Raw genomic sequence first — 72,089 nt, forward strand, 5'->3', positions numbered from 1 at the left:
CAAATAAGCTATACTAGCAACCAAGGACAGGTCCTAGCTGGCCAGCTACACGCCTGTTGTCCAATCAAAGTTCTCTGCTAGTACTGAATGTACTTAGCACCTCTGCAACTGCCCTACCTGCTCCAGGAATCCAAAAGCAGGTTCTAACCCAGTATTTCAATGCAGCTATAAAGAATAGTGCTCAGAAACTAGGCTTCATCCATGCTGACTTCTGTGGCTGCAATCCAAACCCTTCCCAACATTTCTTATCTATTGAAATGACAGCTATGTTTAACTGCAAATAAAAATGTCTGCCTCCAGAAAATCAATATGGCAGCCTCCATCAAAATTGTAATAGACGGAACACTGAGCGTATTAAAATGGAACCGTTCAGCATCCATGGATGATGAAATCACAATGGGCCCTTGCTGTTTTTCTCCCTGACAGCAGCGATGATCCTTCATTCTTTAGTTAGGTGTGGAACCATGCACATCAACAGGTACGGGTGCCAATCAACAGGTAAGGGCGTGTTTTTGTGTGTGTCAAACGAAGGTGTCAGTTTATGGAAAGATTTGTTTGAGGGAAAAATGGTGCTTCTGTGCAGATTGGAATACTGTCCAGCGTCTATTAGCAGGCCCAGAACACAAAAGCCTTCTTATCTGTTTCTGACGATATGGCCATATTAACTCAGAGAGTCAGTGGCGCACCGACAGGGGTGGTCCAGCAGGTCTTGCCCCCCCCCCAAGAACAACCAGCGCTTATCCTCAGGACAGCGATACAGATGGCTGTGCTCTGGGGCAGGGGAGGGAGAGTCATCTCCTTTCCCTGTTCTTCTGATAGGCCGCAGGCACTAATCCCTGCGGCCTATCAGAGGCCGACTCAGGTGGCGAGATGACATCATTATCATCGTGCCATCTGAGCCAGGCAGCACACAGCAGGGACACAGGCCGGAAGAGGCCTGCATCGCATCACTGCTGATGAAGTTAAGTGTTTTTGTTTTGTTTTTTGGGGGGAGCTGGCACTATGGGGTCATGTGGCATTTCTTACAGCCCCATTTTTTTGGGGGTGGCAGTCTGGGGGCATTTATTTCTTGCCCATTTTGGGGGGTGCACTATGGGGGCATTTCTTACTGTCACATTATGGGGGGGATACCATGGGGGAGAGGAGCATTATGGGGGCATCTGGGGGCTCTAAAGGGGCTTTTTTTTATTGGCACATTATGAGGGGCACTATAGGGTAGAGCGGCACTATGAAGCATTTGGTGGCGCTATAGGGGCATTATTTGGGGGGCACTATGGGGAAGTGGGGGCTCTAAAGGGGGCTTTTTTATTGGCACATTATGGGGGCACTATTGCATCTGGTGGCACTAAGGGGGCATTTTTTACTGGCACATTATGGCAGGCACTATAGGGGAGAGCGGCACTATGGGGGAGTGGAACACTATTGGGGCATCTTGTGGCACTAAGAAGGGGCATTTTTTACTGACACATTATGGGGGAGAGGAGCACTCTAGGGGCATCTGCTGGGGGCACTAAGAAGGGGCATTTTTTTACTGGCATATTATGGGGGACACTATGGGGAAGGGGGAGAGGAGCACTAAGAAGGCATTTACTGGGGCACTATATAGGTTTTTTTTATAATGGCATACATTATGGGGACATTAGCTCAAAGGTGGGCACTAAGCAGGGCTTTTTCATGTACTGTCTTATTATAAGGTGAATTATTACTACTAGGGGGTATTATGGGGAGCTTTACTACTACTGGGGGGCTATGAGGAACATGATTACTAGTATGGGCACTACAGAGGCATTATTACTACTAAGTGTGCTCTGGCAGAGAATTATTTCTTTTGGTGGGATTTTGTGGAGGACTGTTAGTTTGGGGGGCACCCTGGCACAGTATCAGCTTAGCTCAATTATTATTGGGGGAGAATTAATCTTTATACTATTAGTGTCTGGGGGCAGTTATGTTTTAGAGCACTGTGTGCCAATAATTGTTGAAGGGGGCAGTATCTGTGTGGTAGTAGTATTTCTGGGGGGACCGTTTCTGCAGTATAATATTGGGGGTGGCAGGAAAGGGTGTTCAGAAGATGTGAAGATGATGGAAATGTGGGAAACTAATGTCTGTTTGTCAATCTCTGCAGAGACGGGAGATGGCTGAAAAATCATCATGGCGATCTGTAGAAGATGAGGAAAGAGAACGTCTACAACAAAGGGGACATCACTGCATGTAAGAGGTATGTGGCGCTATGTAGGAGCGGAGATGTTCCGGCTCCTCCCCCTGCCATTTGCAGAAGGAGGATTAAGAGCTGGGGGAGGACGGCCAAGGGGGGCATTAGGCCACGGGCGGGTGGCAGATGGTGGGGGGAACCACAGGCCTTGAGCAGGGTCTGGGGACGGAAGAGAGCGGAGGAGCTTCCTGGCTGTAGGCTGCTGTTGTCTATTGTATAATGTGAAGCAGGCAGTGCAACCAGGACAGGCCCTCCCCTCCGCTCTCCGTATGATGTGTAGAGACAGGCCTCAACAATAGAATTTCAGCTGTACAGTGTTTGTTTGGAGTGGCCTATTATATATAGGAGGGGCTTTTAATAATGGGCATGGCTAAAAAATTAATGTGAAGTGGGCTTTGAATAATGGGCGGGCAAAAGAATTGGCACAGCACGCTACACGTGCCACATTTTTTGCCTTTCAGACCCCCCCTAGACAAAATTCCTGGGTGCTCCTCTGCATGGTTCCCATGAGCCATGTGATGCATTGCAGAGGGCAAGGTCTGTTTCAGTACTGCCAGTGATGTACAACAGTGCTTGTCCACACTATGGTAGACACTGACTTACGCATAGCAATGCTGACGACCTGTTAAAGGGACCTGCACAGATGGATGTTCCTTATCGCTCTCCTTATCTGTTTCTAATGTCAGCCATTTGTGTAGGTCATGTCAGGAGAAACAATGCTAGATGGAAGTCTTCTTCTAGCAGGGTGTGGATAAGGCCAGTATATTACCGGCAGATACCTAAGTGTACCAGGCATGTGCAATGAAGAGCAAATTTTACAGCCTAGCCTAAAACATTACTTCTATGCTGTTATAAATCATACAACATAAATCACACAAGCAATGATTTATTTTGTATGTAGAGCATTAAATTAAAACCAAAAAAATACATTGGATACTCACGGCCTAAGATCCAGCACTGGTCTCAGGAAGTGTAGTTGCCGCGTATAGAGATAGGGCTTCTTACGATGCCCCCCATCACCACTTTTTCCTTTTCCCTGCACACTTTCCCGCCGGTATTGATCCCGGCAGGACTGCCAGCGGGTCTTCACACGTTGGACTGTAAAAATATAACATAAGAACCATTCAATCAGAATATATCACTACACACTTATAAATGCACATGCTAACAAATGGTTACAACATTTATACATGCTAACACACTGTAGTTTATATCATATTGAGTTACTTGTACAGTTGCAAGAAAAAGTATGTGAACCCTTTGGAATGATATGGATTTCTGCACAAATTGGTCATAAAATGTGATCTGATCTTCATCTAAGTCACAACAATAGACAATCACAGTCTGCTTAAACTAATAACACACAAAGAATTAAATGTTACCATGTTTTTATTGAACACACCATGTAAACATTCACAGTGCAGGTGGAAAAAGTATGTGAACCCTTGGATTTAATAACTGTCAGGCACAACGGTCAGGAGTAATTCTTGACCATTTTTCTCTACAGAACTGTTTCAGTTCAGCAATATTCTTGGGATGTCTGGTGTGAATCGCTTTCTTTTGGTCACGCCACAGCATCTCAATCGGGTTGAGGTCAGGACTCTGACTGGGCCACACCAGAAGGCGTATTTTCTTCTGTTTAAGCCATTCTGTTGTTGATTTATTTCTATGCTTTGGGTCGTTGTCCTGTTGCAACACCCATCTTCTGTTGAGCTTCAGCTGGTGGACAGATGGCCTTAAGTTCTCCTTAAAAATGTCTTCATAAACTTGGGAATTCATTTTTCCTTCGATGATAGCAATCCATCCAGGCCCTGATGCAGCAAAGCAGCCCCAAACCATGATGCCCTCACCACCATACTTCACAGTTGGGATGAGGTTTTGATGTTGGTGTGCTGTGCCTCTTTTTCTCCACACATAGTGTTGTGTGTTTCTTCCAAACAACTCAACTTTGGTTTCATCTGTCCATAGAATATTTTGCCAGTACTGCTGTGGAACATCCAGGTGCTCTTGTGCAAACTGTAAATGTGCAGCAATGTGTTTTTGGGACAGCAGTTGCTTCCTCTGTGGTATCTTCCCATGAAATCCATTCTTGTTTAGTGTTTTAGGTATCGTAGATTCGCTAACAGGGATGTTAGCATATGCCCGAGACTTTTGTAAGTCTTTAGCTGACACTCTAGGATTCCTCTTCACCTCATTGAGCAGTCTGCGCTGTGCTCTTGCAGTCATCTTTACAGGACGGCCACTCCTAGGGAGAGTAGCAGCAGTGCTGAACTTTCTCCATTTATAGACAATTCGTCTTACCATGGACTGATGAACAGCAAGGCTTTTGGAGATACTTTTGTAACCCTTTCCAGATTTATGCAAGTCACTAATTCTCAATCGTAGGTCTTCTGAGAGCTCTTTTGTGCGAGGCATCATTCACATCAGGCAATGCTTCTTGTGAAAAGCAAACCCAGAACTGGTGTGTGTTTTTTATAGGGCAGGGCAGCTGTACCAACACCTCCAATCTTATCTCATTGATTGGACTCCAGTTGGCTGACACCTCACTCGAATTAGCTATTGGAGATGTCATTAGTCTAGGGGTTCACATACTTTTTCCACCTGCACTGTGAATGTTTACATGGTGTGTTCAATAAAAACATGGTAACATTTAATTCTTTGTGTGTTATTAGTTTAAGCAGACTGTGATTGTCTATTGTTGTGACTTCAATGAAGATCAGATCACATTTTATGACAAATTTGTGCAGAAATCCATATCATTCCAGAGGGTTCACATACTTTTTCTTGCAACTGTATTTTGCTATTATTGTGTAACTTTAATACACATGTTCTATATCATGTATTTTGCCCATATACATTCTATGACCCTGTAAACATAATTATCATTTAATTGGATTATAAAGGGGTTAGCTCAACTCAGCAGATAGCATTTAGAATAATTTAAAAGACATGAATAAAAGCCACTTTATCATATACTGTATGTATTTCAAATACATTTATTCCTACTGTGGGTGACGACATTTTAACATAACTTCTTACACTTCTTGTTTCTATGATTACAAAAACCATGAAATCCATCTGCAGTGACCGTGATTGAACATTACAGGAAAACAAGGTGAATTATCCATGTTTTACAATACTAGGAAAGCATGGCCAACACTGCTGGATAGCAGGGTTGTTGTAACCATGCAAACTTGGCAAAGCAAAAAAAGGTGGCAAAAGTTATATAAAGTAGTTTACATACAGAGACACCCAATATGCATCTCTACAGCTGTTTACAAACTACAACTCCTAGCATGTCACGACGTAATAAAGAGATCAGCAGGGCATGGTGGGAATTATAGTTTCAGTACAGCAGGAGAGACATCGGTGGTCAAGGCTGCTGTCATTAAACTCTATATAGTGCTGTGGAAGGTGACATTTACAATTAAGTGTTTTATAATACATCCTCATAGTGCATCTTCATTAATAAATGTCCTAATTTCCCTACTTCTCATATATATACACACCAGTGAATCAAAGTTTGTACATAACTAATACACATTTTATAAAGAACTACACATACGCATGGGTTGCCTTACCTAATCTGCGGCGTTTGGAGGAATTGGCCTTCTCCCACTCTCTGGCCAGCATCTCCTGAGTGACCTCCTCCCAGCCACGGTCCTTAATAATCCTGTCATGGTACAGATCCGTGCTGGTGTCCTATAGCTGGGGACGCTCTTCTATCACAGAGATCAGTTTCTGCACGGAAAAAATGAGAAAAGCAATCCAGCACTCCAAAAGTGAATTTTGAGCCGTCAGTTCCTTTATTGCGGTGATAAATTATTCGTACAGTGATACAATAAAGGAACCGACGGCTCAAAATTCACTTTTGGAGTGCTGAATTGCTTTTCTCCTTTTTCCTGGTCTCAAGAGGTTTTACCATGGATTTCCGTGCACCCAAGGACTGCAATATATGCGGCAGGTGAGCTGGTTTACCCTACAAGTTTATACATCAGTTTTTCCACATCCATTTTTGTTTGCAAACAAGCCAGACAGGTTAGGGCTGGTTTCAGCACCTGGACATGTGCTCAGCTCCAAATTAGTAAACAAAAAACACATGGCCACAGTGGGCTGGGCCTAGCATTTGTAATGCACAGATCCGCAAAAAAACGGATGACATATGGATGTGTTCCGTATGCATTGTTTTTTTGCGAGCCCATTGACTTAAATGGAGCTACAGAAAGTGATTTGCGGGCAATAATAGGACATGTGTTATGTTTGAACTGAACAGATACATGGAAACGGAATGCATACGGAGTACATTCGATTTTTTTGACGGAACCATTGAAATGAATCGTTCCGCATAAGGACCGCAAACGGATTCCGCAAAAAAAGAACGTAAACGAAAAAAATAAACGTTCCTGTGCATGAGGCCTTACCCTCAGTTTCTTTAGCAAGGCAGTGGTCATCTTGGAGGTGTGTTTTGGGTTGCTATCGTGTTGGAATACTGCCCTGTGGCCTATTTTTTGAAGGGAGGGGTTCAGTATGTCACAGTGCACATTGGCATTCATGGTTCCTTCAATGAACTGTAGCTCCCCACAGCCAGCATCACTCATGAAGCCCCAAACCATGACACTCCCACCACCATGCTTGACTAAAGGCAAAACCCACTTGTCTTTGTACTCCCCACCTGGGTGCCACCACACATGCTTGACACCTTGACATCTGAACCAAATAAGTTTATCTTGGTCTCATCAGACCACAGGACATGGTTCCTGTAATCCCTGTCCTTAGTCTGCTTCTCTTTAGCAAACTGCGGGCTTTCTTGTGCATCACCTTCAGAAGAGGCTTCCTTCTGGGAAGACAGCCACGCAGACCAATTTGATGCAGTGTGTGGCATATGGTCTGAGCACTAATAGGCTGACCCCCCCCCCCTCCCTTTATTCTCTGCATAAAATGCTGGCAGCACTCATACCTCTATTTTAAAAAGACAACCCCTGTATATGATGCTCAGCAAGTGCACTCAACTTCTTTGTTCAACCATGGTGAGATCTGTTCTGAGTGGAACCTGTCTTGTTAAACCGCCTAATAGCAATGTTGGTAATCTTCTTACAGCCTAGGCCATCTTTAAGTAGAGCAACAATTCTTCTTTTCAGATCCTCAGAGAGTTCTTTGCCATGAGATGCCATGTTGAACTTCCAGTGACCAGTATGAGAGAGAGTGAGAGCGATAATACCAAATGTAACACACCTGCTTCCCATTCACACCTGAGACCTTGTAACACTAAAGAGTTACATGACACTGGGGATTAAAAATGGCTAATTGGGAGCAATTCGTTTCCAGCGGGTTAGACATCAATGGCTGTATGTTCAATTATTTTGAGGGCACACCAAATTTATTTTTATACAAGCTGTACACTGAGTACTTTACATTGTATCAAAATGTCATATCTTCTGTGTTGTCCTATGAAATGATATAATAAAATATTTACAAAAATGTGAGGGGTGTACTTTATATATATATATACTGGTTTTATGAAATAGAACTAGTCCCAAAAAAACTAAATTACAACTGTGTGGAGATACAATAAATGTAAATGGATGATTGAGGCCTGCTGCTTAATTTCACATTATAACTCACAAGTAAATTGTTGCACTACTGTACCCTGTGTCTTGGTGTACTGATCACCTATATGCTGGTTTAATTAAATTGAACAAGTCAAGTCCCCAAAAAAATCTGAATATAGAACAAATGGAAATGGATGATTAAGGGCCAGGCCTGATGCTTATCATTCACATGTGGTGTACTACCCTGTGTATTGGTGTACTGATCATCTATATGCTGGTTTAGCTAAATCCCCCCCTCCTCCCCCCCCAAAAAAATAAAAATGGAACTGTGTGGAGATAGAGAAAAAAATTGATTTGGTGATGTGAAACAGTAACAGTTATTGCCCGCTGCACAAGATTTCATGCATCATTCAATAGGGCTGTAAGCGGCTGTCCACTCCGGTGCAGCTATAGATACACAAAATCCTGTGTGTTTCTTATTGTAATAGGTTAGTTATTGTTTACACTAAAGTTCATGCATCATCCAGTAGAAGTGTATTCTGCTGTTAGCTCCGGTGCAGCTATACATATGAAGAAAAAATGGTATTGAAGGAAAGCCGTTTTATTCCTTGATTTGCTCCCCTTGAATATACATGAATGGAGATATCAATACAGGGTTACTGCCAAATGCCAAAGTTGAGTTGTGTCACACTATGCGATATGTCATTGGTATACTATTTTCTCCTGTTTTCACCAAACACGTTTCGGGACTTACTGTCCCTTCCTCAGTGGTCAGTAGTATACCGTTTCTTCACGCTTTTTATAGTGAGAGACTTGATTACAAAATGGGTTTGACTCTAATGAGGCGTAACCGGGAGGAGGAAATTAGATGTGTCAATGTATTGATCCCACAGGTCATAAGGGTAATGGGTATCCTTTCAAATGGATTTGCCCCTCAATATCCATACACCTCTGTATCAAAAAAGGTTTGTGGAATCTCACTGCAATGAGATTCCCACATCCTCATTCATCAATAAAGATATTACGAGGATGCTGTTGCATTATCCATGCATCTTTTTATAGATCGCTGCTTCATATGGACTTATTTAGATAATCAGAATGGTGTGTGAATCCATAAAGTGTCCCCACTATCATCTGTTTAATAAAGTGCATGTAAGAAAAATAAAAAAAATTAAAAATTAAAATAAGGAAAATAACAAATGAAAAACATAAATAATAAATGATAATACTATAGGTAGGATACGTTCATTACTATATCGGCATTATACTCCAGACTAAAATAATTGTTTATTCATGATTTGGAGGATATGTAATGAGAATACGTATCAATAGATATAGAAAAATTGTAATTATAAAAAAGTTTTTAAAATGCCCAACTTCTCTTGAGTACGGCGATACCAGATGTGTGACACTTTTTGCAGCCTAGGTGCGCAAAGGGGCCCACATTCCAAAGAGCACCTTTAGGATTTCACAGGTCATTTTTTACACATTTTGATTTCAAACTACTTACCACACATTAGGGCCTCTAGAATGCCAGGGCAGTATAACTACCCCACAAGTGACCCCATTTTGGAAAGAAGACACCCCAAGGTATTTCGTGATGGGCATAGTGAGTTCATGGAAGTTTTTTTTTGTCGTCACAATGTGCCAGTAACAAGAGCCCCCCATCATGTGCCAGTAATGAGCCCCCCCATCATGTGCCAGTAACAAGAGCCTACTTGTTCTTGGGGCATTTTCCCTTCAGTTTTGTCTTTAGCAAGTGAAATGCATGCTCAATCGTATTCAGTTCAGGAGATTGACTTGGTTAGTGCATAACATTCCACTTCTTTCCCTTAAAAAACTCTTTGGTTGCTTTTGCAGTATGCTTTGGGTCATTGTCCATCTGCACTGTGAAGCGCCGTCCAATGAGTTCTGAAGCATTTGGCTGAATATGAGCAGATAATATTGCCCAAAACACTTCAGAATTCATCCTGCTGCTTTTGTCAGCACTCACATCATCAATAAATACAAGAGAACTAGTTCCATTGGCAGCCATACATGCCCATGACACTACCACCACCATGCTTTACTGATGAGGTGGCATGCTTAGGATCATGAGCAGTTCCTTTCCTTCTCCATACTCTTCTCTTCCCATCACTCTGGTACAAGTTGATCTTGGTCTCATCTGTCCATAGGATGTTGTTCCAGAACTGTGAAGGCTTTTTTAGATGTCGTTTGGCAAACTCTAATCTGGCCTTCCTGTTTTTGAGGCTCACCAATGGTTTACATCTTGTGGTGAACCCTCTGTATTCGCTCTGGTGAAGTCTTCTCTTGATTGTTGACTTTGACACACATACACCTACCTGTGTTCCAGTAATAAGAGCCCCCCAATGTGCCAGTAACAAGAGCCCCCCATCATGTGCCAGTAATGAGCCCCCCATCATGTGGCAGTAACAAGAGCCCCCCCCATCATGTGCCAGTAACAAGAGCCCCCCCATGTGCCAGTAATAAGAGCCCCCCCATCATGTGCCAGTAACAAGAGCCCCCCAATGTGCCAGTAACAATAGCCCCCCCATGTGCCAGTAACAAGTGCTCCTCATGTGCCAGTAAGAGCCCCCCTTCACATTCCAGTAATAAGAGACCCCCATCATGTGCCAGCCCAGTAACAAGAGCTTAGAGCCCCCCACCCCCCAATGTGCCAGTAACAAGAGCCCTCCTAATGTGCCTGTAAAACTATTGTACATATAAAAAAAAAAACACTTATACTTACCTCCATGTCAGCAATGCGATGCAGGCCTCTTCCGGCCTGTGTCCCACGCTGTACGGCTCAAGTGGCGCGATGTGCCTGCAGCCTATAAGACGAAGGAGAAGGGACACGCCTCTCCCTCCCCTTCCCCACCGCACTAGCACAGGCATCTGTATCGCTGTCCTGAGGGCGGCAATACAGATGACTATGGAGATGAGGCAATGGAGGAGCTCATCTCCCTGTGCCCGCTCATCTCCCTGTGCCTTGGGGGGCACATGTGGGGGCACAGCGTGATGAAGGGGGGCCGTGGCCCCCTCTGGTCCCACCTTGGCGACGCCACTGCCTCTGACTATGCTTAAGTCATCAATATATAGTATTGATTTTAGTAATGAGTTATCAGGCAGCTTCTGACACTTGTTTCAACCTTTGGGTTGAACTTGACATAACTTTATATTAAAGGGATCACTATTACTACTACTACTACTACTACTATTACTACTACTACTATTATTACTACTACTACTACTACAGTGGTTGGCTTCTGCAGTTGCATGCTCAGGATGTGACCTCAATGTATAACCCAGTGAAGCAGGAGCAAGTTATGGGAAAATGCAGTCGGTTTATATGATGAATTTATAATCTTTTGTAATTGTAAGCAGCTCTTATATATTTATTGTTATTAGGAAAAACCTCTAATAGTCTTCAACATTTTAAATGTTTTTTAGCTGGTGAGGTTGAGAGGAGATGTAGATCTTGTAGCCATAGATAGAATTATGTTCTGAAACAGGCAGTAGGTTATTATGGTTATAGTTATAAATCCTTCCAGCAGATGCAGCATTTTTCGCCTTTAGTGATTTGAGTTTGTTAAACACTTTAAATCTTGTTTTAAATATATCAAGACTGAATAGCTACAGTATATTAAACCTGATATATTATCTATAGATTCCTTCTCTTTCATTTAGCTAATAGTTGCCACTGTAATAGAGCAATTCCAGAGGTAGTTACAGCTATGCATTTCACCAGGTCATTAAAGAAAATGTGTCACCAAAATCATTTTCTGCCAGTTAAAACCAGATAGCGACACATATCTTTTTCTTCTAAATCTCTTTTTATTTTCTGATTGCAGATTTTTTTTATTCTGTTTCTGAACATGATTATGGGGGCTGCCATCTTGCCTGAGCTGTTCTTAACAGCATTTAGAAATCATTAAGAAAATTGCTTTACAGCAGCCACGTGGACACAATGGTCAAGAGGGGACCTCACTGACTTCTAAGGGAGAGTTTTCTAGCATGCATTGTGACCTGTGCAGAGGTCATTGTACAAGGAAAGAATAGATAAGCTCTGACAATCACCTATTGTGAATAGTGGATCCTGTCTTATCTGTTATTCTAATCCTACTTGTAATGATATCACATCTGTGTATAAACACGCAGGTAATTGCAGTAAAGCACTTTGTACAGACCAAGAAATGATGCCTATTACTAGGCTTAAAGGCCAGTGGGAAAGCTGCAGAATTTTATGCTTTTTTGTTTAAATATAGATATTGACATGGAAAACCGAAAATAACTACCAAAAATTCTTTAAAAATATGTTAAACATAAAGCCGCGATTTAAGTATATACCACAGGGGAAGACTATTATAATGAATATAATTTTAGAAGGCTGGACTGTTGCTTGGTTGGACCAACTTTATGCTGCTCTCACTAATGACAGCATAAAGTAGTAACGCATATGCTAATTTCAGAGGTGAGTCACTCCAGAGAACAAGCTACAGAATCATAGCCGCCCTCACCTGGAAAAGAGTCACAGTTGCCTGTAAAGAGTCATAGTTACTAATGATTTCCTGCTTTTCCCACCCGCCTGCTGATGATTAGCTGCTTTCTCTTTAGTTTTCACCCTGGCAATAATCAGTAGGTGGCTGGACATCAGGACTCTTCTCAGGCAGTCGTGACTTTATTCCAGGCTCCAATAATTATAATGCTGTTTCTTGGAAAACACTTAGGCCTTGTTCACACTGTAGTGATTCCCATCAGTGACTTTTAAACCAATACCAGGAATGGAGCCTCCATAGATAAGGTAGAATGGAAATATATGAACCTGTTCTGTGTTTTTGATCTGTACCTAGTTTTAGCTGAAAATCACTAATGGAAATCACTGACCAAACACCGAAGTGTGGACTAGGCCTTACTTTGAGCTTATGAGTGACACACTGCTGAAATAAGCCTGTTTGTCACTACATAAGGTTGATGAGGGTTTCCCTTTAAGTAAAATGACATAAGTTGAACTTCAACACTGTGAGGGGCATTTACTAAGCCCTTACCGTCACTCTTTTGGCGTAATTTAAAAAAAAATTATAGTCCATGCCACATATGAAACTTGATTAAGTTAAAGCTGAAGTCTTGTGCCAGCCCCTTGCTGGGGTAGACTTCAGTTTCTAGTGCTGGCCAGGGCAGAAATTTACCTAAATTATTCAGGGGCATCTGCCAGAGGCACATCTCATGCCAGCACAGGGAGATCAAGACTGCCATATGGGTATGCCAATTTTGATAAATGTCCCTCTCTGTGTTGTTTAAACAATGGGGCAGATTTTCTAATGTGATTGCATCTAGACCTTGTTGGGAAATGCACCAAAATTTCCAGTGCATAATGTCGCATCAAGGTTTGGACCTATTTGTGATTCAAATTCACAAAAAATAATGATCCACTGTTTCTAGCTCAACAAATGGGCATAGCTTAATGGAAAAGTGTGGGGCTAAAAATTGGACAATTTGCACCAAAAATAAAAGTGTCCAGCAGTGCACCAGATTTTTGTACAGAGTGAGCCACTTAGATAAATGTGGTGCATCTTCAGACTTTGTGTCTAAATTTACACTGTCTACACTTTAAACTGGATTAGTTAATCTGCTGCAATGTCTTCCTTATAATAAACTTTATTATGCATGTTATTTTCTTCTCTATATTGACTTGATATGTGGCAATGCCTGCTCACTGCAATTGTGATATAATGGAAGATTCCTGATACCATTGAGCTATGTTTATAGGTTCCTTTCAACCAGGCTGTACTGCAGATTGGAGGTCTCTGTAGTTCTATGAAACTTGTATCACACACTACTAGTATTGAAAGAAACATAAAGTAATAAAACATCAATATTGAATATGCTGAATGATTGTTTATTTTTTTAGCACTTGTAACAATTCAGTTTGACATTTTCAGTGTAGCCTTTACTAACACTACACAGATGATGGCCAGTTGCAGCACTCACAGCTGGGGTCAAAAACAAGGCCAGCCTGGCAATATTGTTCATAGGTGATGCCATTCAAGCAGTGCCAGAAAGCATTCTTGTTTCCAGCCACAGGGTACAGTCCACTGGCTTTGCCAGCGCAGAATCCACTACCTCCTGAGCTACCACCTGAGCTACCACTTGAGCCTCCGCTGGACCCACCTCCACTGGGCACAGTTTGTGGTGCAGCTGTGATTGGAGCAACAGGAACTGCAGGTGGTGTGCATCCTACAAGAAAAACAGAATAATGTTGATCAGAACAATATGCTTTTTCATAGTAATTAAGTTGGCATGAGTTTATGTATAGTTTCATAGTCGGATAAAAAAATAATCAACCTTTAGGTTCAAGAAATTAATCTGGTATCGACCAATTTGCCCAAAAGTGGAAATGTCCTTTGCTGCCCCCTACTGATAACTGGACAGACCAGACCAGCATTCTACATTAACCCCTTAATGACATGCTCCATACATGTATGGGGCATGTCATTGTGTTAAAGATGACGCCCACTCCGGAGTGAAGCAGGTTCTGACATTTTACCTCTCAGATGTCATGGTGGCATCTGAGGTGGCTTTCCCCGGGAGTGCCGTGTTTCCAGGGCTCGAATGGCTCCCTTGCACGGTGATCATGGGAGCCATTCATTTATTTGTATAGCCTGAGTCCCTCTGAAGAATCAAAGGCTATCAATGCAGTAGTTCCTATGGAGGTGATGATAAACATCATTTGCACCACTACTCCCTAAAATGACGATACTATCAAAATACGTATCAATAATCACCTCACAAAAAATGAGCCCTCATGCAGCTTTCTATATGAAAATATTATAATGTTACGGGGATAAGAATATGGCGAGGCAAAGAAAATAAATATTTTTTTAAAGTTTTTTTAAGTATTGAAACACAAGAAAAACAAAATAAATGTGGTATTGCTGTAATTCTATGGATCTGTAGAGTGAAGCTAATGGGTCAGTTTTACTGCATAGGGAATGTCGTAAAATACGTAAAATTAAACATATTTATCCCATACGGTGAACAGTGCAATGGAAAAATAATTAAAATGGCAAATTCACAGTTTTTTTGTTGCTTCAACTCCTAAACTTTTTTATGAAAAGTGATGAAATAGTCATATACATTTCAAAATGTTATCATTAAAAACTACAGATCACCTCACAAAAAATGAGCCCTCACGCAGCTTTCTATATGAAAATATTATCATGTTACGGGGATAAGAATATGGCGAGGCAAAGAAAAAAGATATTTTTTTAAAGATTTTTTAAGTATTGAAACACAAGAAAAACTATATAAATGTTATATTTTTGTAATTGTATGCATCTGTAGAGTGAAGCTAATGGGTCAGTTTTACTGCATAGGGAATGTCGTAAAAACGAAACCCATAAAACTATGGAATTTTTCCAGCTTTCCAATACATTGTATGCAATAGTAAATGATGACATTAGAACATACAACTTGTACCACAAAAACAACAACTGTAATTTGTCTATCTGGATGGAAAAATGAAAAAAGTGATGGCAGGGAGTAAAAAGTAAAGGGGTTAATAAACCTGTATATTGTGTTTCTGACTATTTATTTTATAAATTGGGCAGTATGTCACTGTAAGAATCTATGTAATGTCTATATATAGACAAAATGCTTACCAGAAGCTTGAATGCCTAAAGTATTCTTCAGTGTGGATATCAGAGGATATTTGCCCTCGTTACAGAAAGTACCAGTAAAATCATCCAAATCAATTGCCCAGACCATAGCACCTGCAAAGTTGTTCTTCAACAGCCACTGAGCCTATAAATTTGAGAAAAATTTTAATCATGTTAGCATACTTCTCTGTTGTGTGTTCTTCATGTACTGCATTTGTTGTGTTTTTTTTATAAAAAAAAAAAAATGTTACCTTTATCTGGAAACTCTTCTGATTGTCATATCCCAACCACTCATTTCCCTGGTAGGCATAGGGGACATCTTCAGCCGAAGACCACACATTAGTAGCTCCATTCTTCAGGAAAGTACAAATCTGCAGACATGAATGGCAAAGTATGAAATTCTGTTTAACAGTTAGATTTTTTTAATTTCATTTTCCTTTCTTGTCTCATGTAGACAATTCAAATTATCCTGGGGTGGTTTTATGATGCAACAAAAAATGTTTGCATAGATGCAATTTTTTAGACTCCTGCTCTTCTAAACGGTTTCTAAGTCTCAATAGCTCTTACTTTCTCCTTTTTTGTCTTAAAAGTATTAAGGATTATTTATTCTATTATTTTTTTTTTTTAAAGGTTATGGACACCTTAAGGCTGAGTTCACACGGGCGAGAGTTCCGCGCGGGTGCAATGCGGGAGGTGAACGCATTGCACCCGCACTGAATCTGGACCCATTCATTTCTATGGGGCTGTGCACATGAGCTGTGATTTTCACGCATCACTTATGCGTTGTGTGAAAAGCGCAGCATGCTCTATATTGTGCGTTTATCACGCAACGCAGGCCCCATAGAAGTGAATGGGGCTGAGTGAAAATCGCAAGCATCCGCAATCAAGTGCGGATGCGGTGCGATTTTCACGCATGGTTGCTAAGATGACAGTCTATTCACTGTATTATTTTCCCTTATAACATGGTTATAAGGGAAAATAACAGCATTCTTTAATACAGAATGCTTAGTAGGTGGTCAATTGAGGGTTAAAAAATAATTAACTCACCTTCTCCTCTTGATCGCGTAGCTGCTGGTCTCTTCTTACTTCTTTGATCATGAGCTGCCGGCTAAAGGACCTGTGGTGACATCATATCACATGGTACAATCACATGATCCATCACCGTGGTGATGGACCATGTGATTGGACCATGTGATCTGATGTCACCACAGGTCCTTTAGCCGGCAGCTCATGATTAAAGAAGTAAGAAGAGACCGGCAGCTACGTGATCAAGAGGAGAAGGTGAGTTAATTATTTTTTATTTTTTAACCCTCAATTGACCACCTACTAAGCATTCTGTATTAAAGAATGCTATTATTTTCCCTTATAACCATGTTATAAGGGAAAATAATTACATCTACACAACCTTGAACCCAAACCTGAACTTCAGTGAAGAAGTTCGGGTCTGGGTACCACGTCTGATTATTTATCACGCGCGTGCAAAACACATTGCACCCGCGCGATAAAAACTGAACAACGGAACGCAATCGCAGTCAAAACTGACTGCAATTGGGTACCTACTCGCGGGGGGTTTGCCGCAACGCATTCAGACCTTATCCGGACACGCTCGTGTGAACTCAGCCTTAGGCCCCTTTCACACGGGCGAGTATTCCGCGCGGATGCGATGCATGAGTTGAACGCATTGCACCCGCACTGAATCCTGACCCATTCATTTCTATGGGGCTGTGCACACGAGCGGTGATTTTCACGCATCACTTGTGCGTTGCGTGAAAATCGCAGCATGCTCCTCTTTGTGCGTTTTTCACGTAACGCAGGCCCCATAGAAATAAATGGGGTTGCGTGAAAATCGCAAGCATCCGCAAGCAAGTGCGGATGTGGTGCAATTTTCACGCACGGTTGCTAGGTGACGATCAGGATGGGGACCCGATCATTATTATTTCCCCTTATAACATGGTTATAAGGGAAAATAATAGCATTCTGAATACAGAATGCATAGTAAAATAGGGCTGGAGGGGTTAAAATAAATAAATTTATAATTTAACTCACCTTAATCCACTTGTTCGCGCAGCCAGCATCTCTTCTGTCTTTATCTGTGAGCAATAGGACCTTTGATGACGTCACTACGCTCATCACATGATCCATTACCATGGTGATGGATCATGTGATGGACCATGTGATGAACGCAGTGACGTCATCAAAGGTCCTATTGTTCACAGATGAAGACAGAAGAGATGCGGGCTGTGCGAACAAGTGGATTAAGGTGAGTTAAAAAATATATATTTTAACCCCTCCAGCCCTATTGTACTAAAAACCATGTTATAAGGGGAAATAATACAATCTACACTACAACTAACCCAAACCTGAACTTCTGTAAAGAAGTTCGGGTCTGGGTACCACACTCGGTTTTTTATCACGCGCGTGCAAAACACATTGCACCCGCGTGATAAAAACTGAACATCGGAACGCAATCGCAGTCAAAACTGAGGCCTTAAGGGCAATTTTTTTTTTCTTTGACCCCTACTAACCTTGGGATAAAAATCATGTTTTCAAAGGGTCTTTATTAAACATTTTCGACAGTTTTTTCTCTACATCTTTTAGTTTTAGAACATTTGCAAACTACTAATCTTTGCTTTACATGGAGTCTGTCAGGAACTTGCTCTGATGATTCAATCTGTAGTCTTTATTTGTACTTTTCTAAAAGTATATAAATACTCATTATAGCTAAATTTCTGTCAGTCTTATAAGCATTCAGCTATAACGAGTGTTTGAGCTGTCAAGAGTTCAAAGATAAGCATTACAGATTGAGCTGTCAGGGCAGCTGTCTGATAGATTTAATTTTAAAAAGCTATAGTGGAAAAAAACGATTGAAAATTTGAAACTGATATTTTTTTAAAACAATTTTTAGAAATATGCAATGATATAAAAAAAGTTCTCAATGATGTCCATAACCTTTAAAATTTTTAGCATTTAGTTTAAGAAAATCTTACTTCATAGTAGGCCCAGAATCCAGACTGCCTAGTGTAAGGTCCTTCAGGTCCAGCTCCAGAAGTAGGGGCACCAATAGCAGTGTTAGATGGGTTGCTCAGGATGAAAGTGTGTCCATAAGTTGGGAATCCAACAATGAGTTTAGAAGCTGGGGCACCATTGTTAAGCCAGTAGTTCATGACATAGTCCTAGAATTTAGTTAGAAATCATTAAATGGTGTACTTTTTCAGATTTATCAATCACAATAATGCATACAACCTGGCAGAAGTATAATTTTAGAGATACTAACCACATTCAAGTAAGAGTTGGCACCAGTGGCAGAAGGGTTAGAATACAGTGGGCTGTTCTCTCCTGTATATCCTTCCCAAGAACCATGCAGATCATAGGTCATAACGTGGAAGTAATCCAAAGCCCTAAAATATAGTAGGCCTTTAAAACATTGCAATATTTGTTACGAGTAACAACATAGTTTATTATTTTATTCATTAAAACTGTTCTGTAGTGAACATAAAAGAAAAGAAAAGTTATAGAGCAGGAGACATATTATAGAGTGGGAGGAGCTGAGTAGACTGCTATATAGTTTTGTGGGAAAAGATTCAGCAAAACTTCTAATTTATTCATTTGCTCTTTTTGAACTTAAAAAGACAACCCCCACGGATGCACAACTATCAGTGACTAACAGCTGTCTCTGTATACACACACACTTACACAGGGAATGCTATCAATCACTGATAAAGACAGCAACTATGTACAACTAAAGTCAGAAAGAACAAAATTTTAATTTAGAAATTAGAAGTTTTACTCAATCTTTCCCACAAAACTATTTATCAATCTGTTCAGATCCTTCTCCTCTATAAAATGCTGCCTGCTGACTATTTCCCCATGTCTGGATTATTATACCCCTTAAGGACTCAGCCCTATTTCACCTTAAGGACTTGGCCATTTTTTGCAAATCTGACCAGTGTCACTTTAAGTGCTGATAACTTTACAACGTTTTGACTTATCCAGGCCGTTCTGAGATTGTTTTTCGTCACATATTGTACTTCATGACACTGCAAAAATGGGTCAAAAAGTTAATTTTTGCATAAAAAAATACCATATTAACCAAAACTTAGAAAATTAGCAAATTTCAAAGTTCAGTTTCTCTACTTCTGTAAATACATAGTAATACCCCCCAAAAATTGTGATGACTTTACATTCCCATATGTCTACTTCATGTTTGTAGCATTTTGGGATGATATTATATTTTTGGGGATGTTACAAGGCTTAGAAGTTTAGAAGCAAATCTTGAAATTTTTCTTAGAATTTACAAAAACCCAAAATTAAGGGACCACTACAGGTCTGAAGTCACTTTGCTTACATAATAGAAACCCGCCAAAAAATTACCCCATTCTATAAACTACAACTCTCAAGTATTCAAAACTGATTTTACAAACTTCGTTAACCCTTTAGGTGTTGCACAAGAGTTATTGGCAAATGGGGATAAATTTGAGAATTTCATTTTTCTGCCTAATTTTTCCATTTTAACCCATTTTTATACTTAACAAAGCAAGGGTTAACAGCCAAACAAGACTGTATCTTTATTGCCCTGACTCTGCCGTTTACAGAAACACCCCATATGTGGCCGTACACTACTGTACGGGCACACAGTAGGGCGTAGAGGGAAAGGTGCGCCGTATGGTTTTTGGAAGCCAGATTTTTGCTGACTGGTTTTATTACACCAAGTCCCATTTGAAGCCCCCCTGATGCACCTCTAGAGTAGAAACTCCATAAAAGTGACCCCTATCTAAAAAACTACACCCCTCAAGGTATTCAAACAGATTTAACAAACTTTGTAACCCTTAGGTGTTCACAAGAATTAAAGGAAAATAGAGATACAATTTCAAAATTTCACTTTTTTGGCATATTTCCATTTTAAATAATTTTTTTTCCAGTTTACAAAGCAAGGGTTAACAGCCCAACAAAACTCAATATTTATGGCCCTCAGATCTGTAGTTTTACAGAAACACCCCATATGAGGTCATAAACCCGCTGTACGGGCACACGGCATGGCGCAGAAGGAAAGGAATGCCAAACGGTTTTTTGAAGGCAGATTTTGCTGACTGTTTTTTGATACCATGTCCCTTTTGAAGCCCCCCTGATGCACCCCTGATTAGAAACTCGCAAAAAAGTGACCCCATTTTGGAAACTACGGGATAGGGTGGCAGTTTTATTGGTACTAGTTTATGGGTACATATGATTTTTGTTGCTCTATATACACTTATTGTGCGGCAAGGTAACAAGAAATAGATTTTTTTAGCACGTTTTTTTTGTTATTTACAACTTCATCTGACAGGTAGATCATGTGGTAGTTTTATTAGAGCAGGTTGTCATCGGACGTGGCGATACCTAATATGTAATCAATTTTTTTAATTATGTAAGTTTTACACAATGATTTCATTTTTAAAACAAAAAAAATGTTTTTAGTGTCTCCATAGTCTAAGAGCAAAGTTTTTCAGTTTTGTGGGGCTATTATCTTAAGTAGGTCTCATTTTTTGCAGGATGAGATGAAGGTTTGATTGGCACTATTTTGGGGTGCATATGACTTTTTGATCGCTTGCAATAAACATTTATGTGACGTAATATGACAAAAAATGGCTTTTTTTTACTACCGTTTTTTACTTTTAATTTTTTACGGTGGTCACCTGAGTGGTTAGGGTCATGTGATATTTTTATAGAAGCCGGTCGATACGGATTCGTCGATACCTAATATGTATACTTTTTTTATTTATTTAAGTTTACACAATGATTTCATATTTGAAACCAAAAAATCATGTTTAGTGTTTCCATAGTCTAAGAGCCATAGTTTTTTCAGTTTTTGGGCGATTATCGTGGGTAGGGTATGATTTTTGCGGGATGAGATGACGGTTTGATTGGTACTATTTGGCTACATGCGACTTTTTTTCTCACTTTTATTACCTTTTTTGTTAAGTAAGGTGGCAAAATTTCAATTTCTCATAGTTTTTATTTTTTATTTTTATGGCGTTCACCGTGTGGCGAAAGTAACATGACCGTTTATAGATCAGGTCGTTACGGACGCGGCGATACCTAATATGTTAGTGGTATTTTATTTTTTATTTTTTATTCAGTGATAAATGTGTTTTTTTAATTTAACTTTTTTCACTTTTTTGACATTTTTTTGACCCAGACCCACTTGGTTCTTGAAGATCCAGTGGGTCTGATGTCTGTATAATACAGTACAGTACAATATATATTGTACTGTACTGTATTTTACTTACACTTTGTCTGAACAGATCTCTGCCTTTAGCACAGATCTGTTCAGCACCATGGACAGCAGGATCCCTGAGACGGCGTCCTGTTGCCATGGGAACCTTCCCTGTCTGCTCAGTACTGGTCAGAACTTCGCAGACGGGGAAGGGTAAGGACGGGGCTGTCGGGGGGCTGTCTGGGGGCTCTCTCCCTCTCCCATCAGGGGGCTGCAAAGGCACAGCAGCCCACTGATGGTAGAGGGTGGGTGCTCCCTGAGCTGTTAACCTTTTCCATACAGCGGTCCGTACGGACCGCTGTATGGAAAGGGTTAAATGGCTGACATCGCATCACCGATGTCAGCCGTTTATACCAGGGTGTCAGCAATGTGCTGGCACCCTGGTATACCCACTAGACGCCAACGATTATTCAAGGGTAGGCGGGCGGGGGATCGCGATCCCGTCTGCCGCACCGCCCGCCTCCTGCACCGCCTGCGACACCCCCCCTGCACCACCCGCCCACATAATATCATTCAGGGGTGCAGGGGGGGTTAATAAAACTTTATTTCGGGCATTTTAAAGTTTGATCCCAGAATCGGCTAAAAGCGCAGCAAACTGCAGGTCTGAATTGACCTGCGGTTTTCTGCGATCGTCGATACGGGGGGGGGGGGGGGGGCAAATACGTCATGGGTCCTTAAGGATTCGGGACCCATGCCGTACCGTTACGTCCTAAGTCCTTAAGGGGTTAAATGTCTTTCCCAGGCTCATGCATTCATTAACTAAATAGTATGCCCAATCAGATACACTGAATGCAGTCTACATAATTCTTATAACCTCAAGGGCTATATTAAGTAATATTGGCCACATTTAATGACTCAGAAAACACTGCTAAAAGTTGAAACCATTTTTTCTGTATATCAATAGATAATACAATGTAATCAGATTTTTAGGATGCCTCTTTCTCCACCTGGATATTACATTATCTCTAACTGTTCGGAAACTCTGCACTCACTGAAAATCAAGTGCTTGGAAGATGGCTGAATTTTCAGTCTCACTCGGGATCATATTACACAGAGCAACACTGCTGTGCTGTGTGTATGTGAGAGGGAGGAGGAAAAGCTGCCTTACCACATTTCTCATGTTGAAGAGATCTCCTTCTAGCAAGTATTATGCTATTTTACATTAGTGCTGAGCAGCTCTGCTCAGTTTTTTCCAGTGTGAAATCTTAATTATAATGTCCTAAACACTTTGATACTACTGTGTCGGTGGCATGTGTGGAATTTGCAAACAGACAGCCAGTTTGCATTGTAACAGGTAGTGCTCAACCCTTGTGAAGCTGAGCTCACTCACATACTGATGTTATATTAAAGGAGTTTCCACTTTTTAGATATCTATCTACTGTGTAGTGGTGGTGCCTGCGAGCTGCCATTCACATGAATTGGGGTTGAGGTCACTACATAATGGATGGATCCTTCTGCTTCTGGCTCCATCCACTGTTATGTTTTTGCTGCCAAAATCAGATGATTGGTGGCGCTCTGGGTGTCGGACTCCCATCTGATATTGATGACCTGTGTGGAGGAAACTCCCTTTAAGGAATCCTTATTTATGTAAGTCTTTAAGGTGGTTGACATGCCTCAGCCAATGATTTGTTCAACAGGCATTTCCTGTCTGTTGAGATAGAAGTAAAGACCACTGTGTACCTGGCAAGTCTGTGGGGACCAGGTAAGGTGAGTATGGCTGCTTTTACTTTTTTTAAACCCATTCTGTCATTTGCCACAAAAATGTTTCTCTGCTAGACAATCCTTCTAATAAATTATTTATAGTTTAACGCATCTTTCACAGGCATTCAAAACGTGTGTAAGTATTTCATAGCAGCATACTGCAAACATATTCTTTGCAATAAATGTTACTACTAACAAAACAACAGTTTGTAGTCTGTGACCAAAAGAATAGTAAATGCCTTTGCATCTAATTCAGTAACAAATATGTAGCAGCGGTTTATAGTAGCTACAATGGTAGAATTTCACTTTGGAACGTGTTCTTTCCAGCTGTAAATTGTACTAAAATTCCCGCAAAGTTTTTATACCAATCGCAACATTTATTTTGGATTTTATTTACTTACTGAGCCAGTTGTGGAATCTGGTAACCTGACTGAATGTTGGAAATTCCACCAGCCACAGCAGCAGTAACCATGAGTCTTGGCTTATTTGTTTGTGAAGCCTCTGTCTCAAAAGCTGCCCTCATTTCCTGTAAGAATGCAATTATAAGTTAAATATGGGAATAAATCTGCGGCTCTCTCTATATCTGTTTTTGCCGTTTGGACAATAATAACTATGAGCATGGTGAGAACTAAGAAGCTAACCTGAACCAAAGTGGTAAACAGCGCTTTGTCCTGAGGAGTGCTGCCTCTTGAGCCAGGGTATTCCCAATCAATGTCAAGCCCATCAAAACCATACTGACGCAGGAATGTGATCACAGATGAGATGAAGGTTTGGCGGTTCTGAGCAGTAGAGACCATCGTGGTGAAACTGCAAACATATTAGAATATAAATGTTTTTAAATTCAGATAGATATGTTGATTAGCATCTGGGCATTTGCACTATTTGCTACGTACGGTGCAGTGCCAAAGTTCCAACCTCCAATGGCCAGCAGAGTCTTCAGGTTACCATTTCTGAAATAAATAAAAAAGAAATTCTAGTGATATACACTGTGCATTTAACACAGAAGCCTATTTCTAGTGCTAAGGGCATATACAACTGAGTGAACATTGTGTTTTTGGTCCTCTGGGTTGTATGGAGCCATTACACAGCAAGTATAGAACTCCATGGACCCTAATGGACTTCCTTATGGCACAGTTTCATGGAGAGCCATACAGGTTTGAATGGAAATGAACAATAATCTGCCATGTTCTATCAGAAATTATATAATGGATTTATTATCCAAAAGCACTGCTTTTAGAAGAGAGTATCTCTATAAGGGTCCATTCACACGTCCGCAACTGTTTTGCGGTCCGCAAATGGCCGGCACTGTAATAAAAATGCATTTTCTTGTCCGTGGCTGCGGACAAGGATAGGACATGTTCTATTTTTTGCGGGGCCACGGAACGGAAATGTAGATGCGGACAGCACACTGTGTTCTGTCCGCATCTTTTGTGGCCCCATTGAAAATGAATGGTTCCGCACCCATTCCGCAAAATTGTGTAACCGATGCGGACCCATTTTGCGGATATGTGAATGGACCCTTATATGTTACAGAATGGAAGATCCGTATAACAGCATGTTTCCTCCCTAAAAATGAAAAAAGTCCCAGCAAAAGGCCGCTTGTACAAAAATGTGTTACTTATGTGTGCCAGAAACTGACAAACTTCCTTTTATAAGTCCCTTCCCCCTTAGACTTTTGACTACCGAGTAGTAATAATTAAACAGTTCTTTAAAAAGATTATTGCTTTTTTTTTTACTTATCAAATTACTTTTTTAGATCTGTGTGTAGAAGTTTTCTTTTCATTCAACACATATGATGCACCTTACAAAATGTTATTATGTTCACAGAGGACATACTTCCAAATAAAATACGATAAAATGTTCTATGAATACAACAATTACAATCAATTTAAAAGGGATATTATACAAGGCAAATATTAGGCAGAATTCGGAGTGTAAAAGTAACAGATGAAATGCTATAGTAGCTTCTGAGCAACCTAGCAAACATCAGATACCATTAGACTAATAACTATTTGTGGGGAAACACAAATACAACATTCTCAACAAATGTGAAAATAAATTAAAGAGGTTGTTCCATCTGGACATTTATGGCATATTGATTGGATATGCCAAAAATATCCAATAGATGCGGTTCTCACCTCTGAGACCTGCCTTATATGTCAACGACAGGCCCCTGCTGTGAACAGAGAGCACACTTCTAGAAGTCCTCTCCATTCACTACTATGGCACTTACGAAAAACTAAGCTCAAATTTATTAGGAGGTCCCATAGCAATGAACAAAAAGCAAGTCACACAAGTACGGCCACTCCTCCATTCATTGCTAGTACCGAGCCAATACTATTTTTGGAAGTCTCATATGTCTTTGGAGCCCAATTCTTCAGATAGGAGTGGGTCCCAGAGGCAGGACCAGCACCTACTGGAAATTTATGGCACATTCTATCAATATGCCATGACTGTCCCAGATGGAAAGACTTCTTTAAGTTTAAACCAAACTATAGTAAATTAGATTTACATAACTACTTACTGATTTTTTAAGTTTTGAAAAGAGCTGTACAAAGTTACATCATTCCATTCAATTGTGGCAATTTGGTTGTTTGACATGCCAGCAAAGGCATAAATCAGGTGAGTACATAGACATGGGTCAATATTGTCAGGCTTGAACTTCCCCAGTCCAGGTCTGTACTGGGCCCAGTTGGTGAAATAGCATGACAGCACGTAGGCAGAGCCTATATGAAGTAAGAATAAACACATGCAGGCAAAATATGCACATCAAAGTGATTGAAAGAAAGTAAAAACAGTAGTATATTTTACATATATGAGATAAAATATATTACACTACTTTTTGTAAAACTAATGGTGTATCTCTGTGTCCAGCGTGAAGTCTGAACTCTTGCGCCAGGGCCCATGAGCCTTTAGCTACGCCCCTGGTATTTGGGTTTGCTGTATAGCACTGGTGAGACCCCAGCAGCAACCATTTTAGAAGTCTTTCACGTAACTATGTGAATATTTATACAGTACTTCAGTGTTCTCTTGCTTTGTGTATTATTGAGAGGGTAATAATCTTTTTGTAAATTGTAGAGAAATCTCTCTCTGTCGTACTAGTCTTATAATCAGTTGAGACATGATCTCTGTTTAAAAATAAGGTAGATTTCCTATTTGGAAAAGCTCACTAGTATGCTTAGTTGTTGAGGATAACACTTCATGTATATTGTAATTAGAATTATCTAAGATGTATTACTTCACAGTTTATCATTCTTTTATGTGTGGGTTAAACAAGTCCATTGCTTGACATATTTAGAGACTTACCTATCTGAGCGTTCAGCAGCAATGCCAGTCCTACAAGAGAGAAATATCAATGACTTTATTACATGTATGTTAAAATAAGGTTTGGTTAACCTACCTTTTTAGGTATGCAATCTTTTATCTATATAGGAATTTAAATTTCTTACCTTCCTTGTAATGCTAAGATCTGAACAAAATGTTGGTACATTTTTCATTATTATCTTCACTTTTGACTTATATTGTACACTTAAAAAGAACCTGTCACCATGAAAACACAGTTAAATCCTCAGGCAATATGGTTTAGAACAGAAGTATGACTGGTTTAATAGGGTTGATCATGCTGACAGTTGCTCTTTAAATTAATATACTACAAGTTACAGCAAATCTTCTCTTATAATACTATATATCAATCTGTTCAGCTCGTTTCAATGTAAAGTCAGGACGGATCCGTTTGACTTACACTTAGACTTTTTTTGACTAAGTGTATGCAGACGGATCCGTACTGAATGGATACCATTGTTTGCATTTATAGGTGCGGATCCGTCTGTGCAGATACCAGACGGATCCGCAACTAACGCAGGTGTGAAAGTAGCCTTAGCTCCTTCTGCTCTATAACATGTTGTATGCAGATTGCACAGCATTTTAAGGTGACAGGTTCTGTTTAAAATTAGTATGTCTGGTCTTTTAATCCCTCCTAAACTGCCAACATGCTGTTATACATGATGTACCTATGTCCCAAAGATATATATATCTTTGGGACTACTGTCAGCAGTTTTGACCAAACTAAATAGCACTTGGTAGGGACCAGGGACAGTAGTACAAGCATACCTTTTGTGGAGCTTTTATTATCAGTAGTAATGTAAATATGGACATTTATTCTGCCAGATTCTGCTCTTACAAGTGCAGTGGAGGCATCCTCTGCATTGAGTTGCTCACAGCCCCTACCCTATGCTGTAAATTAATGCTGTAGTTGACTCCTGGTTGGAGCACTTTACAGTGAAGCCCCACCTTAAGTGCACTTAAAGGGAATCTGACCATTCTAAACATATATTTTGTGTAGTTTTTATTAACAGGAGTAGTGACAATATTAACTTATTCAGTCAGATTCTGCTCTTTAAGCATTTGGAGAGGGGGGTTTTAGTGTTAATCGAGGACCAAAGTGCTCGGGTACTGGGGTGCTCGAGTAGAACACCTCAGGATGCTCGGGTGATCTACCGAAGCATCCAGGCACAATGAAAGTCAATGGGAGAACCAGAGCATTAAACTAGGCACCCCCTGCTCTGAAGAGAGGAGGGTGTCTGATTCACAGGAAAAGGTCAGAAATTGATAGAAACACCACTGAAATGGTTCGGGAACAGCATGGGGAGGATGTCTGGATGCATCTTGGACTCCCAGGTCGCTGCTGGGATTTATGTTATCCGAGTAGTACGCCACTTTTACAGACTGACAATAATACACACAAAACTGAAGATAAAATCGATTTTAGAGAAAAAATTGTTAGGAAACATTCTTTCCTGTATATTTACTTGTATATAAAGTGAAAGGGCTGCCAAAAATTACAAGGAAGAGGCACTACAATACACGCTTTATTACACATAAAGGAGGGCATCATACACACCCTTGAAAAATGATTGATGGTCTGCTGGTGACCCTCTAAAATATTAGGAGCAACGGCCTGCTGATGATCTGACCATTTAAAACATTAGGGATGAGGGTCTGCTGCTGAGCTTACCAACTAAAACATTAGGGGTGAGGGTCTGCTGCCGAGCTGACCATCTAAAATATTATGGGCGAGGGCCTGCTGCTGAGCTGACTCGCTAAAACATTAGATGCAAGTGCCTGCTGCTGATCTGAGCATTGAAAAAATTATGGACGAAGACCTGCTGCTGAGCTGACCCTCTAAAACATTAGGACCGAGGGCAGCCTAATAAGCATGTTGATATGATGGAGAAGGAGGAGGAGGAGGACGAGAAAAAGAAGATTGAACCATATACTCATTTTTGTGGTGGAAGGTGTGCATAGGAATACAATGTATTCAATGCACCATAAAAGCCACATTTAAAGTGCCTTTATGTTCAGCCGCTTTCCTCTGGTGAAGCAGAGAAGTCAGGGGCAATCCAGGCCTTGTTCATTTTTATAAGAGTCAACCGGTCAGCATTTTCAGTTGACAGGCGGATGCGCTTATCAGTTATTATGCCCCCAGCAGCACTAAATACCCGCTCTGACAAAATGCTGGCGGCAGGGCAGGCCAGCACCTCCAAGACATAGAGCGCCAGTTCGTGCCACGTGTCCAGCTTGGACACCCAATAGTTGTAAGGCACAGAGGGAACATTGAGGAAGGAGACACGGTCTGCTATGTACTCCTTCACCATCTTCCAAAATTTTTCCCTCCTTGTGACAGTAGGCCGCGCATCAGGTTGAGGGTACTGGCGGGGTGTCATGAAACTGTCCCAGGGTTTGGAGAGTGTTGCCCTGCCTCTGTTGGAACTGCTGTATGTTCCCCTCGTCAGCTGGAAATTTTTGGAGCAATTTTTCCACAAGTACCTTCTGGTATTGCACCATTTTGCTAGTCCTCTCCACCACTGAATGAGAGATGAGAAGTTCTCCTTGTAGCGGGGGTCGAGAAGGGTGAACAACCAGTAATCAGTGTTGGCCAAAATGCATATAACGCGAGGGTCACGGGAAAGGCAGCATAACATAAAGTCAGCCATGTGTGCAGAAGTCCCAACAGACAAGACTTCCCTGTCTAAATTACAGTCAATGTCACAGATATTTGGGATGCGGAAACGTTAAACAGGAGAAGTAGCGCAGGTAATGTCACTGTCCGCAGCGTCTATGGAAAAAGTACATTGGATGTCCCAGAAATTTTTAGGATGCACAAACGTTATACAGGAGATGTAGCGCAGGTAATGTCACTGTCTGCAGCGTCTACGGAAAAAGTACACTGGATGTCATTGATATTTTTAGGCTGCGCAAATGTTATACAGGAGATATAGGGCAGGTACTGTAACTGTCTGCAGTGGACACAGTCTACGGAAAAAGTACACTGGATGTCACAGATATTTTTTAGGCTGCGCACACATTACACAGGAGATGTAGCGCAAATAATGTCGCTGTCTGCAGTGGTCAAACAATTGCAAGCTATTTAGCACAGGTTGCCCTAAAAATATATATTGCTGCCAGATACAATAGTCCTTAAAAGGATATTTGTAACTCTAACAATTGCTCGCAATTTAGTGCAGATTGCGCTAATAATATATATTGCTGCCAAATACAACAATAGTCCTTAAAAGGACTTTTGGGTCTCTAACACCAAACCTGCCTAACAAAAAAAAATATTAAATTCCCTACACTATCTGTCCCTTCTATAGCACAGCTCTCCCTGGCTAAGACTGAGACTGCCAGCCAATCACTGTAATGCCAGTAACTAACATGGCTATGGCATTACAGTGAGTAGCAGCACTTACCTGCATGTTTATTGGCTGCGTAGCAGCCAACTAATGTGCGGGGAGAAGACTCAAGCATTGCGCTCGAGCACACGTGATATTCGGCCAAACAACGTGATGTGTCGAGCATCGCGATACTCGAGCCGAACTAATGTTTGGCCGAGCATGCTCGCTCGACACTAGGGGGTTTCCCAGTGAACTGCAGTCTGCTGTCTGCATTACATAGTTACATAGTTACATAGTTGTTAAGGCTGGAAAAAGAGAAAAGTCCAACCTGCAATCCTGCCATAGAACAAATACCTGGATCAATGTCCATCTTCCTTTTCAAACAGGGTTGGGCCAGAGGGAAAGGGTGTGTAGAACAAGATTTCTATACATTGTCATAAGCCTCAATGTTATTTTGAATTAAAAAGTTATCTAAACCTTTTTTTAAGCCATCTACTGAATTTGTGACCAGCTTCTGCGGCAGGCTATTCCAGAGTATCACAGCCTTTACAGTAAAAACTGCTTGTCCCCTTATGACTGAATCTTTTTTTTCTCCAGGCGTAGGGGTTGGCCTCTTGTTTTTTGAGGGAGTTTAACACAGAATAGCTTCCCTTGATATTTTTTGTATGGTCCGTTTATATATTTTACAGGTTAATCATGTCCCCCCTTAGAAGTCTTTTTTGAAGGCTAAACAAATGCAGTTTATTTAATGTTTGCTCATAACTAAGATCTTCCAGGCCCTTAATAAGTTTAGTTGCTCTCCTCTCTACGTTTTCTAACTCCAGGGCATACCTTTTATGGACTGGTGCCCAAAACTGAACAGCGTATTCCAGTTGAGGCCGTACCAATGCTTTGTATAGTGGCAATATTACATCCCTGTCCTGCAAGTCCATACCTCTTTTAATACAAGACAAAATACTGTTGGCCTTAAGCTGATTCACAGTCCTCTCCTCTGCAGTGGTCTCCTGCTTGGATGCTACAGTTGTCATCCTAATCAGAGGGGACAGGATGTGAAGCAGTGCAGTGCAGAGAGCGTAGAGCACTTCAGTGGGAAGGTACTCTTCCAGTGCACTTAAAGAGCAGAATCTGTCTGAATAAAATATCATATTCTCACTAATCCACAAAATGTATGTTTAGCATGGTCAAAACTGCAGATTCCCTTTAAGTGCACTTGAGGTGGGAACTTCAATGTGAGGTGCTCACTGATCTCTGAATCGTGCTGCTTCAAGACCCCTCACCTCTTCTATGAATGACAGCAGTAACATCCACCCAGAAGACCCATTAACCAATCCTTCTCTATTGTTGTCAACAGTTTAGAATGGTCAAGACTGCAGCCAGATTCCCTTTCACTTGGACCTTGCTTTAAACTACACTTTATCACTGTTTCTTTGATATCAATTTTGTCAAGTTTCATATCACTGTAATTTGAAGGATTTGGATGAGGTTGGTTTTATATCTGACAAAATGTGAAGCAATTTTTCAAAAAGTAGAATAGTATAATTGCTTTCATCCTTTTGCTTTCCTCTATTGAAAAAAAAAATGCATATACACATTAGAGGTCTCCTGTTTATTAGTCATAACAATTTTAGGGAAACATTGTCATCTGAGTGGATGGTTAGGTGAAAAGGATATGAAAGGAGAAGCTATGAAAGATGAGTGGTAGTATGGATTCTAAAAGGAAAAAGCCATGGTTCATCCCCATACCATGGAGAAGATCACTGCAGCTCTTTCCTTCACTGAAAAGCAGTTATTGAGGATGAACAGTTCCTTCCTGATAATTTAGAGTTTTCTGCAGGCTGGATTTACACATTCAGTTTTTTTTAATGCAGTTTTTAAAGCTAAAAGCAGGAATGGGTTAAAATAAAGTGTTAGGTGTTAAAGATGGTACATGCATACGACTTCACCGTGTTTTGCGGTCTTTAAATTGTGCAATTTGCGGAACGGAACGGGCCACCCATTATAGAAATGCCTATTCCTGCCTGCAAATTGGATATTTTTTTAGCGGGGCCACCTAATGGCTGTCCGCATCTTTTGCAGCCCCATGAAAATGGACCCAAACAACGGTTGAGTGCATGAGGCCTTAGGAAGACGGATGTCCCTTAGCAGCGACTGAAAAAGAGTGCTGCAAAGAACATTTCAGCCCTAGTTTTCTCCTATAAATAAAGGTTTTTCCCTAAATAAAGTATATTAGAAAGATGTTCCCTATGCCTCTCCCTACCCATCGGAAAACAAAAATAGCAGTTACATTTTGAATGGGTTTTCCCAGAATACAGACTTATTACTAATCCACAGAACAGGGGATAAATATCTGATCGGTACAGGTATAACTGCTGGGACCACCATAGTCTTAAGAGCAGGGGTTGTATAGACCCAAATTAAAGGAGTGGCAGATCAAACATGGGCTGGTCTACCTCTGGCAGTCTATAGAGTGAGCAGTGGAGCAGTATGCATGCTTGACCTGCTCCTCCATACATTTGAGGAACCTTGATTCACATAATCTATGGGGACTTCAGCTGTTATATAGTGAATAAGTTATATTTATGTAAAACCCATCTAAGGACGCATCACAATATGTAGTTTTGATAAAGGAAAAAGTCACTATATAGTTATATTAACAGTTACAGAGGCAGAGCTAGAAACACATACCGAATGAAGATTTTTGATCTGAATGAGGTGTAGTTTTTGTTTTGTTTTTAAACCAAAACCAGAAGTACTATAGATCCTTCAGGAAAAGTCATTCCTTTATATTTATTATAGCCTTTGAATCCACTTCTGGCTTGTGTTAAAAAAAAAATGCATCACAAAACTTACCAAAAACTGTCTCACAAAGTGCATTGCTATTCCAGTGAAGAATCATTCACAACCAATATTCATTTAGCATAAACTTGATCAAGAGTTGCAGATGTCCTAAAAGGCTAGAAATTAGAAGAACTCAACAAACTAATTCCTATAAGTTTTATGATATGTATACTAAAACCATATGTTTTAAGAAATGCTATTATTTCCATACCGGTGAACAGGATAAGCTTTGCCATCTTGCCTCTGTACTGGCTCCAGTTAAAGTAGTGTCACTATTTATACTTCTCTTTTCTTTCCACTTTTCTTATCACTTTAACAATGTAAATTGTAAAATTAATTACTATGTAAATACACAGATTTTTTTTGTTTTGTTTTACTTATTGGTATCTTGATAAAAAAGCAAATTGTTTAAGAACAGTTTATCAGAATTAAGATATATACATTTTTGGACAGCTCCTTGAGCTAAGTGACTTTTGCAGGGAAATAAAAGTCAAAAGGGGAAGCTAAATTGTGTGCCTTATGAATGCTGCATGTTTGCATCCAATGAATGTCCTTCTTTAGCATTCCTAGTTTAGATAACCTATTAGCCAGAACAGAACATTGTGATTATATTACAATCATGACCTTCACTAGTATTTAATCACCCCTGATTAGAACCATTTGAAGTCAATTTAGTTAAGGCCAAAAAAAATAGATTTAATGGAAACTAAACAGATAACCCGTGCCTTTCTCATAAGTGACATCATGAATAAAAAAAAAGGCAATATTGGCATTACCAATAGTAAGCTCTCCACCCAGTCATCATTGAAAGTTAGGATTTTGATAATTTTTTAAATGTATCTTTCCATATTTTTGGGAAATTATTATTTAGCAACAGTAGGCCATGTTAAAAGGATATTACCATCAAACACGGAATCATAATTAACAACCTACTGAATTGTGCTGCTGTATATGTGACTATTCTATATAATATATATGTATACTGTATATACAGGTTGGCACGAAAACAGTGGCCTGCCTGCAGCGATAGTATGACAAGATGAGTGTGCAAGACACCCTGTGTGCCGCCGTGCCCCTGATGCCATCAATGCCCCCAGATGCCCCAAGATGCTGCCATTGTCCTCCAGATGCCCCCTGAAGTCTGCTCCTCGGTGCCCAGTGTGATGATAGTGGCTCAGGAACAGAGCTGCTGCCATCAGCAGAGAGTGTCAGCTGTAAGTTAGAGCTGACACTCTGCTGCAATGGCCAAAATATAGGGTGCTGGCACCAATCTTGGCTGTTTAACTCCATAGATGCCATGGTCAGTATTACCATTGGTGAAAAAATAAAAACGTTATGGACATTAGTATATGACTAGTGTTGAGCGAACTTTTGTTTCAAGTTTGGCGTACAAGTTTAGGTTATTTAAGAATTCTGTTATGGAATCACAACCTACCGACGGACCAAAACTTATGTTCTGTGTTAGCGGAATCCATAATGGAATTCTTAGATAACCCGAACCTAGTAGTTGAACTTGAAACCACAAGTTTGCTCAACACTATATCTGACAATGCAAAATAAATTCATTTTTAATACGAAGAGTGATTGTATGCTGAAAAATTAAAAGTAAAATATAAAAAAAACTATATAAATTTTGTATCGCACTAATAACCTTATCAACCCACAGAATAAAATTATCATAACATATTACTACAAAGTGGAACTCCATAAAAAATAAGAAAACACTGACAGAATTGCCATTTTTGCCCACTTCACCTCCGCAAAAAAATTGTATAAAAAGTGAGCAAAAGATATATGTACCGGCCAAAAAGATACCAATAAAAACTACAGTCCATCCTGCAAAGAACAAGCCCCCACACAGCTACATGTTAGAAAATACTGATGCTGCTCCTTGCTTCTGAATACAGCCGTGACCCCAAACAGCAGTTAAGACTAAATATATGGTGTCGCTGTATTCAGAAAAAAAAATGCATAACAGATTGGGGGTTCATTTTCTCCTGTTTCCCCATGTGAAAAAGAAAAATTTGGGGGCTAAAGCAACATTAAAGTGGAAATAAAGAAATTTTTCATTTTCTCAGCCGTTTCTAAATTCTATGAAATGCTTGTAGGGACAAAGCATTCACTTCACCCCTAGATTTATTCTTTGAGAGTGTAGTTCCAAAATGGGGGTCATTTTGGGGTTCACTTTCTATAGGTATCTCAGGGTCTCTTCAAATTGACATAGCACCTGAAAAACCATTCCAGCAAAATCTGCCCTCTGTTAACAATATGGCACTCCTATCCTTCTTGCGCCCTGCATGTGCCCATACAGCAGGGTATGACCACACATGGGGTGCTTCAGTAAACTGCAAAATCAGGTAATAAATATTGAGGTTTGTTTAGTTGACATCCTTGTTGTGTTACAGGAAAATTTAATGAAAATGGAAAATCTGCCCAAAATTTTTTTTTTAAATGTCCCCTAATTTTGCTTTCATTCTTGTTGGAACACCTAAAGGTTAACAAAGTTTGTAAAATCAGTTTGAATAACATGAAGGTGTAGTTTCAAAATGGGGTCATTTATAGGGTGGGTTTTCTGTCACAGTGGACTGTGGCTTTTTCTTATGATTTTTGTATATATCTGGTCAATGTGCTTCTTTTAATAGTAGGTGTGTGTTGTGTTACATAGTGAGGGTTGTAATGATGGTTTTCACATCTCCCTGGTACCAGATATAAGGTATGCTGATGACCTCTGTGATTCTCAGGAAATGTTAAGATTTGAGAAATCTACATGTTACACGGGTCTCAGTGCTCTGGCCATGCTTCAAAGCATTCTCCACCGCAGGGGGTAGTAGTTAGATGTTGGGGGTAGTGAACCCCCAGCCCCTGCTAGTGATAGTACAGACAGGGGAGAGGGATGTGTTATTGGGTGTTATTAGGGTTAATGAATACTGAGAGACTGTTAGGGCTTTGATTGAGAAGCTGGTAATTTTCCACAGCTGCCATAGGGTTTAAAGAAGACCATGTTTTGGAGGGAAAAACCCGGACTTCTTTACCACCATGTTTTGGTGGGAAAAACCCAGACTTGTTTACCACCATGTTTTGGAGGGAAAAACCCAGACTTGTGTTAAAACCACGTTTTGGAGGTAAACACCCAGGGTTGTTTACCACCAAAAAGCAGACAGCCTGGTTTTAGCTATGTTGTTATGTCTGGAAACTTGTTTTTGTTTGAAAAACCTGCTGTGTAATTTCCATTAAGTATCATTGAAGCTCTAATGTAAGTCTATACCAGACGGAGCTGAAACAATGTATCTGTTTGTGCTGAGTTTCTCCACTCCACCCCTCCCACTAGAAGGTTCTAGTCTGGCAAAAACAGTATATAAGGAGAGCAGTCAGAGCCCCTAGTATGCTGTAGTTAGGGAACAGTGCTTGGAAGAGGAGACTGCCAGACTACTGAGTGACCAGAAGAAGACACTGAGATGGAGATACGCTGCCACAGACCCTGGATCACCAGCCTTGGACCAGTGTATCAGCCTTCTGAAGAGAGAGAGAGACAGCTAGCTTAGGCCTTTCCTCAGCATCAAACCCTTCTTTTTCCAGGGAGGGGACTGGAGAAGCCAGCCCTATGCCTCGCCTGTACCTGAATTCCGCCAGTAAAGAAGCACCCTGGTTTACTGCAGACCCTGACTCTCTGGACTTATTTCCCATTGGGGTGCACCACGCCTTACCATCCCTTCCGGAGAGCAGCAACACGTGGTGACACCTTGACGGTGTCCAGGGGACCCAGCGTAGCGTTGGGGCCACCCCAAACCCGGCCACTACACTAAGGCTACTTTCACATTAGCGGCAGCCTTCTCCAGCAGGCTGTTCTGACGGGTAAACATCCTGCCGTATCTGTGCTGCCGCTACTGCACCCATGCTGCTGGAGGTCCGCTCCTGCCCCATTGATTACAATGGGGGCGGGCCGGAGTTCAGGCGGCAGCATGGCAAACATGCCGAGAGGCGGCCAGAATAAAACTATGACATGTCAAACATGACACATGTTATATTAGAAAAATGGGGCTCCAGCATTTGGTCCAAACTGGCTGTTGTTTGAAGGGGTTAAATTACCCACAAGTGTCAAAAAATGCTGAAAGTGGTCCCGGTTGATGTCTATATATCTTTGGGCATGTCGCATTATGTTAGCTGATACTGCTTGCAGCTCTTCAGCAGGGATGCTGCAGAAGAAAAAATGTCCTGCTTTTTCCAACACGATGGGGCCACATGCCACACCTCACAGAACTCACTAGCTTGGGTTCATGAACTGTTTATGGAGGAGTGTACTGTGAGCAAGGGGTTATGGCTACCATGTTCCCCAGACTTGTCCACAATCGATTTTTATCCGTGGGGATATTTAAAACACAAAGTGTACACTAATAATCCACATCCCCTGAATGAACTCAAGAAAAACATCACAAACACTATCCGCAGCAGCACAATCAGCCAACATAATCCAAAGTGCCCAGAGAAGCCGGGGACCACTTGTAACACCCCAGAGTGGTGTTACCACTCCGGCACCCTGCTATCTCTAATGGGCTACCACATTATCATCCTGTGGGCATCTATAATATTGATATGCAACTGTTCATATGTACTGTACCTCATTTACCAGCAGGTGGCAGCAAACACGGTAGAGCTATAGTTAGAGAGAGTGGAACTTGACATTCAATTCTAACCCCCCTCTGGAGAGAGGTGGGCTAGCCCGACCTTCCGGTAGAAGGGTGGGGACTTAGGGATGAGCGAACCCGAACTGTATAGTTCGGGTTCGTACCGAATTTTGGGGTGTCCGTGACACGGACCCGAACCCGAACGTTTTCGTAAAAGTCCGGGTTCGGGTTCGGTGTTCGGCGCTTTCTTGGCGCTTTTGAAAGGCTGCAAAGCAGCCATCAACAAGCGTCATACTACTTGGCCCAAGAGGGCCATCACAGCCATGCCTACTATTGGCATGGCTGTGATTGGCCAGTGCAACCATGTGACCCAGCCTCTATTTAAGCTGGAGTCACGTAGCGCCGCACGTCACTCTGCTTATGATCAGTATAGGGTGAGGTTGCAGCTGCGACGCTTAGGGCGAGATTAGGCAGATTAACTCCTCCAAAAAGACTTCATCTCGTGATCGATCTGCAAGCTGTGGATCATTGAAGTGCTTATTAATTGACTTGCTCACATTTTTGAGGCTGCCCAGAGCGTTTTTAGATCACTTTTTTTCTGGGGTGATCGGCGGCCATTTTGTGACTTGTGGTGCGCCAGCACGAGCTATCACCAAGTGTATTTAACCATCGATAGTGTGGTTATTTTGTGCTATATCCTACATCAGCTGCAGGCTGAGCCTGTGTCACCGAAGTGCATTTAACCATCAACAGTCTGGTTATTTTTTGGCCATATACTACATCAGCTGCAGGCTGAGCCTGTTTCACCCAAGTGCATTTAACCATCAACAGTCTGATTATTTTTTGGCCATATACTACATCAGCTGCAGGCTGAGCCTGTGTCACCGAAGTGCATTTAACCATCAACAGTCTGGTTATTTTTTGGCCATATATTACATCAGGGGCAAGTTGAGCCTGTCACCCAGCGACTAAAAAAATAGACCTGACATTTCTATTCAACCAAATCTGCACAGTTTTAGCTGGTCAAGTTATTTGTAGTGACCGTCAAAGCAGACTTTTTGTTCAGGTTGAAAAAGCATTCCCAAATCCTGCCATTCTGAAAATAACTCAGTCTTGTGGTATTTCAGGGCCTACTTGAAAATTGACTATCCCAACAAAGAAAATCTTACATTGAGTTATTGATATGTATCACTTCAAGAAAAAACACTAAGACACACGCTAGCGTGCTGATAGAAGTGTACATTCGTGATTTAAACCTATAACTGTCACACAGCACAAAAAAAAACAGGTCTCCACCTCTATTCACCAAATCTGCACAGTTTTAGCTGGTCCAATTCATTTGTAGTGACCGCTCAAAGCAGACCTTTTGTTCTGGCGTTGAAAAAAGCATTCACCCAATTTGCCATCTGAATAACTAGACTTGGTATTTCAGGCCTACTTGAAATCTATCCAAAGAAGAAAATCTTACATTGAAGTTATTGATAGTGTCATTCAGAAAATACCTAAGACAACACGCTAGCGTGCTGATAGAAGTGGTCATCTGTGATTAAACCTATAACTGTCACACAGCGCAAAAAAAAACAGGTCTCACATCTCTATTCAACAAATCTGCACCAGTTTTAGCTGGTCAAGTTATTTGTATTGATCGTCCTCAAAGCAGAATTTTTGTTCTGGGTTGAAAAAGCATTCCAAAATTTGCCATTCTGAAAATAACTAGTTTGTGGTATTTCAGGCCTACTTGAAATCTATCCCAAAAAGAAAATCTTACATTGAAGTATTGATAGTATCATTCAGAAAAACCTAAGACACACGCTAGCGTGCTGATAGAAGTGTCATTCTGTGATTAAACCTATAACTGTCACACAGCGCAAAAAAAAACAGGTCTCACATCTCTATTCAACCAATCTGCACAGTTTTAGCTGGTCAAGTTATTTGTAGTGACGTAAAAGCAGACTTTTTGTTCTGGGTTGAAAAGCATTCCCAAATTTGCCATTCTCAAAATTGTGGTGAACGGGAACAATGAGGAAAACATCTTAATAAGGGACGGCGGACGTGGACATGGTCGTGGTGGTGTTAGTGGACCCTCTGGTGCTGGGAGAGGACGTGGCCGTTCTGCCACAGCCACACGTCCTAGTGAACCAACTACCTCAGGTCCCAGTAGCCAGCAGAATTTACAGCGATATTTGGTGGGGCCCAATGCCGTTCTAAGGATGGTAAGGCCCTGAGCAGGTACAGGCATTAGTCAATTGGGTGGCCGACAGTGGATCCAGCACGTTCACATTATCTCCCCACCCAGTCTTCTGCAGAAAGCGCACAGATGGCGCATGAAAACCAAAGCCATCGGTCTGTCACATCACCCCCATGCATATCAGGGAAACTGTCTGAGCCTCAAGTTATGCAGCAGTCTCTTATGCTGTTTGAAGACTCTGCTGCCAGGGTTTCCCAAGGGCATCCACCTAGCCCTTCCCAGGGGTGAAGAGATAGAATGCACTAACGCACAACCACTTATTTTTCCTGATGATGAGGACATGGGAATACCACCTCAGCACGTCTCTGATGATGACGAAACACAGGTGCCAACTGCTGCGTCTTTCCTGCAGTGTGCAGACTGAACAGGAGGTCAGGGATCAAGACTGGGTGGAAGACGATGCAGGGGACGTGAGGTCCTAGACCCACATGGAATGAAGGTCGTGCCACTGACTTTCACAGTTCGGAGGAAGAGGCAGTGGTGAGACCGAGCCAACAGCGTAGCAAAAGATGGAGCAGTGGGAAAAATCAGAACACCCGCCGCCAAGAGACTCCGCCTGCTACTGACCGCCGCCATCTGGGACCGAGCACCCAAAGGCAGCTTCAAGGAGTTCCCTGGCATGGCACTTCTTCAAACAATGTGCTGACGACAAGACCTCCAAAGTGGTTTGCACGCTGTGCCATCAGAGCCTGAAGCGAGGCATTAAGTTCTGAACCTTAGCACAACCTGCATGACCAGGCACCTGCATGCAAAGCATGAACTGCAGTGGAGGTAACACCTTAAAAACAAGGAAGTCACTCAGGCTCCCCCTGCTACATCTTCTGCTGCTGCCGCCTCGGCCTCTTCTGCTGTCTGCTGCCGCCGCCTAGGCCTCTTCCTCCGCCTCTGGAGGAACGTTGGCACCTGCCCGCCCAGCAAACATGGGATGTACCACCAACACCACCACCTGCGTCACCAAGCATCTCAACCATGTCACACGGCAGCGTTCAGCTCTCCATCTCACAAACATTTGAGAGAAAGCGTAAATTCTCACCTAGCCACCCTCGATCCCTGGCCCTGAATGCAGCATTCTAAAACTACTGGCCTATGAAATGCTGTCATTTAGGCTGGTGTACACAGACAGCTTCAAACAGCTCATGTCACTTGCTTGTCCCACAGTATGTTGTTCCCAGCCGCCACTACTTCTCTAAGAGAGCCGTGCCTTCCCTGCACAAACAAGTGTCCGATAAAATCAAGTGTGCACTGCGCAACGCCATCTGTGGCAAGGTCCACCTAACCACAGATACGTGGACCAGTAAGCACGGCCAGGGACGCTATATCTCCCCTTACAGCACACTGGGTAAATGTAGTGGCGGCTGGGCCCAGGCGGAGAGCTATTTGGCGCACGTCCTTCCGCCGCAAGGATCGCAGGGCAAACATTCTTTGCCTCCTGTCTCCTCCTCCTCCTACTCAGCTCCTCCTCCTCTTCTTCCACCTGCTCATCCAGTCAGCCACACACCTTCACCACCAACTTCAGCACAGCACGGGGTAAACGTCAGCAGGCCATCTGAAACTCATATGTTTGGGGAGGTTTGGCGGGGTATAGAACAACAGACCGACGAGTGGTTGCTGCCGGTGAGCCTCAAGCCCGGCCTGGTGGTGTGCGATAATGGGCGAAATCTCGTTGCAGCTCTGGGACTAGCCGGTTTGACGCACATCCCTTGCCTGGCGCATGTGCTGAATTTGGTGGTGCAGAAGTTCATTCGCAACTACCCCGACATGTCAGAGCTGCTGCATAAAGTGCGGGCCGTCTGTTCGCGCTTCCGGCGTTCACACCCTGCCACTGCTCGCCTGTCTGCGCTACAGCGTAACTTCGGCCTTCCCGCTCACCGCCTCATATGCGACGTGCCCCACCAGGTGGAACTCCACCTTGCATATGCTGGACAGACTGTGCGAGCAGCAGCAGGCCATAGTGGAGTTTCAGCTGCAGCACGCACGGGTCAGTCGCACTGCAGATCAGACCCACCTTCACCACCAATGACTGGGCCTCCATGCGAGACCTGTGTGCCCCTGTTGCGCTGTTTCGAGTACTCCACCAACATGGCCAGTGGCAGATGACGCCGTTATCAGCGTTACAATACCACTTCTATGTCTCCTGAGAAAACACTTAGGGCGATGATGGAAGAGGAGGTGGCCCAGGAGGAAGAGGGGGTCATTTTTAGCACTTTCAGGCCAGTCTCTTCAAAGTGACTCAGAGGGAGGTCTTTTTGCAACACCAGAGGCCAGGTACAAATGTGGCCAGACAGGGCCACTACTGGAGGACGAGGAGGACGAGGATGAGGAGGAGGTGAGGAGGATGAGGATGAAGCAAGTTCACAGCGGGGTGGCACCCAAGCAGCTCGGGCCCATCACTGGTGCGTGGCTGGGGGGAAACACCAGGACGATGACGATACGCCTCCCACAGAGGACAGCTTGTCCTTACCTCTGGGCAGCCTGGCACACATGAGCGACTACATGCTGCAGTGCCTGCGCAACGACAGCAGAGTTGCCCACATTTTAACGTGTGCAGACTACTGGGTTGCCACCCTGCTGGATCCCCGGTACAAAGACAATGTGCCCACCTTACTTCCTACACTGGAGCGTGATAGAAGATGCGCGAGTACAAGCGCACGTTGGTAGACGCGCTACTGAGAGCATTCCCAAATGTCACAGGGGAACCAGTGGAAGCCCAAGGCGAAGGCAGAGGAGGAGCAAGAGGTCGCCAACGCAGCTGTGTCACGGCCAGCTCCTCTGAGGGCAGGGTTAGCATGGCAGAGATGTGGAAAAGTTTTGTCACCACGCCACAGCTAACTGCACCACCACCTGATACGGAACGTGTTAGCAGGAGGCAACATTTCACTAACATGGTGGAACAGTACCTGTGCACACCCCCCTCCACGTACTGATGATGGTTCGCCCCATTCAACTTCTGGGTCTCCCAAATTGTCCACGTGGCCAGAGCTAGCCTTTTATGCCTTGGAGGTGCTGGCCTGCCCGGCGGCCAGCGTTTTGTCTGAACGTGTATTCAGCACGGCAGGGGCGTCATTACAGACAAACGCAGCCGCCTGTCTACAGCCAATGTGGACAAGCTGACGTTCATAAAAATGAGCCAGGCATGGATCCCACAGACCTGTCCATCCTTGTGCAGATTAGATATTAACTACCTCCCCTTAACAATATATTATTCTACTCCAGGGCACTTCCTCATTCAATACTATTTTTAATTTCATTTTACATTATATTGTGGGGCAACCCAAAGTTGAATGAAACCTCTCCTCTGTCTGGGTGTCGGGGCCCAAATGTGTGACAAGTGGCCTGTTCCAGTGGTGGGGTGACGTGAAGCCTGATTCTCTGCTATGACATGAATACAGATTCTGCGCTGACATAAGGCCAGATTCTCTGTTACGGGACCTCTCTCCTCTGCTGGGTGCCTGGCCTAAATGTGTGACAGTGGCCTGTTCCAGTGGTGGGCTGACGTGAAGCTGATTCTCTGCTATGACATGAAGACAGATTCTGCGCTGACATAAGGCCAGATTCTCTGTTACGGGACCGCTCTCCTCTGTCTGGGTGCCGGGGCCTAAATGTGTGACAGTGGCCTGTTCCAGTGGTGGGCTGACGTGAAGCCTGATTCTCTGCTATGACATGAAGACAGATTCTGCGCTGACATAAGGCCAGATTCTCTGTTACGGGACTCTCTCCTCTGCCTGGGTGCCTGGGCTAAATGTGTGACAGTGGGCCTGTTCCAGTGGTGGGTGACGTGAAGCTGATTCTCTGCTATGACATGAAGACAGATTCTGCGCTGACATAAGGCCAGATTCTCTGTTACGGGACCGCTCTCCTCTGTCTGGGTGCCGGGGCCTAAATGTGTGACAGTGGCCTGTTCAGTGGTGGGTGACGTGAAGCCTGATTCTCTGCTATGACATGAATACAGATTCTGCGCCTGACATAAGGCCAGATTCTCTGTTACGGGACCTCTCTCCTCTGCCTGGGTGCCTGGGCCTAAATGTGTGACAGTGGCCTGTTCCAGTGGTGGCTGACGTGAAGCCTGATTCTCTGCTATGACATGAATACAGATTCTGCGCTGACATAGGCCAGATTCTCTGTTACGGGGACCTCTCTCCTCTGTCTGGGTGCCGGGGGCCTAAATGTGTGACAGTGGCCTGTTCCAGTGAGTGGGTGACGTGAAGCCCTGATTCTTGCTATGACATGAATACAGATTCTGTGCTGACATAAGGCCAGATTCTCTGTTACGGGACCTCTCTCCTCTGCCTGGGTGGCCTGGGCCTAAAGTGTGACAGTGGCTGTTCCAGTGGTGGGTGACGTGAAGCCTGATTCTCTGCTATGACATGAATACAGATTCTGCGCTGACATAAGGCCAGATTCTCTGTTACGGGACCTCTCTCCTCTGCTGGGTGCCTGGGCCTAAATGTGTGCCAGTGTCCTGTTCCAGTGGTGGGTGACGTTGAAGCCTGATTCTCTGCTATGACATTAAGACAGATTCTGTGCTGACCAATAAGGCCAGATTCTCTGTTACGGGGGCCCTCTCTCCCTCTGCTGGGTGCCTGGGCCTAATGTGTGACAGTGGCCTGTTCCAGTGTGGGTGACGTGATGTCTGATTCTCTGCTATGACATGAATCAGATTCTACGCTGACATAAGGCCAGATTCTCTGTTACGGGACCTCTCTCCTCTGCCTGGGTGCCTGGCCCTAAATGTGTGACAGTGGCCTGTTCCAGTGGTGGTGGCGGTGAAGGCTGATTCTCTGCTATGACATGAAGACAGATTCTGCGCTGACATAAGGCCAGATTCTCTGTTACGGGACCGCTCTCCTCTGTCTGGGTGCCGGGGGGCCTAAATGTGTGACAGTGGCCTGTTCCAGTGGTGGGTGACGTGAAGCCTGATCTCTTGCTATGACATAGAATACAGTTCAGCGCTGACATAAGGCCTATTTCTCTGTTACGGGACCCTCTCTCCTCTGCCTGGGTGCCTGGGCCTAAATGTGTGACAATGGCCTGTTCCAGTGGTGGGCTGACGTGAAGCCTGATTCTCTGCTATGACATGAAGACAGATTCTGCGCTGACATAAGGCCAGATTCTCTGTTACGGGACGCTCTCCTCTGTCTGGGTGCCGGGGCCTAAATGTGTGACAGTGGCCTGTTCCAGTGGTGGGTGGACGTGAAGCCTGATTCTCTGCTATGACATGAATACAGATTCTGCGCTGACATAAGGCCAGATTCTCTGTACGGGACCTCTCTCCTCTGCCTGGGTGCCTGAGCCTAAATGTGTGACAGTGGCCTGTTCCAGTGGTGGGTGACGTTGAAGCCTGATTCTCTGCTATGACATGAATACAGATTCTGCGCTGACATAAGGCCAGATTCTCTGTTACGGGGACCTCTTCCTCTGCCTGGGTGCCTGGGCCCTAAATGTGTGACAGTGGCCTGTTCCAGTGGTGGGTGACGTGAAGCCTGATTCTCTGCTATGACATTAAGACAGATTCTGTGCTGAATAAGGCCAGGTTCTCTGTTACGGGGCCTCTCTCCTCTGCCTGGGTGCCTGGGCCTAAATGTGTGACAGTGGCTGTTCCAGTGGTGGGTGACGTGATGTCTGATTCTCTGCTATGACATGAATACAGATTCTGCGCTGACATAAGGCCAGATTCTCTGTTACGGGACCTCTCTCCTCTGCCTGGGTGCCTGGGCCTAAATGTGTGACAGTGGCGCTGTTCCCAGTGGTGGCTGACGTGAAGCCTGATTCTATGCTATGACAATGAGACAGATTTCGCGCTGACATAAGGCCAGATACTCTGTTACGGGACCTCTCTCCTCTGTCTGGTTGCCGGGCCTAAATGTGTGACAGTGGCCTGTTCATTGGTGCGGTGACGTGAAGCCTGATTCTCTGCTATGACATGAATACAGATTCTGCGCTGACATAAGGCCAGATTCTCTGTTACGGGACCTCTCTCCTCTGCCTGGGTGCCTGGGCTAATGTGTGACAATGGCCTGTTCCAGTGGTGGCTGACGTGAAGCCTGATTCTCTGCTATGACATGAAGGACAGATTCTGCGCTGACATAAGGCCAGATTCTCTGTTACGGGACGCTCTTCCTCTGTCTGGGTGCCGGGGCCTAATGTAGTGACAGTGGCCTGTTCAGTGGTGGGTGACGTGAAGCCTGATTCTCTGCTATGACATGAATACAGATTCTGCGCTGACATAGGCCAGATTCTCTGTTACGGGACCTCTCTCCTCTGCCTGGGTGCCTGGGCCTAAATGTGTGACAGTGGCCTGTTCCAGTGGTGGTGACGTGAAGCCTGATTCTCTGCTATGACATGAAGACATATTCTGCGCTGACATAAGGCCAGATTCTCTGTTACGGGACCGCTCTCCTCTGGCTGGGTGCCGGGGCCTAAATGTGTGACAGTGCCTGTTCCAGTGGTGGGTGACGTGAAGCCTGATTCTCTGCTATGACATGAATACAGATTCTGGCGCTGACATTAAGGCCAGATTCTCTGTTACGGGAACCTCTCTCCTCTGCCTGGGTGCCTGGGCCTAAATGTGTGACAGTGGCCTGTTCCAGTGGTGGGTGACGTGAAGCCTGATTCTCTGCTATGACATGAATACAGATTTCTGCGCTGACATAAGGCCAGATTCTCTGTTACGGACCTCTCTCCTCTGCCTGGGGTGCCTGGGCCCTAAATGTGTGACAGTGGCCTGTTCCAGTGGTGGGTGACGTGAAGCTGATTCTCTGCTATGACATTAAGACAGATTCTGTGCTGACATAAGGCAAGATTCTCTGTTACGGGGCCTCTCTCCTCTGCCTGGGTGCCTGGGCCTAAATGTGTGACAGTGGCCTGTTCCAGTGGTGGGTGACGTGATGCCTGATTCTCTGCTTTGACATGCAGACAGATTCTGTGCTGACATAAGGCCAGATTCTCTGTTACAGGGACCTCTCTCCTCTGTCTGGGTGCCGGGGGCTAACTGTGTGACAGTGGCCTGTTCCAGTGGTGGGTGACGTGAAGCTTGATTCTCTGCTATGACATGAAGAACTGATTCTGCGCTGACATAAGGCCAGATTCTCTGTTACGGGACCTCTCCTCCTCTGGCTGGGTGCCTGGGCCTAAATGTGTGACAGTGGCCTGTTCCAGTGGTGGGTGACGTTGATGCCTGATTCTTGCTATGACATGAAGACAGGTTCTGCGCTGACATAAGGCCAGATTCTCTGTTACGGGACCTCTCTCCTCTGCCTGGGTCTAAATGTGTGACAGTGGCCTGTTCCAGTGGTGGGTGACGTGAAGCCTGATTCTCTGCTATGACATTAAGACAGATTCTGTGCTGACATAAGGCCAGATTCTCTGTTACGGGACCTCTCTCCTCTGCCTGGGTGCCTGGGCCTAAATGTGTGACAGTGGCCTGTTCCAGTGGTGGGTGACGTGATGCCTGATTCTCTGCTATGACATGAATACAGATTCTGTGCTGACATAAGGCCAGATTCTCTGTTACAGGACCTCTCTCCTCTGTCTGGGTGCCGGGGCCTAAATGTGTGACAGTGGCCTGTTCCAGTGGTGGGTGACGTGATGCCTGATTCTCTGCTATGACATGAATACAGATTCTGTGCTGACATAAGGCCAGATTCTCTGTTACAGGACCTCTCTCCTCTGTCTGGGTGCCGGGGCCTAAATGTGTGACAGTGGCCTGTTCCAGTGGTGGGTGACGTGAAGCTTGATTCTCTGCTATGACATGAAGACAGATTCTGCTCTGACATAAGGCCAGATTCTCTGTTACGGGACCGCTCTCCTCTGTCTGGGTGCCGGGGCCTAAATGTGTGACAGTGGCCTGTTCCAGTGGTGGGTGACGTGAAGCCTTATTCTCTGCTATGACATGAAGACTGATTCTGCGCTGACATGAAGCCAGATTCTCTGCTATGGCATGAAGAGACTGATTCTCTGCTGACATGAAGCCAGATTCTTTGCTATGGCATGAAGAGACTGATTCTCTGCTGACGTGAAGCCAGATTCTCTGCTATGGGACCTCTGTCCAATTGATATTGGTTCATTTTTATTTTTTTAATTTTCATTTTAATTCATTTCCCTATCCACATTTGTTTGCAGGGGATTTACCTACATGTTGCTGCCTTTTGCAGCCCTCTAGCTCTTTCCTGGGCTGTTTTACAGCCTTTTTAGTGCCCAAAAGTTCGGGTCCCCATTGACTTCAATGGGGTTCGGGTTCGGGACGAAGTTCGGGTCGGGTTCGGATCCCGAACCCGAACATTTCCGGGAAGTTCGGCCGAACTTCTCGAACCCGAACATCCAGGTGTTCGCTCAACTCTAGTGGGGACCAGTTAAAGTTAGTTTTAGTTTACCCCCAGCAAGGGGAAGGGTGTGCATGGGCACGTCTATGCTGGACATGCCCAGGCCAGCCAGAGCACCCTAAGCTCTACTGGCCATGGAGGCAGAAGCTTGAAGCCTCAGAAGCCAAGAGCATAGTCCCCTGGCTGAAACAAAGTCTGACAAATGAGATAGGTGCAGCATAAAGAAGAAGAAATCAAGGTCATTAAGTTAGCTTGTCAGCACAACAGAGAGAAAGAGATAAAGCAGAGTTGAGTTTTTGCCTGCCAGTTCATGCTAAAGCCTGCTGGAACTAAGACAAAGCCTGAAAACTGTTTGAAGAAACGTTTATGCAAGTAAAGTTGCCATTGAACTTCATCTCAAGGTCTGGACTCAAGTTATTCTTTCAAATCCCTCACTTATTCCCACTTTTTATAAAGCCTGGGGACCAGCGGTATCCATGTAGGAGCACCGTGACACACTTAAAGAGACATTTAGACCACACTACCCGACTCGGCATTCCTACTACACCTGGGGTGGGATATAGGGGCCTGTCAAGCACCCCTACCTTCCCCAGGCCCGCCATAGCTTATATGCAGGGAACCGGGTAGAGTTCAGGGGTAGCGCTTTTGAATAAGCAACTTGTCCCTACTCCGGTACCTGAGCGCTGGCAAGTGGACCCATCAGCCGCAGGCCGTGTGCACTGTCTGCAAGAGAACCTCCGCTTCCAAGAAAAGCCACAGCCCCAGCCGGAGCTTCTGATCCTGGGTTTACCACCTCCACCCACTTTCCATCTTGGGTACCAATTAACCACCGCCTTTTCCTACAACCCCACGGTAGTTAACTATCAGTTACCGTGGGAGATGGCGTCCGCACCAGCAAAGGGTCCCGGTTTGCAACACTACCGGCCAGAGCGCCAGTTCTCAACAACCCTGCAGCTGGAGAACCTGAGTTCAACTGCCCCAGCAGGCACTTCTGGCACTCTAAAGAAACAGTGGCTACAGCCTTGCCAGTGTGACCAGCCGGTCAAACACCAGATTCCTCCACTAGAGGGCACCATGCCTTGCCTACAAAGGGCAGGAGCAACACTGATGTCCCTTTAGCAATTCCAGTAGCAAGGAGGACATCAGAGTCCTCCTCTAAGGAGCTTCCTTCTGAGGATTAAAGCAAGAAAAAATCCATTGACAATGGGAGCTACAACATGGACTGGACTTGAATGGTGAGAACTCGTTGGCCCATCTGTTTTGTTCCATTGCCCTGTTCTGTCTCACCCAGATGGACATGGTTGTCAGGACTCCGCCATCTGCGAAATACCTCCAAGTTGCGCTCAAGTGCGCAAATCCCTTTTTTCACTCTTCTCAGGTTAAGAGGGCACCCCACCTGTCTTAAAGGGTTCTCATTTAAATTGTTGCTATTTGATAGCATGCCTTATGTGGATTACAAAATGACTTATCTTTTTGCACCATTACGCAGGTTCTGCAACGTTTAAGCACTTTAGCCCATTGTATGGACTCTGTCATGGATACAACAATGTGACCTCTTATGCACTTTTTTAATGGACTTTGGATTTTATGCAGTTAGCTAGATAGTTAGCAACCTTGCTGCATTACGCATATGGACTGCCTCTGAGGATACTGAATACTAATGGTCCCACTTTGCCTTGTGTTAGTTCAGAAAGCTTAGGTATTATATTTAGAGATGAGCGAATTTTTCAAAAATTCGATCTGGCCGGTTTGCCGATTTTTTTATATTTTTTTGGTTCAATCCGAATTAATTCATGGCGAATCGCGTTAAAAAACGGCTATTTCCTGGCTCCAGAGAGCCTTTATAGTGGTGTAGAACACTGTGCCTTGCAGTAACACGCATAGGGAGTCTGCTGTGGTAGGGAAATAATACTGTGAGTCAGTATGACATGCAGATAACAGGCGTCGCTCTTAAAATCACTGCACACTTCACTTATTTGGGCAGTCATGGGGCCAAAACTGACAAAATAACTTAGTATGAACTCAGCCTTACAGGTCGATGTTAGCGCCAAGACGAAGCGCACTCCCTTTTACACCAGTCGTCAGCTGATTCCACATAGAATGTCTACTGAACAGAACCTGTTCTGTTTAAATGCTTATAGAAAGTAGAGCCCCCCTGACAGAGTGGAGAGCGGTGTCAGCAGTAAGTTTGTGTTGACGTCCACTGATTATTTTGCCCTTCCTCTGATCCGTCAGAACAATAACCCCCAAAAAACGGATCCTGTCTGTGGAGCATCGCCCTTCCACTCGGTCCAGCATTGGTAAGTAATCCATTCAGTATTGCTAATGCCAAAAAAAACAGGAGTGGATCCAAAACAGAGATGCCACGTGAATGGAATATTTGCATGTCTTCCTGTGTTTTGTACCCACTCCTGCTTTTGGCTACCAAATCATAAGACCAATTCTGATGGTACCATACAGGCCCTTGGAGCTGCTACACAGACAGGATCGTTGTGCGTCCTATTTTTCCTTTCTTCTGACAAATAAATTATGTCAGCAGGCCAAAAGGATAAATAGTGTCCCACGTCTGGAGGCGGCGACAGCAACAGGAGGAGACCCACAGAGTGGCACAATGACAGTGTGGGAGGTAGCGGCAGCATCAGGAGGCCACAAAGTGGCACAATGACAGAATTGTAGAGGTGGAGGCAGCATCAGGAGGCCATAGAGTTGCCAGGGGCAGACTGACAACTCATGGGGCCCCCGGGCAATAGGAGATTATGGGGCCCCTGTGTCCCTGCCCACCCTCAAGCCACACCACACACAGCCCAGTGGCGATCCAGAGCCCTGGTCTCAGGAGGGGCACTTCCAGATTATTTTCTGTCCGCCGCCACAAAAACAAATGGTGCTTATAGAACAGACTACACAGTGTAGCGGTATACTATATATTGTGTGGCACAGTGTAGGCTATATGTGTATAACAAACATATTCCACATGAAAACTTACAATTACTTGGCTTGGCCCTTAGGGATCTCGGACACCACTTCAACACTCTTGGCGGGGCTCGGCGGAGCTGATGTTGTGTTAACCTAATGAGAAAGATTTCATAATAAGGATTTGGAGAAGGGGCAGAGGGATAGCAGAGCAGGGAGAGGATGGTGCTGCTACTAGGGGCGTCATACCATGGGGGAGTACATAAAAGCCCACATAATGCCCCCCCCAAGTAGAAATAATTCTCCTTATAATGTGCAAAAAATACCCCCTTGTAATGCCCCAGGTGAGCTAATGTCCCCATAGTGCCCCCATAATGTGCCAGTATAAAATACCCCTATATAGTGCCCCCAGTAAATGCCCCCATAGTGCTCCACACCCCCCATATAAAATACCCCTTCTTTGTGCCCCCAATGATGTTCCAGTAATAAGAGCAACCCCCCCAATCATGTGCCAGTAATAACAGCCCCCCCCATGTGCCAATGATAACAGCCCCCCATGTGCCAGTATTAATAATAACCCCCCATGTGCCAGTATTAATAACAGTCCCCCCATGTGCCAGTATAAATAACAGCCCCCCATGTGCCAGTATTAATAACAGCCCCCCCATGTGCCAGTATTAATAACAGCCCCCCCATGTGCCAGTATTAATAACAGCCCCCCCATGTGCAGTATTAATAACAGCCCCCCCATGTGCAAGTATTAATAAACAGCCCCCCATGTGCCAGTATTAATAACAGCCCCCCCCCCATGTGCCAGTATTAATAACAGCCCCCCATGTGCCAGTATTAATAAAACAGCCCCCCATGTGCCAGTATTAATAACAGCCCCCCCCATGTGCCAGTATTAATAACAGCCCCCCATGTGCCAGTATTAATAACAGCCCCCCATGTGCCAGTATTAATAACAGACCCCCCATGTGCCAGTATTAATAACAGCCCCCCCCATGTGCCAGTATTAATAACAGCCCCCCCCCCCATGTGCCAGTATTAATAACAGCCCCCCCATGTGCCAGCAATAATTGGTAAAAAATAGAAAAAAATAAAAGTTTACATATTAGGTATCGCCGCATCCGTATTGACCGGCTCTATAAATATATCACATGACCTAACCCCTCATATGAACACCGTAAAAATAAAACTGTGCTAAATAAAAAAAAATTGTCACCTTACATTACAAAAAGTACAACAGCAAGTGATCAAAAAGGCTTATGCCTACAAAAATAGTACCAATCTAACCATCACCTCATCCCGCAACAATAAGCCCCTACCTAAGACAATCGCCGAAAACATGAATATGGAGACACTAAAACATCATTTAAAAAAAAAAAAAAAAGCTGTTATTGTGTAAAACTTAAGTAAATTAAAAAAAGTATACATATTAGGAATCACCGTGTCCATAATAACCTGCTCTATAAAAATAGCACATGACCTAACACCTCAGGTGAACACCGTAAAAAAAAAAAAAAAATGGTGTAAAAAAAGAAATTTTTTGTCACCTTACATCACAAAAAGTGTAATAGCAAGCGATCAAAATGTGATATTTTTCAAAATTTTTGTTAAATTTGGTATTTTTTTATAAATACATTTTTTTTTTACTCCATTTTAACAGTGTCATGAAGTACAATATGTGACGAAAAAACAATATTAGAATGGCCTGGATAAGTCAAAGCGTTTTAAAGTTATCACCACATAAAGTAACACTGGTCAGATTTGCAAAAAAATGGCCTGGTCCTTAAGGTGAAAATTAGCCCGGTCCCTAAGGGGTTAAATAAGCCAGCAACTCATCTGCAGACAACTGTTTCAGGGTGATTGCCCCTCATCAGTGCTGAGCAGAGAGTACTGGCTTAACTGGGTGAGAGGCCTGTGTCGGGGGCAGGGGGGAACTAACTCTCCTTAGGGAGAGAGCACCTTAATCAGTGTGGGGAGACTTATAGGCAGTGTCGGACAGGGGTACCTAGGGCCCACCAGTAAAATTTATTTTGGGGGCCCACCATACGGATACATTCTAATATAATAAATCATTTAACAAGTTTTTTTTATATGAACATAGACTGGTTGAGGTGCTGTACATTGAATATATGTATGTAGTGCAGTGTCTACTGTGTTATGTGCCACTTGTGTAGGGGGTGGGAGACTAGGGGCCCACCTTGCTCAAGGGCCCACCGGGGGATTCCCCTGTACCCCTGTGGGCCAGTCCGAGCCTGCTTATAGGCCATACATGGCTGCCTTACATCTGGTGGCATTAGAGGCAGAGCTTGTTAAGAGCTCATTTGCATCCTTTCCCTCCCAGAATTCCAGAGGAGCATGTATGGCCTAGAAGTCTCCTCACTAGATAGGGCCTTGCGGTTCGCCCGGCGGTCGGTTCGTGGCGAACTTTGCTCGTTCGCTGTTCACCGAACATGCGAACATATGGCGATATTCGCACCTGCCATATTCTTTACATTGTGAAGAACTTTTACCCATGACACATCCATCAGGTGGTACAGGACAGCCAATTGACCTGATCTGGCTGCCATTTTACATTCTTTCTTTTGTCAGTGTAGGGATAGGTTGCTGTGTGGAGCAGGGACAGACTGTTAGCAGGGATCTCAAGTCTCCCTGAAGTTCAGGGAGTCTCCCGTTATTAGATAGCGTCTCCCTGACACCCGCATGTGAGGACAATATATCCCGGAAAGGTTACTGATAGCAGAGCAGAGAGATAAGAGAAAGTGACAGATGACACAGAGTTTAGATTACAGGTTGAATTAACCCTTTAGGGTCAAATTGGCTTCTCAAGGAGATATATATGTTAACCCGCCTCCGGGACCCGCCTAACGCAGGATCGCGTTTCGGAGGCGGCAGCGCTGCGCAGAGTCACGCATATACGCGTCATCTCGCGAGACGCGAGATTTCGCTCAAAGCCGGCCCGCGCATGCGCATCGCGGGCCGGCAAAAGTTAAAGAACAATTTCGTCACCAGCCTGCCAGCCACGATCATTGGCTGGCAGGCTGGCGATTTTCAAAAAACTAATCACAAGCCATATAACAGATCATATTAGTAAATATGATCTGCTATATGGCTTGTCTGCTCCTCTGCTGGTCCTTTTTGTCGGTTGGATCCAGCAGAGGAGCAGACTTCACAGTGAGTAGCACCAACACCACACTTTAGCCCCAGATCACCCCCCATCACCCCAATTAACCCTTTGATCGCCCCTGTCAATCACTTAGTGAAGACAAAAAGTGATCAGTGTAAACTGTCACTTTTTTTTTTTCACTAGTATTGGCTGTTAGGTTTTAGGATAGTTTTAGGCCCCTTGGTTAGGTAGTTAGCGTCAGTAGCGCCCACCCCACCGCACCGCAGTCACTGATTCGCTGATTAGCATATCGCTAATCAGCATTTGTACTTTTATAGTATCTGTAAGTGATCAAAACTGATCACGGTCAGATCTATAATAGTATTAGTGTCACTTTAGTTCGCCCTCCACCCAAAACACAGTGTTTGCCCGATCAGGCCTGATCGGTCGCCCACACGTGCGTTCACCCACGCCCGCCCCACCGCAGTGACAAAAAATATATATTTTTTGATCACTGCACATTCACTTTACACACTCTGCGGCGATAAAAAAAATCAGTTTTGATATTTTTTATCAACCGCAGCGGCCTCCGGTACTTCGCTAGCCTCCCCTTTGTAAGACAGGCTTGCTTTTTTTCTTGGGTAGTCTCAGGGAATACCCCTAAATTTAGTAGTCCAAAATGTCAAACAGGGGTATTCTTCTGAAGAGGCCTACAGGATTCTGACCCAGTCGGATGAGGAATGGGAACCCTCATCTGACGAATCTAGCGGGTCAGAATATGAACCTGTAGAAAGCAGTGGCTCTCTGACCCAAAGTTCGGACGAGGAGGTGGAGGTCCCTGATAGAACCAGGCGTACCCGGCCCCGTGTCGCTAGACCACAGGTTGCGCAGGATCCGCTTCAAGAGCAGCAGAGTGGGGCTGGCGCTGCCGGATCACGTGGTGAGGCATACACCAGCAGCGCAGCCCTCCCTGGACCTAGTACCAGCACTGCCGTACAACCTGGTGAAGTGGCGAGCACCAGAAGGGCAGTTGAAGCTGGTACGGTGGCACGTGCAGTAGTTACCCCGTCGCAGCCACCGCACAGACAGGCCCGTAGAGCCCCTAGAATCCCTGAGGTGCTGGCAAACCCTGATTGGCAGTCACCAACTTCAGCCGCACCATTAGTTCCCCCTTTCACCGCCCAGTCTGGAGTTCGGGTTGAGACGGCTCATATCGGTTCGGCCCTGGGAATTTTTGAGCTGTTCTTGACTGCGGAGCTCTTGGACTTAGTCGTGGCAGAGACAAACCGGAATGCCACACATTTTATATCCGCCAACCCGGGAAGCTATTATGCCCAGCCTTTCCGGTGGAAACCAGTCCAAGTTTCCGAAATTAAAATTTTTCTGGGCCTTCTCCTCAACATGGGTCTAACTAAAAAGCATGAATTGCGGTCATATTGGTCCACGAACCAGATTCATCACATGCCCATGTTCTCTGCTGCTATGTCCAGGGCACGATTTGAGGCCATCCTCCGTTTCCTGCATTTTAGCGACAACACCACCTCCCGTCCCAGAGGCCACCCAGCTTTTGACCGGCTCCACAAAATTCGGCCCCTAATAGACCACTTCAACCAGAAATTTGCAGATTTGTATACCCCACAAATTTAGGATCTATGAGGGAAAAGATCAGACCCTGGAGCCGGTCGGTTGCCCTGACTACCTGGGGAGCAGTGGGAAGACAGTCTGGGACTTGGTGTCACCCTTATTTGGCAAGGGGTACCATCTTTATGTGGACAATTTCTACACAAGTTGGCATTTGACCAAGATATTTCTCTCACCCAGCATGGGTATATGTAAAATGACACCCCAAAACACATTCCCCAACTTATCCTGAATACGGAGATACCACATGTGTGACACTTTTTTGTAGCCTAGGTGGGCAAAGGGGCCCACATTCCAAAGAGCACCTTTAGGATTTCACCGGCCATTTTTTACAGAATTTGATTTCAAACTCCTTACCACACATTTGGGCCCCTAGAATGCCAGGGCAGTATAACTACCCCACAAGTGACCCCATTTTGGAAAGAAGACACCCCAAGGTATTCGCTGATGGGCATAGTGAGTTCATAGAACTTTTTATTTTTTTGTCACAAGTTAGTGGAATATGAGACTTTGTAAGAAAAAAAAGAAAAAAAAAATCATCATTTTCCGCTAACTTGTTACAAAAAATAAAAAGTTCTATGAACTCACTATGCCCATCAGCGAATACCTTAGGGTGTCTACTTTCCGAAATGGGGTCATTTGTGGGGTGTTTGTACTGTCTGGCCATTGTAGAACCTCAGGAAACTTGACAGGTGCTCAGAAAGTCAGAGCTGCTTCAAAAAGCGGAAATTCACATTTTTGTACCATAGTTTGTAAACGCTATAACTTTTACCCAAACCATTTTTTTTTTTACCCAAACATTTTTTTTTATCAAAGACATGTAGAACAATAAATTTAGAGCAAAATTTATATATGGATGTCGTTTTTTTTGCAAAATTTTACAACTGAAAGTGAAAAATGTCATTTTTTTTGCAAAAAAATCGTTAAATTTCGATAAATAACAAAAAAAGTAAAAATGTCAGCAGCAATGAAATACCACCAAATGAAAGCTTTATTAGTGAGAAGAAAAGGAGGTAAAATTCATTTGGGTGGTAAGTTGCATGACCGAGCAATAAACGGTGAAAGTAGGGTAGGTCAGAAGTGTAAAAAGTGGCCTGGTCTTTAAGGGTGTTTAAGCTATGGGGGCTGAGGTGGTTAAAGGCATCTTCTTCTGTCTCATTCAGTAGCTATATAACTATTGAGAGAGATGTATTTTTTTTAAATACATTGACACATTTAACCCTCCATTTTAATTATATTATTTACCCCAGTGTTAAATACCCCCCCGGATGCTTGTTTTTTTCCTACAGTGGGGTAGATAATCACACACAGGGTTCACTTGCTTCTTGTCTGCTCAGCGAATGAACCGAAGATTCAATTCATGAATCGGTTCATTTGAATGAACTGATTCAAATGAACCGATTCATGTGAAAGATCCGAACTTCCCATCTCTAGTTTACTCGCAGTAAACCTTTCCGGCAACCTGTAGCAGTGTCCCCTTCTCGGCGCATGCGCACAGTGCAAGAAGAAGCCGATGCCAGCAGTCCGCAATGGCGCATCAGGCTGAGCCTGTGCGCATGCGCGGGATCCTAAAGCGGGAGGAGGGGGAGGGAGGGAGAGGCGGTGCTGGGCACGAACGGCGATGCGTGCGGCCGGGCACCATGCATCCACAGACCTCCCCTGCTTGGGCACCTTAATTCAATGATTGACAGGTTAGTAAAACCTGTTTTTCCACAGAATAAAGCCACAAATAGCTTTTATAAGGCCACCTTAGAAATCAGAATGCTACCCTGGACATGAGCATATGTTTAGCTCACAGGACTTATAGGTGGTGACAGAATTCCTTTAATCATATACATAAATATGATAATTTGGGGCAGGGTAATGAGCCCAGTCCTCCACACCATAGAGCAAAGTGTGCAGATACTGCATAGGTTTGGAAAATGTAATAAAAAGTTTGTGAAAGAAAAAAAAAAAGAAAACCTCCCTGAAATGAGAAGTGCACCTCCCTGAAATGAGTTTTTGCAGGTTGGGATGTCTGTATTAGTGACACAAATCACTAGCTAATAGGTCCCCAAAAGTCCTTTTAAGGACTGGTATAGGTGTACTATTGTTTGGTGTGCAGTATATAAGGGTATAAAACACTTATAATATACTTTCTAACATAGAAAGCATATTATAGTGGATTTGTATTGTGCAGTATTGTGCAGCATTGTGACTGGCGATCGGTTCTGCAGCGATACTACAACTACAAAGAGTGACAAACGCAAATAGAAAAAAGTATTATAACTGGTGTGCTAGACCAGTGGCCCCCCCCAAAACGACAGATTGAAGCGGGGTGTTATATAACAATATACTTTCATAATTTTTGCCTGTTTTACTGTGTTCCCTCTGCTACACACAGTGACAAACGTTACTAGAAAAAAAGCATTATAACTGGTGTGATATACCAGTGGGCCCCAAAACGACAGATTGAAGCGGGATATTATATAACAATATACTTTCATAATAGTATATTTGGGTACTGCAGAATTTTTGCCTGTTTTGCTGCATTTCCTCTGCTACACACAGTGACAAACGTTACTGGAAAAAAAGTATTATAACTGGTGTGATAGTCCAGTGGACCCCCAAAACGACAGATTGAAGCGGGGTGTTATATACCTTCTTCCACATACACTGCGCTTCTCTAGAGACTTTTGTCACAGGGTCATTTAAAAAATGACAGGCAGAGGAAGAGGCAGGCCCTTCCGCAAGGGTGGTAGCGGTAGGGCAGGAGCACCAGGCCGGAGCCAAAGTGGGAAGTTGCAGAAGGTGCGTTCGATTATGTCAAAGGAGGCGATAGACTTGGTTGAGTGGCTCACTCAGCCTTCCGCTTCTGCAACCTCCTCATCCTCTCTATCTGCATCCTCTTCACTCTCTGCTGTGTGCAACCCCAAAGACACCACCACCACCTTATACCCTCCGCTTGAGTCACAGGAATTCTTTTCCGATCCATCACAAGACATTTCCGATGCGCAGCCATTCTTGGCATTGGATCAGGAAGAGGAGCTAGCAAGAGGAGGTAGCAACGGCCGCCACTCAGCAGTCTGACGACAGTACACAGATCAGCATAAGGAGGTTGGTCCCCACTGTTGCTGCCTACTCCGAGATCTCTAATGTTAGTGGTGGGGAAGGTGACGTCGATGATGAAGTGTGTATGGACGTCACGTGGGTGCCCACACGAGAGGAAGAGGAAGGGAGTTCAGAGGGAGAGATGGACCAGCAGATAGGGAGGAGAAGCAGGCAGAACTTACATTGCACAGGAGGGACAAACCAGACTGCTAATGTATCAGGAGCGAGCCATCAACATCTGGCGCTCCCAGGACGCCGGAACATGGCTCTGCAGTATGGTCTTTTTTTAACGTGTCCGCTGCTGACAATAGTGTTGCCATCTGCAGCCTTTGCAGTCAACGCATAAGTCGCGGTAAGCCCAACACTCACCTAGGGACGATAACCTTAAGAAGGCACCTGGCCTCCCATCACTGAGCCCAGTGGGAGCAACGCCGTCAGAACCCACAAAGCCACACTCCAGGATCTCACCGTCCAGCCTCTTCTCCTTCTTCTCTCTCCTCCCAATTGTCCTCCACTCCACCTTCCATCATGCCGTCCTCACGTTTTTCTGGCAAAAGGCAGGCTTCCGTGGCCCAAATGTTCGAGCGTAAAAACATGATGACGCCGGATAACTCTCTTGCCCAACGGTTGACCGCTGGCTTGTCGGAACTGATAGCCCGCCAACTACTGCCATTTAAACTGGTGGACTCAGAGGCCTTTCGAAAAATTTGTGGCCATTGGAACACCACAATGGAAGGTCCCAGGAAGGAAATATTTCTCCCAGAAGGGTATCCCAGAGCTATATGGGCACGTTCAGTGGCAAGTGAATGTATCTCTGGCACACAGTGTTGGTGCCAAGATACATCTGACCACAGGCACGTGGTCTAGCAAACACGGGCAGGGAAGGTATATAACTTTTACTGCCCACTGTGTGAACCTTCTGACGGTCGTCAAGCATGTAACCCGTGGCACCCGTGTAGATTTGGTTTTACCGCCACGGATTGCATGCAGCCCTGCCTCTTCTTCTCCTCCTCCTACTCCATCCTCCCTCTCCTCCTCGGCTGACTCCTCCTCTTCCACTGCTACCATCTCTTCCGCTGCGCCTCCCAAAATCCCCATAACCTATTCGACATGCCAGGTGAGACGTTGCCATGCTGTGCTGCGTCTTTTGTGCCTGGAAGCCAAGAGCCACACCGGTCCTGCACTCCTTTCAGCTTTGCGTTCACAGGCAGATCAGTGACTAACACCGCTCAATTTGACAGTTGGTAAAGTGGTGTGCGACAACGGTGACAATCTGCTGAGCGCACTGAAACAGGGCAAAACTACACACGTGCCGTGCATGGCACACGTTCTGAACTTGGTCGTGCAACGATTCGTTGTCAAATACCCTGGGGTCCAGGACATCTTGCGGCATGCCAGGAAAATCTCGGGCCATTTCAGAAGATCTTACACGGCCATGGCTCACCTTGCTGACATTCAGCGGCCACACAACCTGCCCTTTAGACGTATTATTTGTGACTGCCCGACGCGATGGAACATTACTTTGTTATCCTGTGAATGCCTAATGTACCTCCAGCCACAGAATACAAAGTTCTTTGCTGTCAGGTGAACGCCTGTTGGCAAATTTTTGGGGCCTGTAATGGCCGACAATGACTTCTTTATCCTGTAAATGCCTAATGTGCCTTCAGCCACAGAATACAAAGTTCTTTGCTGTCAGGTGAACGCCTGTTGGCTAATTTTTGGGACCTGTAATGGCCGACACTTACTTATTTATCCGGTGAATGCCTAATGTACCTCCAGCCACAGAATACAAAGTTCTTTGCTGTCAGGTGAACGCCTGTTGGCTAATTTTTGGGACCTCTAATGGCCGACACTTACTCATTTATCCTGTGAATTCCAAATTTTTCTGACTGGAATTGAAAATCAATGGGTCTGTAAACGCTAAATTGTGGAACGGATGCGGATCTATTTTACAGACATGTGAATGGACCCTATATTTACAGTTGCAATAAACAGCAGCCGGTAAATACATGTCAAATACAGTTGCAAGAAAAAGTATGTGAACCCTTTGGAATGATATGGATTTCTGCACAAATTGGTCATAAAATGTGATTTGATCTTCATCTAAGTCACAACAATAGACAATCACAGTCTGCTTAAACTAATAACACACAAAGAATTAAATGTTACCATGTTTTTATTGAACACACCATGTAAACATTCACAGTGCAGGTGGAAAAAGTATGTGAACCCCTAGACTAATGACATCTCCAAGAGCTAATTGCAGTGAGGTGTCAGCCAACTGGAGTCCAATCAATGAGATGAGATTGGAGGTTTTGGTTACAGCTGCCCTTCCCTATAAAAAACACACCAGTTCTGGGTTTGCTTTTCACAAGAAGCATTGCTTGATGTGAATGGTGCCTGGCACAAAAGAGCTCACAGAAGATCTACGATTAACCCTTTCATGACCAAGGGTCATTGATGCCCCAGTGTCCAGGTCAAAATTTACAAATCTGACATGCGTCAGTTTATGTGGTAATAGCTTTGGAACACTTTTATTTATCCAAGCCATTCTGAGTTGAGCGAACACCTGGATGTTCGGGTTCGAGAAGTTCGGCAGAACTTCCCGGAAATGTTCGGGTTCGGGATCCGAACCCGACCCGAACCCGAACCCCATTGAAGTCAATGGGGACCCGAACCTTTCGGCACTGAAAAGGCTGTAAAACAGCCCAGGAAAGAGCTAGAGGGCTGCAAAAGGCAGCAACATGTAGGTAAATCCCCTGCAAACAAATGTGGATAGGGAAATGAATTAAAATAAAAATAAAAAAAATAAAAATTAACCAAAATCAATTGGACAGAGGTCCCATAGCAGAGAATCTGGCTTCACGTCAGCAGAGAATCAGTCTCTTCATGCCATAGCAGAGAATCAGGCTTCATGGCGCATAAAGGAGTTCAACATATGGCTTGGTAAATGGTGTCAAGAGCAAGGATTTGGCTTTGTTTCTCATGATAGCTCTACTTGGAATAGAAAGGAACTGTACAAAAAAGATGGTTTGCATCTTTCTCTCAAAGGAACAAATGTACTTAGTGAACAGCTCCAAGAATTGCGAAAGAGTATTTAAACTAGGAAGGGGGGGCAAAAGAGTGAAAATAAAAGAGTCCAATTGCCCCCCGAAACAATGCCAGAACAGGTCAGAAGCACAGAGGTTAAGAAATGATAAGCTCAGAGTCCTGTCTACAAATGCTCGCAGTTTAGGTAAAAAAATCAATGAACTTGGGTCAATAATGGCATCTGAGAATGTAGATTTAGTGGCTGTTACGGAGACATGGTTTAATGAAAGAAATGACTGGGACATAACCATACCAGGATACTCTTTATACAGAAGAGACAGAGAAGGCAAGAAAGGAGGAGGAGTGGCCCTGTATGTGAAAGATAGCATTAAATCTAACCTAATACAAGTTGGTGAGGCCAACATAGAGTCAGTTTGGGTTACGTTGCAGTTTGCTAACCATGCAGTAACTCGTGTAGGTGTGATATATAGACCACCTGGTCAAGTTAAAGAACTAGATGATCTACTAGTTGAAGAAATAGCTAAAATGACAATGAAAGGAGAAGTTATCATTATGGGAGATTTCAATCTTCCAGATATAAACTGGAAAACCAAAATAGCAAGTTCTACCAGGAGTACAGATATTCTAAATTCCCTACTGGGGTTATCTCTACAACAAGTGGTTGAGGAGCCAACCCGGAGGGAGGCCATTTTGGATTTGGTATTCACAAACGGGGATTCGGTATATGATGTCATTGTAGGCGAAACCTTGGGATCTAGTGATCACCAGTCAGTGTGGTTTAATATAAGAACTGTGAAAGAGTCCCACCACACAAAAACAAAAGTTTTAGATTTTAGAAAAACAGACTTTTCAAAAATGAAATTAGTCATAAATGAGTCCTTATCAGACTGGAACGGATTACATGGAGTCCAGGAGAAATGGGACTACTTAAAAGGTGCATTATTGAAGGCAACAGAAAATTGCATTAGACTCGTCAGTAAAAGCAAAAAAAGGAGGAGACCAATGTGGTACTCAGCAGAAGTGGCCCAAATCATTAAAAATAAAAAGCTAGCATTTTGTAATTATAAAAAAACCCAGAGCAATGAAGATAAGGAAATCTACAAGATTAGGCAGAGAGAGGCCAAGCAAGTTATAAGAACTTCTAAAGCGCAGGCAGAAGAAAAACTAGCTCAGTCTATGAAAAAAAGGGGATAAGACATTCTTCAGATATATAAATGAAAAAAGGAAATTAAAACAAGGAATAACTAAATTAAAAACAAAGGACGGAAGGTATGTAGAAGAGAATAAAGGGCTAGCCGACTGCCTTAATGAATACTTCTGTTCAGTTTTTACAAAAGAAAAAGGAGAAGGACCTCCACTAGAAAGAATGACTATTAAATCGTTTGATGCATGTATCTTTACAGAGGAAGATGTTCTAAGTTTGCTGTCTAAGGTGAAGACAGATAAGTCACAGGGGCCTGATGAGATACACCCAAAATTATTAAAAGAGCTTAGTGGTGAGCTGGCAAAACCGTTAACAGATTTATTTAACCAATCATTAGTAACAGGAGTCGTCCCGGAAGATTGGAAATTGGCAAATGTCGTGCCCATTCACAAGAAAGGTAGTAGGGAGGAATCGAGCAACTATAGACCAGCGAGTCTGACATCAATAGTAGGCAAATTAATGGAAACCCTATTAAAGGATAGGATTGTGGAACATCTAAAATCCCATGGATTGCAAGATGAAAAACAACATGGGTTTACTTCAGGGAGATCATGTCAAACAAATCTTATAGATTTTTTTGACTGGGTGAATAAAATAATAGACGGTGGAGGTGCAGTAGACATCGCATATCTAGATTTTAGTAAGGCTTTTGACACTGTCCCACATAGAAGACTTATCAATAAACTGCAGTCATTGAGCATGGACTCCTATATTGTTGAGTGGATTAGGCAGTGGCTGAGTGACAGACAACAGAGGGTTGTAGTCAATGGAGAACATTCAAAACAAGGTAATGTTACCAGTGGGGTTCCACAGGGATCTGTACTGGGACCGATTTTGTTTAATATCTTCATAAGTGATATTGCAAAAGGCCTCGCTGGTAAGGTTTGTCTTTTTGCTGATGACACAAAGATATGTAACAGGGTTGATGTTCCTGGAGGGAAACGCCAAATGGAAAAGGATTTAGGAAAACTAGAAGAATGGTCGGAACTCTGGAAACTGAAATTTAATGTGGATAAGTGCAAGATAATGCACCTGGGGCGTAAAAACCCAAGGGCAGAATATAGAATATTTGACACAGTCCTGACCTCAGTATCTGAGGAAAGGGATTTAGGAGTAATTATTTCAGAAGACTTAAAGGTGGGAAGACAATGTAATAGAGCAGCACGAAATGCCAGCAGAATGCTTGGATGTATAGGGAGAGGTATAAGCAGTAGAAAGAGTGAAGTGCTTATGCCGCTGTACAGAACACTGGTGAGACCTCACTTGGAGTATTGTGCGCAGTACTGGAGGCCATATCTCCAGAAGGATATAGATACTCTAGAGAGAGTTCAGAGAAGAGCTACTAAACTAGTACATGGATTGCAGGATAAAACTTACCAGGAAAGGTTAAAGGACCTTAATATGTATAGCTTGGAAGAAAGAAGAGACAGAGGGGATATGATAGAAACTTTTAAATACATAAAGGGAATCAACTCGGTAAAGGAAGAGAGCATATTTAAAAGAAGAAAAACTACCACAAGAGGACACAGTTTTAAATTAGAGGGGCAAAGGTTTAAAAGTAATATAAGGAAGTATTACTTTACTGAGAGAGTAGTGGATGCATGGAATAGCCTTCCTGCAGAAGTGGTAGCTGCAAATACAGTGAAGGGGTTTAAGCATGCATGGGATAGGCATAAGGCCATCCTTTATATAAGATAAAGCCAGGGGCTATCCATAGTATTCAGTATATTGGGCAGACTAGATGGGCCAAATGGTTCTTATCTGCCGACACATTCTATGTTTCTATGTTTCTATGTCAGCAGAGAATCAGCCTTCATGTCATAGCAGAGAATCAGGCTTCACGTCACCCACCACTGGAACAGGCCACTGTCACATATTTAGACCCCGGCACCCAGACAAAGGAGAGAGGTCCCGTAACAGAGAATCTGGCGTCATGTCAGCACAGAATCAGTCTTCATGTCATAGCAGAGAATCAGGCTTCACGTCACCCACCACTGGAACAGGCCACTGCCACATATTTAGGCCCAGGCACCCAGGCTGAGGTGAGAGGTCCAGTAATAGAGAATCTGGCTTCATGTCATAGCAGAGAATCAGTCTTCATGTCATAGCAGAGAATTTCATGATTTTCCTATTTTATGATGTAAAGTCATGATTTTATTAAAGACACGGAGGCGAGTATTGCTATAACTTCCTTTACTGTTACCATAGCAGCAAAGAATGAGTATGTCAATCAAAAAGAAAAACCATAGTAACCGACTCCTCCCCACTATCCCAGCATATAATGACTCCACACTCTGGGATCTTCCTCTTTCTTCGAGCAGCTACTCCAACTGCAGAACTCTTCCGGAAATTGAGCATCCCGGACCGCAACCGACAACTTGAATCTTCAAACCAAACTCTTCAACAGAAGGAGAAACGGTCTTTGACGATGTAACGGAATCAACCCCGTACTCTGAACCGGAACTGTGGAGGGAACGACATCTCAACCTGTAGGATGAAAACAAACCGAGATAGACTCACATGGCAATGGAATGAAAAAATCAAACATAAATCTCAAATCAGAAATAGACAATACAGCAATAATGTCATAACATAGCAATGGAAAAGAAACCGTGTTTAAGACAACCCAAGAAGGGGTGGGAAGGGTGGGCAATACTCGCCTCCGTGTCTTTAATAAAATCATGACTTTACATCATAAAATAGGAAAATCATGAAATTTTATCACAAGACACGGAGGCTCCTATTGCAAGTTTCAAGCTGAGAAACGACAGAATCAATAGCATGCGTAGCGGGACGAAAATAAAATTCACGAAAAGTGGAAACCCTAGACCAGTCCGCCAAGCGCATAACGTCCTCCAGACGGGCCCCAGAGATCGACATGGAGGTAGCAGAGGCACTGCGGACGGAATGAGCCGTGAAGATATTGGTGTCAATGCCTGCCTGACTCATGATTTCTTTAACCCAGCGCGACAGGGTCACGCTGGAGACCGGAGCATAGGGTCTCCTAAAAGAGATAAACAGATTAGGAAAAGTAGGAGTACGCAGGGAAGCAGTACGAGATTCATACTCCTGTAGGCAAGCAACCGGGCAAAGTTGTGGAGACTGCCGGAAAGCAGGATAAGAGACTGAACGAATGCCCGTCTTAGTACGTCTGGAAATGTTAAAAAGCACACCATCTGGGGTAAATGATCGCGCATCGTAGTCCAGGGCCCGGACGTCGGAAACCCTCTTACAAGAGATGAGACATAACAATGTAACTAACTTCGCTGAAAGCTGGCGAAGGGACAACTGGTCATTAGAAGACCATGAGGATAAAAAGTTTAAAACTAACCCCACATCCCAAGTTGTAGAGAACCGGGGTCTGGGAGGTCGAGCCAGACGAGAGCCTTTTAACAAGCGACACACCAGAGGATGTTGACCCGCAGGACAACCCTCAAAACCCTCGTGCCTAGAGGATATCGCTGATCTGTAGAGGTTTATCGTACGATAAGCCTTACCGGAATCATACAAGGAAGACAAGAATGACAAGACTGAAACTACAGGGGCTCGAAGGGGATCCAGATCGCGTTCTCCGCACCAACGAGCCCAAGCGTCCCAGGCGGCTCGATAAGCCTGTCTGGTACCGGGAGCCCATGCGTTCTCCAATAAGAAAACAGTTGTGTTCGAAACTCCAGACAGTGAGCCGGCACACCCGAGATCCTGCAAGCGAGAAGGCGAAGTAAACCTGCTCGAATAAGGGGGTGGGACTCCCCCGAAGGGTCTCGCAGCAGAAAGGGGAGATTCGGAAGGAGGAGAGGAGGTTGCACCAACAGGTCCAGGACCAGAGGGAACCAAGGTTGAGATCGCCACAGAGGTAGAATTAAGACCAACTCCGCCGCTTGGCGCTGAACTTGAAGGAGAACCCGAGGGATCAAAGCAAATGGGGGAAAGGCATACATTAACGCTCCCTTCCACTGTTGCAGGAATGCGTCCACTGCTTCTGCCAGAGGATCCGGTCGCCAGCTGAAGAACCTGGATATCTGGGCGTTCAAACGATTGGCAAATAAATCCACCGAAGGAGGACCCCAGCGAGATGATATAGCTAGGAATACCTCCTCGTCTAACTTCCAATCGCTGGAATCCGTGAAGTAACGAGAATTCCAGTCTGCCAACGTATTGTGGAGGCCGGGAAGATGCTCCGCTATCACTACAATACCCCTGGCGAGGCAGAATTCCTAAAAGTCCTGAGCTAGGTATGTGAGAACTGAGGAACGAGTTCCGCCCATCCCGTTGACGTATCGGACCGCGGACACGTTGTCCATCCGGAGTCTGATACAGGCAGTAAGCGTGCCATTGGCGAAACTGCGAATCGCCAGAGACCTTGCCAGCAGTTCCAGGCCGTTGATATGGAGACGAGACTCCTCGGAGGACCAGGGGCCTCCGGTGGAAATCCCATTGCAGTGGGCTCCCCAACCGCGCAAGCTGGCGTCCGACTCTATGATCAAGTCCGGTACCGGACCGAATAGGGCCTTGCCATTCCAGACCGAAAGGTTCTGGATCCACCACTGTAGCTCGTCCCTCGTCTCTGAGTCCAGAGTGAGCATGTCCGAGTACGTGGCCCCAGTCCGGAGATGGGCAATTTTGAGCCTCTGAAGGGCCCGGTAGTGCAAGGGTGCTGGAAATATGGCCTGGATAGATGCCGCTAGAAGTCCTATTAGACGTGCCAGGTGTCGCAGTGACAATTGAGGTAGGAGCAGTGCATGTCGCAACTCTTTGCGAATAGATCGGACTTTAGACAGAGGGAGATGAAGGGTCATGGAAACGGAATCTATTCGGAAACCCAGGAACTCCATTGACGTTGATGGTGTGAGGCAAGATTTCTCCTGGTTTATGATAAAATCTAACCCTGAGAGGAGACTGGTGGCCATGGAAAGGTGTTTGCGGAGAACGGACGGATTCTGTGCCATGATAAGAATATCGTCCAGATAAATTATCATGCGAACCCCTCTGCTGCGGAGCCAAGATACCACAGGTTTCATCACCTTGGTGAAACACCAAGGGGCGGACGAGGGGCCGAATGGTAGGCAGGTGAAGCGCCAAATTTGGTCTCCCCAAAGGAAACGAAGTAGATCCCTGGAGGCCGGGGCCACCGGGACCGTGAGATATGCATCCTTGAGGTCGAGTTTGACCATCCAGTCGCCTGGAAGGAGCATGTCCCTCAAAAGATGGATGCCTTCCATCTTGAAATGGCGATATTGTACCAGTGAGTTGAGGGATCTTAAATTGATAACTGGGCGCATTTGACCGCCTTTTTTCTGCACCAGAAACATATTGCTGATCACACCAGTGGTGTGAGGGGAAGCACGTTCTATCGCCTGTTTGTGGACCAAGTCCTCTAGTTCCCTGTGTAAGAGCTGTCGGAGAGGCTCTGACAGGTGAGTGGGATGGGGAGCGGGTAGAAGGTTTGGGGAGGCAACCAAATCGATGGTGAAACCCCTTATGGTGTCCAGCACCCACCGGTCTGAGGTGATCTCTGACCAGGCATTGAAAAAGAGACGGAGTCTGCCCCCGACACAATCTGTTGAAGAATACAACGTTAGAGCTAGTTGAGTACTTACCAACTGGTCGTCGATAGAAGGGAGCCCCACGGAAACCTCTGGAACGTCCTGAAGCGCCCCGGGAGGGGAAAAAGGAAGGCTGGTGTCTGGGATCCTGGAGTGAGGATCTATAGTTGAAGGAGCCTCTTCCCGTGCCTCGGGAATGAAAATCGGACCGGCCGGACAGACGGCCCCTAGAACTGCCGGCCCTATTGGAGAAACGGGTATTAAATACCCTCTTCATGGATGTTTGAGCTTTGTCTAGGGCCGTGAATGCTCCAACATATCGACCCAACTCCTTTATAAAGGAGTCTCCAAATAGAAGGCCCTGGGCATTCTTGCCCGCCTCTGATAAGGCCAGGTTGGAGAGTTTTGGCTCCACCTTCATCAGAATTGCTTTACGCCGTTCTATGGCTAAGGAGGTATTTACATTGCCAGCAATGCATATGGCCCTCTGGACCCATCCCCCCAATTCAATGGGGTCTACAGATCTGCCCTCTGCCTTGGCGGATTCCGCCATGTCAAAGATCCTGGCTAGGGGTCCCGTGATATCCAGGAGTTTATCTTGTACCGAATCTAGCCCTTTTTTCGGATTAAATCTTGTTTTGGTTAGGAATTGGACCATCTTTGGGTCCACAGTAGGTGTCTCACACACCTTATTGGGAATAAGAGGGCGAGGGCATTCCGCTCGCAACTTGTTGCGGGATTCCTTACTTAAAGGATTGCGGATCTTTTCTTCCAAATAGTGAGCTACGTGAGTGGCGGGGAGCCATTCAGCGGAGCGTGGATGATGGAGCTCGTCAGGGTTGAATAATGGGGTGCCCAGGGAATCAACCAGAATGTCATCCCGTGAGGACTGACCCTCTTGCCTAGTAGCCACGGGTGTGGGTGGCGTGGGATCGGGCATAAAATCTAAAGGATCAACAGCTACATCCTCAAGTTCGTCTATTGAGTCATAGTGAGACTCATTTAATGCCTCCTCAATTGATTCCTTATCTGATTCAGACAGTGGCTCAGGAAGAGTCCTGGCCGTTTTCCATGCGCGAGAGCGTTCCGCCTGTCGCGTGCAGGCTCTTTTTCGCGGGACAACCGCGTGGTCATGTGATGGGTCACCATCGGTCACAGAGGTTCTGGAGGCTGATGGCCTGTTCAGGTCAGTAGTAGACTGAGCGCATATGGCCTGGGATATAGATTGCGAAATTGCTGAGGACATAGAGCCCATAGCAGCCATGATCGCACTGGATATAGATTGCTGTAGTGCAGCGTTTTGTACCTCCTGTGAGGCATCATCCCTGCGGCTGATTACCGCAGAAGGAATAGGGGGGGTAATGGGGGCACCCTGTCTAGGGGTGGAAGGGGCACTGTGGCGAGACATGAGGGTGATAAGCACAGTGAGGATAAAAGTGATGGCAGGAGTAATTCACCCCAGACCACCAGACCTAGCACAGACCTGGAAAGGAAGGAGAAAGCATAATGAGGGTCTGAGAAGAAAAGGAGAGATAACAGGCGCCGTGGGTGTTCACTTACCAACGAAACCGGCACAGAAGGAGGCAGGAGAAGTGTGGTGAGGGCGCGAAACGTACCGGTGCTAGACGCCGATATCCCGCGAGACCTCAGTGATATGACGTCAGGGGAACGAGCGGCGCCAAAAGCGGCAACAAGAAACGGCTGAAATCTCGTGTATCGCGAGATTTCGGAAGGGTGGACGGCTCTGTGAGGCCTGAGACGGCGGCCGAAGTCTCAGATATCGCGAGACCACGGCCGATCGAACTGTGATGGGCACAGAGAAAAGTACCAGCCCAGGGAACGGTAAGCACTGAGAATTAATTAAGATGGGCCTAACCGATGGGGTGGTAGTGAAAGGAGGAATATAAACGATCCAGCAAGTTGGGGGAAAAAACGAGTGGAGCAATAAAGGGGGACCCCAGCAACAAGACCAGGGAGAAAAGCCTGGAGACAGAACTAATTAGCTAAACAAGAGGGTCTGTACGCAATATTCTAATACATTTAATGTATAAAACAAACACTCAATCATAGAGGGTACTTATCTGCCATGGTAGCAGCAAAGAAAGAGGAAGATCCCAGAGTGTGGAGTCATTATATGCTGGGATAGTGGGGAGGAGTCGGTTACTATGGTTTTTCTTTTTGATTAACATACTCATTCTTTGCTGCTATGGTAACAGTAAAGGAAGTTATAGCAATAGGAGCCTCCGTGTCTTGTGATAAAATCAGGCTTCACGTCACCCACCACTGGAACAGGCCACTGTCACATATTTAGGCCCAGGCACCTAGGCAGAGGAGAGAGGTCCCGTAACAGAGAATCTGGCTTCATGTCAGCAGAGAATAAGTCTGCATGTCATAGCAGAGAATCATGGTTTACGTCACCCAACACTGGAACAGTCCATTGTCAGATATTTAGGCCCAGGCACCTAGGCAGAGGAAAGAGGTCCCGTAACAGAGAATCTGGCTTCATGTCAGCAGAGAATCAGTCTGCATGTCATAGCAGAGAATCATGCTTTACGTCACCCAACACTGGAACAGTCCATTGTCAGATATTAAGGCCCAGGCACCCAGGCAGAGGAGAGAGGTCCCATAACAGAGATTCAGGCTTCATGTCAGCAGAGAATCAGTCTTCATGTCATAGCAGAGAATCAGGCTTCACGTCACCCACCACTGGAACAGGCCACTGTCACATATTTAGGCCCAGGCACAGGAGAGAGGTCCCATAACAGAGATTCAGGCTTCATGTCAGCAGAGAATCAGTCTTCATGTCATAGCAGAGAATCAGGCTTCACGTCACCCACCACTGGAACAGGCCACTGTCACATATTTAGGCCTAGGCACACCTAGGCAGAGGAGAGAGGTCCCATAACAGAGATTCAGGCTTCATGTCAGCAGAGAATCAGTCTTCATGTCATAGCAGAGAATCAGGCTTCACGTCACCCACCACTGGAACAGGCCACTGTCACATATTTAGGCCCAGGCTCCAGGCAGAGGAGAGGTCCCATAACAGAGATTCAGGCTTCATGGTCAGCAGAGAATCAGTCTTCATGTTATAGCAGAGAATCAGGCTTCACGTCACCCACCACTGGAACAGTCCATTGTCACATATTTAAGCCCAGGCACCGAGGCAGAGGAGAGAGGTCCATAACAGAGATTCAGTCTTCATGTCAGCAGAGAATCAGTCTTCATGTCAGCAGAGAATCAGTCTTCATGTCATAGCAGAGAATCATGTCACCCACCACTGGAACAGGCCACTGTCAGATATTTTTAGGCCCCGACACCCAGACAGAGGAGAGGTTCATTCAACTTTGGTTTGCCCCGCAATATAATGGTAAAATGAAAATAAAAATAGGATTGAATGAGGAAGTGCCCTGGAGTACAATAATATATTGTTAAGGGGAGGTAGTTAATGTCTAATCTGCACAAGGGATGGACAGG

At 44.2% G+C, this 72,089-nt stretch overlaps 1 protein-coding gene across 1 annotated transcript; it reads right to left on the bottom strand.

Annotated features, from left to right (window-relative positions):
• Positions 1-13,714: 13,714 nt before the first annotated feature.
• On the bottom strand, positions 13,715-33,112 carry LOC120993731 (acidic mammalian chitinase-like). The gene is made up of 11 exons (XM_040422203.1): positions 33,088-33,112; positions 26,671-26,700; positions 25,889-26,090; positions 24,258-24,314; positions 24,006-24,171; positions 23,766-23,890; positions 18,688-18,811; positions 18,401-18,586; positions 15,665-15,784; positions 15,417-15,558; positions 13,715-13,992 (listed from the first exon to the last, which is right to left on the bottom strand). Exons 1-11 carry the CDS (start codon positions 33,110-33,112, stop codon positions 13,715-13,717), a joined length of 1,455 nt encoding a protein of 484 aa, XP_040278137.1.
• Positions 33,113-72,089: the final 38,977 nt, after the last annotated feature.

The sequence above is a fragment of the Bufo bufo genome, chromosome 3 (genome assembly GCF_905171765.1).
Source record: "Bufo bufo chromosome 3, aBufBuf1.1, whole genome shotgun sequence".
NCBI lineage: Eukaryota > Metazoa > Chordata > Amphibia > Anura > Bufonidae > Bufo > Bufo bufo.

Coding starts and splice junctions, on each gene's coding strand:
- LOC120993731 (XM_040422203.1), bottom strand. CDS start 33,112: ATGGCAAAGCTTATCCTGTTCACCG. Junction 23,891..24,005: donor TGTTTACCACTTTGGTTCAG/GTTAGCTTCTTA, acceptor GCATTCTTACAG/GAAATGAGGGCAGCTTTTGA. Junction 18,812..23,765: donor CAGATTCCACAACTGGCTCA/GTAAGTAAATAA, acceptor ACTATATTTTAG/GGCTTTGGATTACTTCCACG.